This window comes from Phragmites australis, chromosome 2, assembly GCF_958298935.1.
Source record: "Phragmites australis chromosome 2, lpPhrAust1.1, whole genome shotgun sequence".
Taxonomy (NCBI): domain Eukaryota; kingdom Viridiplantae; phylum Streptophyta; class Magnoliopsida; order Poales; family Poaceae; genus Phragmites; species Phragmites australis.
This window is the reverse complement of record NC_084922.1, coordinates 26,788,155-26,857,678: the sequence shown is the minus strand read 5'-3', so window position 1 is coordinate 26,857,678 and position 69,524 is coordinate 26,788,155. Positions and strand designations below refer to the sequence as shown.

Genomic DNA, 69,524 nt, shown 5'->3' with positions numbered 1-69,524 from the left:
TGTGTGGATTCTACTGCATTCGGGTGGAAAGAAGAGAGAGTTTTCTCAATTTTTTCCTCTTTGTGATCTCTTTCCCATAGACACAGAATTATACAAATACTGTGTAGCGCGGAGTTGAACTCTCTGACATGCTTGTAGTCACAGAAATAGAGCCAGACCCATCCTTACTCTGTAAGAGGCTTGATAGTGTACTTAAAGAATTAAAAAAATGCTCCTACAACGCATCTCAAAGTGCCTTAGTGTTGATCATTGCCATACATTCATCCTTCGAAGTGGGAGAGAGATGGTGGCGGAGAAAATGAAGTATCTAATCATTCTCATTCTTTATGTGAACCAGTGTACTATTTGTTCCTAGACCAATAGCAGCGTGGAGCTTTTATCGCTTCAAATACAATCCGGACATCCGACGCCCTAGTGAGATAGTTGCAGCCATCTGCGCTCAACTCAGCGAACTCCTTGTCCATGATGCTAGCCATCTTCATATTCAAATGATGCAAGTATTACTACGATTAAAATTGTATCATGTTGCTAAATTAGATTGGTAATTTTTTTTATATTTTCTATACTATTATATGAATATTACTGAATTTAAACACATAATAGACAATTTAAACAGTAAAAACAATAACATAGAAATAAATACCGTATAATTGCTAAGATCGATGCAAAATTCAAATTCAAGAAGTACTTTTCTACAAGAAAAAGTACTTTCAGGATTTTCTACAAAGTCCGAGAGTTTTTACGTATAACTTCAAAATTTACATAATTTTTAAAAACTACAGGATCTAATTTACAAAATTTCTATACGCCCTTTTTCTTTTTAATTTTGGTTCCTTTATATTCTTTCTAACTTCTCCTTTTTCTTTTCTTTTCTTATACTATCGGACCGGCCCAGCCCAAAACGCATTTCGATGGGTAGGGTTTCCAACCCTAATCACTGCAGCCTCTATGGCACAGGTCGGCAAGGGGCGGCGCCGGCGACGGCTGCTGCTGGGCTCACCCGCGTCGAGCGGGATCCTCGCACAGGGGTGGTTCGACCGGCTACAGGCAGCAGCGACCGTCGGGCGGTACTGCCACAGGCTTCATCACGTGCATGTGCCGTTGGGTTGTCGTGCGGAGGGCAGGTATCGAGGGCGCCAATTCTTGGTGGCTTGCAGGGCTGTTGCAGGTAGGGATGTCAATGGGGACCCGATCCCCGATTCCCCGCGGGGAATTCTCCTATTAGGGGACGGGGATGGGGGAGATTTCGTCCCCGCGAACTCATATGGGGACGTGGACGGGAAGGCGCTCCCCGTTCCCGCTCCCCGCTATATCCCGATATCACATATATACATATTTTTCTTAGTATATAAATGTACAAATATTACATTACGTAGAGTAAATAATAAATTACTCTTATTCTTTTTTGTCTAACCTATGATATTTAATCAATCTTGTATTAATTACCCTCATATATATCAATAAATTACTTATTTATACAACGTACATATTATTAATATATAAAAATAATCAAATATCATTCAATTTACATCTCCATTGAGAACCCGATCCCCGCAAATTCCCCGTGGGAATAGGAATGGAAGAAATCTTTCCTAATAGCTAAATGGAGATGAGGATAGGGAAGTATTTCCCGCGGGGATTGGCCCCGTTGCCATCCCTAGTTGCAGGGGTGCACGCACGCAGCCGGGCGATTTCAGGTGTGGCAGTAAGCAGATGGTGTAGCGGATGCGTGGCATGCAGGCCAGCAGAGGGTGGGGGGCACGGCACGGATGTTGCGCTGGTTATTTGGCAGCACAGCACATCGGGAGCAGGGAAGCATGGCAACTTCGTGTGCTTCATTGCTTGCATGCAATCGTTGTCGTTGCTTTTCATGGCCGACAGGGCCAGCTTTCCTTTTTCTTTCACGTGGCAGCAGGCTGCAGGCTATCCGGCCAGGGGCGGCACATCAGCAGAGGCGCAAGGCATCCGGCCAGGGGCGGCAGCACCTCGTCTGATGGTTGCTCAGTACAGCAGGAGCTCGGGCATCGAGGCCCAGGTGTGGGCAGTCGGGAGATGGTGCGGATCTCATAGCCCCCCTGCGTCTGGTGTCATGGACTCCTGGTGCGGCAGGAGACGGGGCACGGTTCACAAATGCGTCGTTTAAAAATCGCGGTTATCGATATTTTCGGTCCGGTCCGATTTCAGAAATCGAACGATAATCAAAATTTGAATTTAAAAAATTCGAAAAAAAAATTCAAAAAAATCTTTAAAAACTAGACACAATTCTAAGACCTTCTGTGAAAAAAAAATTTCAAAAATAATATCGTTTGCATCATATTCTATAAAGAGGAAGTTTGAAAAAAATGAAAAAAATTGAAGCGTGCGGCTCAGTTATTAACTCATATTAAGGAAAAGTGTAACATGCAAACACATATTTTTCTTGTGTAAAACGTATTTTAAGAGAATCTTTAAAATTGATTTCACTTTATTTAGAGTTTTATTAAATTCTCTATGATTTTTACAAAGTTCACAAGCATAAAGTGAATATGTTAAGAAACAATACTGTAATTAACTTTTTCATGTCTAGTATTATTTTTCCTACGTAAATCATAGTATAAATAAGCTAATGAAAGTGGTTTCACTAATTTTTGAGGTGTGATGGGTCAGTTATGAATTAATCTAGTCGCAACATATTTACACAATCATGCATGTTACAATAACTAATTCATGAGTTCATGTATTTTTAAAAGACATAGGATCATGTAAGAAGACTAACAAAATTAGTTTCATGATTTTTGGATTAGCAAAGAGTAAACTATGCATTTAACTTGGTTTAACAAATACAATTTCTCACAGAAAATTTTGAACTTTTTTATAAGTATAAATACTTTTTATCATGTAGATCATGTCACAAGAAAACCAACAAAATTTGTTTCACTTGATTTGAAGTTAAGATGAATTAGTTATTGATTTTAGAAGATTGAGATAATTTTGGGTTTTTTTTTATTGAACTTCACTGAAAATCGAGAAAACCGCTCGATAAATCGAGAAAACCGAGCAGTTACCGAGAAAACCAAGCGGTTACCGACAATACGGAAAATTTAAGAAAACCGCTTGATAAATCGTAAAAACCGCTCGGTAACCGGTCCAAACCGACCGGTTACCGAACGGCTAAAATCACGATTTTTTTTTCCAAATTTCAAATTTTACCAAATAAATTTTCTCTAAATTTTTTTGAATTTTTGACGGTAACCGCGGTTATCATGAATTTTCGGTTACCGCCGGAGCTCGGTAACCAAGCTCCGATCGGTAACTTTAACCCTGGTTGGGGGCACGATCTACCTATCCATCCGAATCCATTTATCACTAGCGGGATCCGAAACGACATACCATAAACTATTCATATCATAGTAAATTCATATCGCCCAAGGCATATAAGTTAGATCATGACTTGTCTGCTTGACGATGATGTCGATGTAGTACAGATCAGTCGTAGTCAGATTTATTCTGCTAGCTTGATTTTCGGTAGAGCTTCATGCAAATAATGTGTTGAGAAACCGCTGTTATCGGGTGTAGTCCAGCGATGTATCGAGAGAATAATTGCAAAAGGAGACAGAAGAGTAGAGGAAAAGACTTCTCTTTCTTTATTCATCTGTGTTTACAATAAGAGCTTCTGCTTATATATATTGCAGGTATGTTCACTGTAGTTCATATCTGCACACACCCCACAAGTTGTAACTCACAGTGTTAGCTTCTCGTGTTGCAATTATGCATTTATGGACGTGAAGTTATAACTGGTCTACCTAACAAGTTGTAACTCATAGTGCTTCGAGTTGTAACTGGGGGATGTACGCAGTATGAATAACAAGTTGTAACTTATAGTGTTAACTATTCGTGTTGCAATTATGCATTTCTGGACGTGAAGTTGTAACTAGTCTACCTAGCAAGTTGTAACTGGTCTACCTAGCAAGTTGTAACTCATAGTGTTTCGGGTTGTAATTGAGGGATGTGCGCAGTGCGAATAACAAGTTGTAACTCACAATGTTAGCTTTTCGTGTTACAATTATGCATTTCTGGACATAAAGTCATAGTTGATCTACCTAACAAGTTGTAACTCACAGTGTTTCGGATTGTAACTGGGGATGTGCGCAGTACGAATAGCAACTACGCACTACGCATAGACGCAGAATAACCTCTTTTATATATATATATATATATATATATATATATATATATATATATATATATATATATATATATATATATATATATATATATATATATGAAACCAAAATTCACTAAGAGATATAATCGAATCTTTAAAAAATTAAGATTGACTCATATTTGGTTATGAAACTCTAGGTTTCCTAACCACAATAATCAAAGATTGTACTCATGTTACTAATTCAATATAAGCTCTTGCGACTTGCCCTAAAAAAGAAAAATACTAAATACTAAAACATAGCCGGTTCCAAGCAAGGGCTAACCACGTCAAAATGGCAAAACATGTTTGACATTCATGATCCAAGTTGGGTGTTACTGTAAAACATTCAAGCAGTAGAAATAGACATCCTGTTTTGTTCTTACTAGTTGCCACTGATACACGAACAATAACAGCTAGTTTGAGAAAATACCTGACTACTGAATAGATTAAACAAATATGCACCAGCCATATCATCACTTACAAAGAAAAGCAGTCTTTTACATAAGGAAAAAGTCTATTTTACACCCCTAAACTGTCACGAAAGTCCAATTTTCAACCTCAAACTCACAAACCAGGCACTGCACGACCTCCAACTGCTCAATCCGGGCAGAAAACACCCCTGCACCCAAACCTCACCCAGTTTTTGCTGACATGGAGGTGGTTTCGCACACGTGGGCTCCCAGTCAGAAAAAATAAAATAAAAATCAAGAAAAATCAGAAAAATTAAAAAAAAATAGAAAAAAAATCAGAAAAAATAGGAAAAATCAGAAAAAATCAGGAAAATTAGGAAAATCAGAAACAATTGATGCTGGAGTTCACCGAGGTTAGAGTTTTGAGATCAGGAGGTTAGGGATTGGAAGGTTTCCACTGATACCAGGCTTCGAGGGAATCCCCTCGATCCCTAACCATCCCCAGACCGATGGTCAAACATAATGCCTCAATCAATGTTTGGAAATGGTTGAAGCTTGTACCATGCCGGATTTGGAAAAATGGCTTAGAGGGTGGTTAGGGATTGGGGGGGTTTCCCTATAAACCTGGTATCCGTGGAAACTCCAAATCCCTAACCTCCTGATCTCGAAACCCTAACCCTGGTGAACTCCGGCATCAATTGTAACAATGGCTAAATTTAGTTGCTGGACAATTAGACTTTTGTGATAGTTGAAAGACCAAAAACAGGTTTTTTTTGTTGACTGGTCTGCCACGTGTGCGAAGCCGCCTCCACGTCAGCAAAAATCAGATGTGGTTTGGGTGCGGGGGTGTTTTATTTTTTTTTTTCTATTTTTCTATTTTTAATTTTCCTAATTTTCCTGATTTTCCTTATTTTTCTTTTTTTTTAATTTTTTTGATTTTTTTATTTTCCATGATTTTTTCTAATTTTTTTATTTTTGCTGACTGGGCACCCACGTGTGCAAAACCACCTCCACGTCAGCAAAAACTGGGTTAGGTTTGGGTGCGGGGGTGTTTTCTGCCCGGATTGAGCAGTTGGAGGTCGTTGAGTGTCTGGTTTGTGAGTTTGTTCTGCCCGGATCGAGCAGTTGGAGGTCGTTGAGTGTCTGGTTTGTGAGTTTGAGGTTGAAAATCAGACTTTTGTGATAGTTCAGGGGTATAAAATGGACTTTTCCCTTTACATAACCACTACCTGCAATGTACATCGACTGCGCAGAACAAATCTACACCGCATGGACAATGTGCTACTTCTTCGAACCAGATATGATTTCTAATGGAGAACCTAGGCCTCAACAAAAATTGGATTGATGCAATTCTGAGCTCTGGTTCCTTATCAATTCTCCTCAATGGGTTCCTGGTAAAAGTTTCATATGTAAGAGAGGTGTAAGCCACGATGATCATTTTCCCCCTTGCTCTTTCTCATAGCAGCAGATCTCCTTCAATGCATAGTTAATGAGGCTAGAGACAGGGGTATTCTATCTTTCCCTTTGATGTTACCTCATACATATGATTTCCCTATTATCCAGTATGTTGATGACGCAATTGTCATCATGAAAGCCCAATAGAGAGATCCCTTCTACCTGAAAGGAATCCTACACAGCTATATGCAATCTTCTAAGCTCAAGGTGAACTTTGCAAGTCTTGTCTGGTCCCTATCAATCTGTCAGCTAAGAAGACTAAGCTCATGGTAGGTGTTTTTGGTTGCTCTATTGGTTCTCTACCTTTTACTTACCTCAATGTGCCTTTAGGTATCACTAGGCTGAAATTTGAGGATCTAACCCCATCATGAGCAGGATTGAGAGGAGAATCACAACCACCTCCTCTCTGCTTGGCCTTGCAGGCAGGCTAACTCTGGTTAATTTAGCTCTATCTTCCCTGCCGACCTACGCCATGTGTACTCTCAAGCTTCCCAAGAAGACAATTGATGTCATTGACAGAGCTAGGAGGAACTGTCTATGGAGAGGCCCAAATAATCGTCCAAAGGAAAAGCTCTTATTACTTGGAAACAGATATGTGTCCCCAAAAACAAAGGGGGATTAGGGTCATCAACTTGGCCATCTAAAATGAAGCTCTCCTCATGAAGCATCTGCACAAATTCTACAATAAGTTAGACATTTCGTGGGTCCATCTAATCTGGAATACTCACTATAACGGTGGGTGTGTCCATCATGCTTCTTGAGAAAAATGATCATTCTGGTGGAGGGATATCATGAGTTATTATGATCATTTGAGGGGTGTTGCGTCGGGCTGCCCCGAAACTGGGTCCATCATTCTTCTCTGGCATGATGTGTGGAATGGCAACCACTTCAAAGATTAACTCCCTCATCTATACTTGTTTGCTAGAGATAAGAATGTCTCTATTGTGACATATAGAGAATGAGACATGCCTCATAGAAATTTCCACACCCCTGTGTCGACAATGGCGTTCCAAGAATTCCTAACTCTTCAACTACATTTGGACAATGTGCAAAGCCAAAGCACACAAAAGGATAGCTGGTTTTATTGCTAGAGTAATGACATGTTTTCTTCAAGCAGATTTTATGATTTTCCTTTCAAGGCCATTTCGCCTCCAGCCCCCATTATCAGGTTTTGGAAATCAAAGCGCTCCAAAAAAATTAGAGTGTTCACTTGGCTTCTCTCCAAAGATAGAATTAACACTCGCAATATTCTTAAAAGGAAAAGACAGAGAATTCAGGACAACAACTACAATTGTGTTCTCTATAATCTAAACATGGAAGAGACGGCTTTTCATCTCTTCTTTGCATGTCCTTTCAGCGACAGAAGTTGGTCCTTCCTTGGCATTGCTTGGAATCAGTCAGTTGAATTCTTTGTAATGATGGAAGAAGCATCTAGGGCTTTTCAACATAACTTCTTCTTGGAAGTCTTCGCTATTGCAGCCTGGGAAATTTGGAAGCAAAGGAACGCAAAGATCTTTTAGCAAATCAACCCGACTTTTCACAAATGGAGGACCAATTTCATTAACACTGTGCACTTGCAGTTGCACAGAATTAAGGGTGTGTTACATGTTTCGTTATCACATTGGATTAACAACTTTGTTTAGCCTCTCTTTTCCTCTTTTATCTCTCTGAGACTTGCATACTCTTAGGCGTTGTACAGTTTGTGACTTTTCATAATAAAGTGGCTGCTATACAGTAGGGGATTCCACTACTAGAGTTCTTTAAAAAATGGTTCCTGAGTGACACCAGCTATGGCGAAAGTTCATAGTAAAAAAATGCAGCATAGTGCTTGCAAGAGAATGAACTCTCTTTTCCACATTCTAGGGACGACATGCTGTAGGCCCGTAGCCACATGTTGTGCCCAGAGATTACAAGACCTAATCAGTTAGCAAGCAAGGCGACATGACAAGTAGTTTATAAGGCACTATTGAAAAAAACACAAATCATTCGAAGAGAAAACTTACTTGTTGCATTTTCTGAAATGTTGCGAAAGAATTATATTTCAAGGTGCATCGAAAGCTTTTTAGGTCATTTTTCTTCATCAAGGTGTTTTCCGAAAGGAACGCCTCAAATAGTCTCAGAAGAAATTAACAAGAAATATTTTTTTCAAGGAAGAAGACTCCAATTTAAAGAATTGTGCATGCAACAGTACTAGATCAAATAACAAGGTCATTGGCTCATTGCATTATTTACAATTCACACCAAACAATACCGAGTTGGAAATAATGAACACAAGATAGAACACTGTTTAATGTGAACATAACTGACTATAAAATCAATGTAGCAGTGCTATGGCGATGTGCTTTGACAATAGACCAACAACTATAAGAAAGCAGATGATGAGTAAGATTCAGATATCTCTAGTTTAAAAGTAAGTGTATTATCATTCCTAATAGCTAGCACAGTAATTTTCACACACTGTAGCCAAAAGACAACAGTTTACTAGTTGCTACAAATGAACCACAAAAGGGCAGTTTGCTTGTCTTTTACAAGCTTACTGTGCACATGGAAAAACAACAGGATATATGAAACAAAATTTTGTAATCAAGTTCAGATTTAAACAAGTTAAACTCGGAATGAATCTGGTGAAAATCTGATCTTCCTTATGAAATATAAGCATGAGCATAGGAATGCACATCGTTGTAGAAAAAATTATTTATTGATCTCAAATAGTAGTACAATTTCAGTTTGTTTATCATTAGTTCATGAAAAACATAACAAAGAAAGTTAGCTCTAACGGAAACAATTGATCCTATGAGTTCCAAAACTGGGTTACAAGATCTTAGGGTGGGGGGGGGGGTGGACAAAAAACCAATCTCAAGATATTGACGTTTAAGTTATTATCAATTAACGCAAGTCTTTATATGCATACAACTGCAATTGTCTCCCAATATCTTTTGATCTGCCTGTAAAATCTTATAAGAACCAGAAACAGGTTATAGGAAGATCGATTGATTTTGCTAATACATGTGAACACTAAGCAGCACCTGATGGCAGTTGCACATGAAGATTCACAGAAGACTGGAACTAAATACTAAAACAATAGCCAGTTCCAAGAAAGTATTAACCATGTCAAATGGTAAAGCATGTTTGACATTCATGGTTCGTTTTAGGAATTTAGGATGTTACTGTATAAAATGCAAGCAGTAGAGATAGACATCCTTATTCTGTTTGCTTGTTACTGATACACTAACAGTAACAGCTGGTTTGTGGGCGGATAATTTTTTTTCAGACAGACGGCAAGAGAGTTGCTGATTATATAGTAGATGGAGTAAAAGAGAGTACAAAGAAAACAAATAACATGCCTATAAGTCACCATGGCTCACCAGGCGCACCAACTATTGTCACAGAAATAGAAAACCGCACTCCTCCAATAAAACTAGGACAAGACTAACAAGAAAATGATCAGTTTAGACAAAAGCTAACGCGAGATTTTGTTGGTCAAAATCCTCCTTAGCCTTCATTGTGACTTGGATGGGTGTCAACTTCTTGGTTTGAAAGGTTGTTCCTTTCCTTCCAAATATTCCACCAAAAGTATAGAAGTAGCCTATCGAACTCTCTTCGAGCTTGATAAGCAAAGATGTTTCGTGCCACCTTCCACCACCTATTAATTGAGTTTCCCTTATCCAAACCCGGCATGGAAACAAGGTTGAACCTGCTAGATAGCTCACTCCATACGCCTTTTGTAAAATTGCAGTTTTTGCATAAGTGTGTGGGGTTTCAAATTCATACCGATAAAGCTTTCAGACCTGGTCATGAGGCCAGCCTCTCTTTGCCAAGTTATCCCGCCGTTAAAATTTTGCAATGCAAGAGCACCCATGCAAAGAACTTGCACTTGAGCTCAGTCTTAGCCTTCCAAATAGGCAACATGCCAGGTTTCTTCACCGTCCCGGCAAAATGTATGGTGTAGGCACTCTTTGTGGAGTATTCTCCATCGGGTGTCCATTGCCCGTGTATGACGTCCGTGGTTTCTTGGCTAAGAGTGATGTCCCTGAGATCCTCTCATAAAGTGACTAGCTCCTAGAGCTCCTGTTGAGTAGTGATTTGCCATAAGTTTCTGATCTAGCACTGCTTTGTAAGAGCAGTGTTCACACTTTCATTTTGCCCTAGCACCTCGGGCGGATAATAACTGAATGGATAAATACGCAACAGCCATATCATTGCTAGCAAAAAGGAACAATCTTTGGACACCACCTCCAATGTATATAGACTGCACAGCACAAATGTACACTGCATTTGAAACTTAATGGTTTCCAAATGATAAACACCAGCTATGGCTAAAGTTCATAGTTTCAAACCTAAAAATGCAGTTTAGTACTTCAAGAGAATGAACTCTCTTTTCTATATTTCTAGGGATGGCATGCCATAGCCACATATTGAACACAGAGATGTACAAGACCTAGTCAATTAGCAAACGGTGATATGAGAAAATTGTTGTGAACCTCCAAATGGTTAAACAAATTGCAAACTACAGAGTACTGTAGTCCAGACATGCAGCACAGCTACAGCTGGACACCAAGCCGAAATGTGAAGAACATCAGCCAGTTGATATCATAGGACACAGGCGTCATATAGCAGAACGACCGATTCCAACCTCTTATCTTGGTGGTTGACCCGGATTGGAGGTCGAGCACATATGCACGGTCAGGGTCCGAATAGTAGAGCGCAAGCACAATGCCACTCTTCTCTCCAATGTATACTGCGGACAGCGACACAATTCCAAATAACCCTAGCTCCACGCTAACCTGGATTGCTTGACTCACGCACCAGACGGTAGTGCCACCCTGATCTTCATCATGTTGGGACAAAATGACCAGATGGTTCTTATTATGTAACATGCCAGTTTTCAGCAAAGATTGAATCAAAAATCATCTTCAAAATCCAAACAAAAATTTCGAAGCTTTTCTCTTTTTCCCCTCTTCTTAGGCTCAATCTGACCCAACTTCTTCTCCCGTAGCCCATCTCCTTTTTTCTTTTCTTTCCCCTGGCCCTCTCTCTCTTCCTCTCTTTCTTTTCCCTCTAGCCCGCTTGCGCCAGCCGGCCCACTCTCTCTCTCTCTTTTTCCCGCGGCTCACTCACGCCAACCTAGCCAGCCTGTTGCCCTCTTCTTCCTCCTCATGCTCCCGCCGCTCGCGCACACACATGCCTAAGCACCGCGGCTGGACCCTACCTACCTAACCGTTGCCGCCGTGGCAAATTGTCGTGCCGCCTCTGCCACCCTATCTCCCCTCCCCTCTCCGTGAGGTCACCGTGCATAGGAGCCGGCGATGAGCTCACAGTGCCCACTCAGACCGAGCCATGCACAGACGACAGCGAGTCACCACTGACCACGGCCTTGCCTCCCCTTCCGCATCGGCTGCCATGCTGCTTTTCCCGCTCACGTCACGTGTGTCCAAAGCCTCTACTCCGCCATGCCCTGTTGCTGTTGATGACTTGTCATGCTGTACCGCACGTGGAGCACCTCTCTCTTTCTCCCTCTCTCACGCTAGAAGACCACTGTCACCATATTGGGCCCGCTTGGAGCTTCACCCGACCTCACCCCACCTCCCTCGTCCCTCTGCCTAGCCTCGCCCACCCTCTCTTGAACTATCACTGAGCCGCCATGGTCGCTGGCCTTCGCCTCCATCGCCAAGCCAAGCGCAGATATCACTTCCTCGCACCCCACATGCACTCCCAACACCTTAAAATTTGACACAAACCGCCTCTCCACATGTTTCCCCCGTCTGCCACGGCCGCTCCCAACTCCGACGAGATGCTGGCGCTGTTTCGATAGTCACCTGCTGTCGAGATGCCCACCATCAACTTCGATGTGCCATGTCGATCTCCCTGGACGCCCTCTCGGTCCGATCTGAGGCTGGGAGTTGCCGGCATCGAGCTCTTCGATGAGCCCCCGCCACAGACGCCCAACACTGCCATCCCAGCGCTGCCCCGGTGACCACTCGCCCGCGTGTCAACACGTGCCCCCCCCCACGTCAGCACCACCTCAGCATTGGCCCCACTCCTTTAGCCCAGCTAGCAATCACATCAACATGTACATGGCCCTGGTCCATCGTAGACCATAGACTAGAGTTCCTCTGGTCCACAAGTCCATGAACCCAGCCCACAACATAGTAACATTTTTCTTTTTCCCAAAAATCATTTTCTAGAGAATATTCCAGGGAATATTCCACCCTTTTTCTTTTCCTTGAGTTTATCCTATCGGCCAACTTCCGAAACTCATATCTCCTCCGTTTCAACTCTGATTTTGATGATTCTTTCAACGATATTCATCTAAATTCAAATCATATTATTTTCCATTAGTTTAATATTTATGACAAATTAATTTGTATTTGTTTGTATTTATTTGTGTGTTTGTATTGTTTGTGTGCCAGCGTTTTAGAGACCGGATAGTTCGAGGAGGAGGAGGAGGAACCAGGAATGCAAGACTTTGAGCAGGACCCCCTCGATGACTTCAGCGGAGGCAAGTCTCAATCTGTTTCCCTCATTGCTCATATTGAATCTAGCTTTTATCACCACAACCAGTAGCAGTCATTTTCTACCAAATAAATGCATGAAGTATTACTTACATGCATAATTTAAATTGTTGTCCTAGTTATGTCCTATTTTAGAGTAGCTAGCCAGATTACTTTTAAATTATAACCTTGGTAACTCTAGGACCGTCATCTCAGCAACTTTAACTATGCTAAGACGAATACCTTGATACTAGTATGCATAAGGTTGTGTACTTTACGGTTATTTCTTACTTAATGATGATTAGTATTGTGAAATGTGTGAAACTTGGTGCTTTGGTGTTGTATGAGTTATCGGGATGGGAAGGCATATCGGATATTGGTAACAACAGATAGCCTGTTAGAGCTGGGACAAATCAGGGTTCTCGTTGGGAATACTTTGGGAGTTTAAGTGCTGCCTGTGTGATAGGCTTATTATGGAGATATTTTCCTTGGCTCGATTAAGGACTGAGTTGGTGTGACATCCTATCTAGTATTCACAGTATAGCCACTCAACCTTGTATGCGGCAGGGCTTAGTCTAAACCTCACTAGCTAGTCTACTTGTCGTCAGGAGATAGGAGTGCAATGGGAGACTATGGAGCAGGTGTAGGCTTGTCGACCCAGTTGGAGGCCTAGTATAGGTTAGAGACCCCTGGTTAGCTTCCGTAGGTGGCTAGTGGGATGATGCTATGGTGGGTAATAGCTTTTTTGAGTCGCACTACCACGACGGTGGTTTATCACCAAGCTCAACTTATGAGTAAAGTGTACCACTCTATAGAGGTAAAACTATTTGGATAGGCGTGTCCACGATCACGGATGAACTATGGTGTGATCACAAAAACTAGCATGTGTTATGTGTGTTTCCTTAGAGTGTGAGTGGGCAGGGTATGCCTGTTTTCTGAAATAGGTCTGGTAGATGTCGTGGGTTGCTATGGATGGAGTGTTCGACAATGATAAAACTTGGGCCCCGGTGAACTTTCACCATGGCTGACCCCCCCCCACCCCCACCTTCATTTAATATTAATGTTATGGTGTTTTTACAAAACCCGTCTTATGAAAATGAATCCTTTCTTGTGTGAACTTGGCTTTTCTGCAAAAGATAAACTTATAGCCTTACCCTTGTCAATAATATACATGTAATTATACCCCATGATGTAAGGCAAGGGTTAGAACTTGCTTAGTATGTTTGTACCCACACTTGTTTATGATTTCAGAGGAAGATCTGGACTTCACAGGAGTCGACGGTGAGGCTGACGAATAAGTCTTGGTCACGTCCGCACCTGAGTTACTAGTGAAGTGGTGTGTAATAATGCTGCTTCTACTGTGCTCTATGATGGCATGGATTCTAATGATCGCAGGAGTCCTTTATGTATTATTAGGATGGTGGATTTACTTCACCTCTCTCTTTGTTGTATTACTGTGGTATCACCAGTTATAAGACTTGTATTTACTAGTGACTGATCCAGAGACTAGTATAATAAAGTTTTAAGCACCGGGGATAACCCGGGGCGCTTCATATTCAGACAAAGAAGCGAAAGTCCTGCATCCATGCTGAGCACAATCAAACATTGGACCGGTCGACTCGTATGACACAAGGTAGCATGTCAAAGGGGAGCTTGGTTGCAGAGCTGTGGCCCATGTCGATGCTTATGTCAAGGGTGTGATGAGTAATGTTGGCCTGATCTTCCGATAGGTAGCGATAAGTCGGTAGGTGGAGAACTCGACGTCGATGATCCAAAGGCTTCGACCCGAACAGATTGTCTCCCTTGCAATCACTACACCACAGCTCCGTTGGTTATGAATCGTGTCGCGCGGTTGACCTCGCCAAGAAGGCTCAATCCCTGCAAGCGTACCGAGAACACAAGCAAGAACGTAGAAGATGCAATCTAAAATATTGCGAATCGAATTCAAGCACTCAAAGTCGGGGTTCCACAAACACTTGCGGCGGCCTAGTCGGTCCGGAACAAGAGCAAAAATTCCACAATCTTTGTGTAGATCAATATCTAAGCAAAACCCAACCCTAATTAGGGCGGCGGCTACTGTATATAAAAGACTAGGGTCAGCCAAGGACCCCTGGACACGTCCCTAATGGACTCCAACACGTTACACGGCCCAACGGCCCAAAAGATGGTGGCGCAGCACCCTGATAGATTCTGGACGTCCATTTGTTTCGACAATTTCTGTTGACTCAGAAAGAATTTGGATATGGGACCAGTCCCGTTGGAAAGCTTATCTCCTTAGCTTTCCAACCATGTGTAGAACGTCAAAAACGGAGTCCGTATGCGTCCTGGGCGACGATTTTAGTGCAGGCTGGTCCTGGACTCCGAAACGGACTCGAACTTAATTGGACCTCCACCTTGGCTTGGGCGCCCTTGCTGTTCTTCTCCCGTGTTCCTAAGTAACAATACATCATAATTATTCAGTAGCATCCCATCCTTATCAAAATATAAAGGAACACTAAGGAACGAGCTCACCTCATGATTTAGTTGACGTGCACGAGCTCGTGTCAATGGACCTATTGTTGGAGGAATACTCGGTGTGTGTATATCCAAAAGAGTGATGTCCTCATCAGGGTGTACAAGCTTGGTGCGTGATCTGGACCTCTCCAGTGGAAGAGCCAGTGTGAGGTGCGGTGAATAACTGCTGCAATGTGTCAGCCGTAGGGCCCCCACACATGTCCTGGCATTTGGCTAGAGCAATTGTGGGCGCTCCAACCCCGTGATGCAGCAACTTCTGATGAGGAGAACTTGAGGAGGTGCACTTGCCACTCATCCTAGTGGGCATCGATGAGGAGCACCTGGAAGAAGGTTGAGTAGCCATCTGCAGGCCAGTGCGGGCCAACACCATGGTCAGCAGCTATGAGGACGGTGTACCCCGTGATGCCCTCACTGTCAAAGTAGGTGGCATAGAGCGAGGGGAGGAGGTCGTGCCTGCCGGCGAACAGGTCACACACACATAGGAAAATGACGCTTTTCTTCTCTCAAGAGTGAGGCAAGACGCACAAGAGGAGGAGGCCATCATTGTCGTGGATGAAGGAGGTCAAGAACCGGCGCTCAAGCCCGAGCACCGAGCCCATCACCGGGACGAAGGCCGGTGTGCGGGTCAAGAATAGCCTAGTGATCTTCCACCATTGAAAGTGCATCTAGGCCCCTAAGTGGGTTTTGGTGATAATGACAAAACAATTAAAGAAATAATGAGTTTTATGAAGTATGGATAGGTGTAATTCGACCAAGTGAGAATTTAACACATGGTGACCCCCCCAAAAAAGGAAAAAGGAAAGTGACACATGTATCTTATAGTTTTAAATTCATTTATCTTTTGAAATTGAGTTTAGGATGTCGCAACATTAAGGGGGATACAAAATTTACTTGTTTGCGTAGAAACAATGCTCAAAATATCTAACAACCCTATGAGAGACACATCGAACACAATACTTGCACCTAGGCTAGCCCTAATCTTTTAAAAATTTGCAAATGCAGAGTGCCCGCATTTTTGCAGAGATTCCGCATTTTCACAGGTGTAACGGCTAGTTTTTTAGTGTGAAGTATTCATGCCCCACACCTCTCTCTCCAAAAACCAAGCTCATTCATTTCGACCTAACTTGAGACAAGCATCTCAAGAGCATTCAAAGCTCCATTTCCACTCCACTTTGCAATTTTAGGTGAAATCTTGTGTAGGATTGAGTGAGAGCAAGGAGTAGTGCTAGTAAGGTTCAAATCCATCCTTTGAGCACTCGTTTTCTTCGTCAAGCCGGTGATTTCATGTTTGTTACTCTTGGTGGTTTGTTCACCTAGACGGCTAGGCGTCGCCCGTTGAGATCTCAATCTTGTGGTGAGCCCTGGGACGTATGTATCACCCCTGCAAATTTGAGTAAGCAATCCTAGTTCGATCTTTGTGGTCGCTTGGGTGAGGAAAAGGGTTGAAAGAAGCTCGGCTCTTTGTGAGCACCTCAACCGAGATGTAGGCACTTCTTTGTGGAGTAGCCAAACTTTAGTGAACAAATTCTTGTGTCTCATTTGTTAATCTCTTGTGATTTGTTGCATATTCTTGTTCCTGTTGATTTTTAGGGTTTTGACTCGATCTATCTCTTTGTGAGGTTTGAGTTGTAGGTACTTGGAGAAACAGTTTGGAACACATCCTCTGGTTCATGGTAATTCGTGGATTTGATCCACGTTGTCGTTGCATAGGTATCAATTTGAGTTCTCCTAGAAATATCCAGAGTATCCAAGAATTTCTACAGAACCTTCGTATATTTGCGGAGGTTCCAAAAAAATCTACTGAGAGACCGCATTTTGCTAATCTATTGCATTTAGTTTGTAAAATTTCCAGGTTTCGTCTATTCACCCCCCTCTAGGCGATAACAGATCCTTTTCAATTGGTATCAGAGCCTAATCTCCTACAAGACTTCACCGCTTGGAGAATTTGAAGATGTCGATATACAAAGAGAAAAGTCTGAAGAGCCCGAGGAGTCCGAAGGATGAGACATCGGACAATGGCAAGGGTAAGGGAGTTGCAATTAAATTCAATTATGATAAGTTGAATGCATCTAACTCTTACATCTCAGTGTCATTCAGGCGTGTGCTATACTTTGATGGCATGCACTATGCCACTTGAAGGCACAAAATGAAATTACATTTAATCTTTCTTCATCCAAGTATTTGAAAGATTGTGTGTATAGGTTTTGAGCTACCAGATGAAAACAAAGAGCTCACTTCTAAACAAGAGCAAAACCTTCACCAAAATGCACAAGTCATAAGTGTGTTTCTTGGTGCCTTGAGCCTCGAAGAGTTCAACAGGATGGACGGGCTTGAGGAGGCCAAAGTAATATAAGATACACTCCAAGTTGCTTATGAAGGCACCACAAGTGTGAGAGAATCAAATATAGAGTTGCTTGAAGGGAAATTAGGAAGATTTGTGACGGAGGACACTGAAACCCCTCAAGAAATGTATGACCACATGATGGTGCTAGTGAACAAGATTAGAGGGCTTGGAAGTGAAGAGATAGATGACCACAAGGTGGTGAGAAGATTGTTAAGAGCCTTTGCACCAAGGAACCCCACTTTGGTCACACTCATCCATAAGAGAAGGGATTACAAGAGACTCACACCTAGTGATGTTCTTGAAAGAATTCTTACTCATGAGCTCATGGAGGAGTAAGCAAATGAAGTCAAGAACCTTGTGAAGCAAAGTTAAACCTCCAAGAACAAAGAAATAGAATTAAAGGCAAGCAAGAGGAACAATTGAGCTCAAGTGAAGAAGAGAGCTCCGCTGATGAAGAAATTGCTTTCTTTGTAAGAAAGTTCAAGAAATTCATGAAGAAATACGGCTATAGCAAGTACAAGAGAGACAAATAAAAAAGAAGATCATCCAAGAGAGCTTGTTATGTGAGAAACCAAGTGGAGAAGTGCATTGGTTTTTATGTGATAAGGCATTGACAACGGTTGATTTGTCTTAAACTTGGTTAGCATGTGTTTGTGGATGCTTATTTTTGTTCATGACTAACTCGAGTTAGCGGTGTTGGGAATTGGCAAATTCTTCTTTGTTCATAGAAAAATTGCACACAACGGAAGTTCTGATGTGTTCCGATGTTCACCGGAAGTTTCGGTATGGGCAGTGCATACTCGCCGGACTATTTCTTGCAAAGAGCAATTTTTTGGGCAAAATTGGAGATCAATGCACCGGGAGGTCCGGTGAGTGTGATGGCTACACCAGAGGGTATTACCGGAGCTTTTCTTTCAAAGAAGAAATCTTTCGGAGAAAAATTAGAAATCTTCACACCGAAAGTTCCGGTGTGTTGTCTGTGAACTGGACCGGATGTTCAGGTATAAACACCGGAACATCCGGTGTTTAGAAAACTGTTGCGAAGTGCTCTGAATTGAATTGGATTTCAATTGAAGATTTTGATATTGAGCTAACATAATATGATTTGGAGATGGTTTAGAGAAACATGGTTGCTTGTCTTATGGTGTGTAGGTGATGGATGCAACTTGGCAGTCGACGGTGGGTGATCAGGGCTAAGCGGGGTGCTTGGTGCCAGACGATCAAGGAGGTCAGACGGAGTCAAAGGTGATCCTAGCTGTACACATGGAGGTCAAGCAAAGTATGAAATAGATGATGAAGATGTTGACAAAAGTCAAACAAGGGATGTCAATGCAAGTGACAAGACAACCCAAGGGATCAGGAGCGGGAGAGGCTTGTTGGCAGTCTGGATTGCAAGACGGAATACACACATCAATATCGGAGCGCTTGCTTAAGGTGTAAGCAAGTGACGAGTCACGCTTTGAGAAGCATGCAGAGGATTTCACAGTTTAGCCACAAAACCATATGAGGACTAAAGGAGTACGTGGCACCATCGTAAAACTTGTGTCGAGGCAAAGCTAAGTTATGAAGGTGTCGCGGCTGTCCGATGACTGGAGAAGAAAATGGACCAAAATGCTCTTTGTGGTAGGTAGGAATGTACTACAAGAGAGGGTATTTTGGGAAAAAGCTAGAAAACTTAAGGGTCAAGTTTCCTAATTTTATAAATAGAAGGGTAGGGTTATGAGAGAGGGGGAACCAGCCACTTGAGCCCCTAGTGCCACCCATTTGAGAGCCTAGTGCTAGGATTTTAGAGGAGATGAGTGCTTAGCATATGTAATATGTGAGAGTTTTTGAGAGAAAAATCCTTATAATTCGCCTAAAATAGGGCTGATCTCTTTGAGTAATGAAGTTTATATTTTTGTATATGCTTGAATTCTCCTCCTTCTAGTCTCTCTCTATTGGTTCCCTTGCAGGTTTGCAAGTTTTCCTTTTTCGGTTGTGTTTTTCTTATTGATTTTCGTTTTTGCCTTTGAGCTGCGATTTTTCAACCTTAGGAAGTTATTCATATACTTATGTATCTGGGGGGATCTTGAATCCCCTTGCCTCTAGACCATCAACTTGGACAGTTGCTTCTTTCGGTGACTGTCTTTTTGCTTTGTTATTCATTGTAGTTTCAAATATTTGTGCACAAAGACACATGCAATGATCTTGAATAGAGAATATGGTTCATTTTCCATCCGTAGAGTCATGTTGCTTTAAAAATTTCTTTCTCTCTTTGTCTCTCTAAAGTTTATGCTTCTGTTTGTGCATTTTTGAGAGGCGTTGAGTGAACGAGTAGGCCATCTATTTTGCAAGAAATTTGTAAGGCACCTATCACCCCCTATAGTTGCTATTCTTGATCCTACTCTATGAGTGTGGCGAAATTGGTCACTTCCCGAATATCCGAACAAGAAGAAGAATAAAGATAAGGAAGAAAAAGAAGAACAAGCCTTACAAGAAGGATAAGTGTAAGACCCACAAGAAGATCTATTCGAGTCAAGCTCACATCGGCGAGAAGTGGGACTCCAACTCCAACTCTGACTCCGATAATGAAGGGGTCACAACAATCGCCATCCGCTCCTCTACACCAACAAATTCGCTCTTTAGTGACATGAGTGACGACAATGACACTCCCAAGTGTCTCATGGCAAAAAAAGAGCAAGGTAAAAATATAACCCAAGCTCCTAGATAGTGATAGCAATAGTGATAGTGATTAAGAATCTTTGCTTAAGGGTCTAAGTAAAAATGTCATGTCTAAAATGAAAGAGCTAATGAAAATAATAAAGAGTCAAGAGGAGATTCTTGAGAAGTAAGAGGACTTGCTTATCCTTGAAAAGGAGAGAAACCTTGAACTCGAGGAATTCCTTACTAAAGAGAAGGAGAAAGTTGAGAAATTGACCAAAGATCTTGATTTGGCTAATATCTCAATTGCTAGTCTAGAGGGTAGCAATGCCACACTTTAAAAGAATCTTAATTGTTTGTATGAAACTCATAAAGCTCTTAAAGTGCAATTTGATGCCTTTAGGAATAGCACATCTTCCTCTAATGATGCAACATTGCTTTCTAATGCATCCACTAGTTAAAGTTGCTCTCATTGCCATAATATTGATATAAATGCTTGTGCTACTATTGCTAAATCCTTGCAAGCATTACAAAAGTAAAATAAGAGGCTAAGTGCCTTGGTTAAGTATGGGTGCTTGAAGACATACAAATCCAAGGATGCCCTATACAAGACCATTGAAGCCAAGGAAAACAAGCAAAAGAAAGTGCTTGGCTATGACATGTACTTGAGCAAGCTAAGTGAGCGTGTGGTGATAAATGGTAAGGAATGTCTCAAGTTCATCAAGAGAGTCAAGCAAGCTGATCTCACCACAAAGTCAAGAAATCTCAATGCTATGCACCTCAAGCTCCTTTTTATGCTTCTTATGTGCTTAAGAGAAATCACCATGGTAAAGTGGTTGCTCTATATGTTGGTGCTCACATGAAGGATCGAATTGTGAAAAGGAATGTGTAGGTGTCAAAAGTTCTTGTGACTAACGTAAAAGGACCCAAACAAATTTGGGTACCTAAAGCAAAAACATAATTTGTTTTGTAACCATACTCTTCCAGTGGATCAAGTTGGGTGCTTGATAACAGATGCACCAATCATATGCCTAGAGAGAAGAGCATGTTCTCATCGTTTGAAGAAAATGAAGGATCAAATGAGAACATTGTATTTAGAGATCATGGAAAAGAAGAAGTAATTGGTTTAGTTAAAATTGCTATCTCCAATGATCATTCTATCTCAAACGTCTTGTTGGTTAAATCTCTTAGCTATAATTTATTGTCTGTATCACAACTTTATGAAATTAGTTACAATTGTCTTTTTACTAATGAGGATGTGACCATCTCTAGAAGGGAAAACTCCTCAATAGCTTTCATCGGTCGTTTGAAGGGCAAGCTTTATCTTGTTGATTTTTCAACAGATGAAGTGAGATCTAAGACTTGTTTGATTGCTAAGTCTAGCATGGGTTGGTTATAGTATCGCCGACTAGCCCATGTTGGCATGAGGAATTTGTCTCAACTTCTAAAGAGGGAGCACATCCTAGGACTAACAAATATTTCTATTGAGAAAGATAGAATTTATAGTGCATGTCAAGCGGGAAAATTAATTGGAGCTCTTCACCCATCCAAGAATGTGATGACGACCACAAGATCATTGCAACTTCTTCACATGGATTTATTTTGACCAATCGCCTACATAAGCATTGGCGGTAACAAGAATGACTTAGTTATTATTGATGATTTTTTCATTTCACTTAGGTGTTCTTTTTGCATGATAAGAGTGAAACACAAGCCATATTCAAGAAATTTGTGAGAAGAACCCAAAATAAAATTGATGTAAAGATCAAAAGGGTGAGAAGCGACAATAAAAGTGAATTCAAGAATACACAAGTTGAAGATTTTCTTGATGAAGAAGGAATCAAGCATGAATTCTCAGCACCCTACTCCCTTCAACAAAATAGGGTTGTTGAGAGAAAGAATAATACTCTCATAGAGTCGGCAAGAACCATGCATGATGAGTACAAGATATCAGATCAATTTTGGACGGAGGACATCAACACCGCATGCTATGCCATCAACAGGATATATCTCCACAAGATCTTGAAGAAGACCACCTACTAGCTTCTAGCTGGTAACAAGCTAAATGTATCTTACTTTAGAGTTTTTGGTAGTAAGTGCTTTATTCTAAACAAGAAACCCAAAAAAATTAAATTTGCATCAAAGGTTGATGAAGGCTTCTTGCTTCGATATGGATCAAATGACTATGCATACCGTGTTTTAAAAAAACCACCAGTTGTATTGAAATCGTGTGTGATGTGACATTTGATGAAATTAATGGCTCTCAAGTGGAGCAAGTTGATCTAAATATTGTAGGTAACGAAGAACCTTCTTGTGATGCAATCAATAAGCTAACCATTGGTGAAGTAAGGCCCAAAGAAGCTTAAGATCAAAAGGAGGCTGAAGAAAATTGAGAAATATCCTCAGCTGCGGCAAAGTGTGGAGGTTCCACAAGAATGTGCGGAGACTCCGGACAAATCTGCGGAGAATCTGCAGAAATATGCGGAGAGTCCGCACATTGCCAAAAGGGTGGGAAGACAAATGTAAATGTACAAGATCAAGGTCAAGATCAAGTTCATGATGACTCTAACAAGTTCTTTGATGATGAAAAGGGAGACATTCAAGCTCAATCTCAAGTGTCACATCCAAGAGTTCATCAAAATATCCAAAGAGATCAAGAATGTGCTACTGTGTGAAAAAGAAGGCATCCTCTAGGCTATCTCGTGGTGCAAGCTCCTCCCATACAACCCCACCTCTATCTCATGCACCTTCCTCTTTGCATTCTCATGGTGGTGGCTCTCGTGGTCGTGGAAAGTACATCAAGAATGTGCTTTGATCGATCTTCACTATGTGAAAGTACAATGCTATGGAAGTAAATGAGCTAAGAAGAAAAGTAAAAGAAATCAAAGGGCATTTAGACTTCCCACTTCCCCTCATCAAGAAGTGCCTGATTTTGGAGATCCGTTTGCTGAGTGGGAGGTAGCAGATCGAGAAGAAGAAGAAAAAGAGGTTCCTCCTCTAGCTCCCTGCTCTCGCCGTACTCGCTCTACTTATTGTGAGATAGAAGAAGAAGAAAGCGAACAAGAGGCCGAGTATCAAGAAGATGACGATGAGGAGGAGGAGGACGTGGACGAGGACGAGGACGTGGACGAGTAGATGCTGATCTTTGTAGTCTTTTCTTTTCTCCCTTTTTGGCGCTTGATGCCAAAGGGGGAGTGAAAGCTTATCTTTCATATACTCGTTTTGTAATAACTCTTCTATCTTTTGTGTGTGGTGGTGGACATGAACTTGTATGATTGTGATGTGCTTAAATGGCTAATTCTTGTTGGTACTAAGTTTTATTATACTAGTGTGAGATTATGTGTTCTTGTGCTGCAATGCGTTTTTTAGTTTAGAATCTATAAAGTGTGGAGAGTTCACAAAAATATTTGAAGAATCTGCATTTTTGCAGAGTGTTCGCACATTTCAGTGGAGGGTCCACACTTGGACAGAAATCTAGGTTATTCCTGTACTTATCATGTCATGCTCATCATGTTTATTTATGATCTTACACACATGTTGTTGTTGCACCCTACGGATGCTATGATATAGGGGGAGTCTCCACACTATCCTAAAATTATGCAATTAGCATTTAAGGCCCAAATTTTTGAAGTTCATTCAAATGCACATTTTTAGGGGGGGCTCTATATATCATAAGGATTCAAAAGCTTTAATAATATACATCTTTTATAAGCTTTAATTGGGTTGTCGTCAATCGCCAAAAAGAAGGAGATTAGAAGTGCATCTAGGCCACTAAGTGGGTTTTGATGATAATGACAAAACAATTAAAAAAAACTAATGAGTTTTATGAAGTATGGACAGATGTAATTCGATCAAGTGAGAATTTGACGCACGGTGATCCCCCAAAAAGGAAAAAGGAAAGTGGCACGTGGATCTTATAGTTTTAAATTCATTTATCTTTTGAAATTAAGTTTAGGATGCCGCACTATTAAGGGGATATGAAATTTACTTATTTGCATAGAAATAGTACTCAAAATATCTAACAAACCTATGAGAGACACATTGAACACAACATTTGCACCTAGGTTAGCCCTAATCTTTTAAAAATATGCAAATGCGGAGTGTCCGCATTTTTGCAGATAATTCACACTTTAGTGGAGTTTGGTTTAACTAAGGGTGTGCGGAAGGTTCGCACTTTTGCTGGGTGTCCACATTTTTGCAGAGAGCCCACATTTTCACAGGTGTAATAGCTAGTTTTTGAGTGTGGAGTATTTATACCCCACACTCTCTCTCTCCAAAACCCAAGCTCATTCATTTCGACCTAACTTGAGACAAGTAGCTCAAGAGCATTCAAAGCTCCCCTCTCCACTCCCTTTTATGATTCTAGGTGAAATCTTATGAAGGATTGAGTGAGACCAAGGAGTAGTGCTAGTAATATTCAAATCTATCCTTTGAGCACTCATTTTCTTCGTTAAGCCGGTGATTTTGTGTTTGTTACTCTTGGTGCTTTGTCCACCTAGATAGCTAGGCGTCGCCCGTTGAGGCTCCCAATCTTATGGTGAGACCCGGGACATTTGTATCACCCTGTAAATTTGAGTAAGTAACCCTAGCTCGATCTTTGTGGTCGCTTGGGTGAGAAAAGGGTTGAAAGAAACCTGTCTCTTTGTGAACACCTCAACGGAGACGTAGGTATTTTTTTGTGGAGTGGCTGAACTTCGATAAACAAACTATTGTGTCTCATTGTAGATCAGTACAAACCCGTTTATTTTTAGGGTTTTGACCCTATCTATCTCTTTGTAAGGTTTGAGCTAAAGCTACTTAAATAAATAGGTTGTAACACATTGTCTGGTGCTTGGTAATTTGTGGATTTGATCCACGTTGTTGTTGCATAAGCATCAATTTGTTCTCCCAAAAATATCCGGAGTATCCGCAAATTTCTATGGAACCTCCGTATATTTGCGGAGGTTCTGGAAAAATCTACGAAGAGTCCGTATTTTGCTGATCCACTTCATTTAGTTTGTAAAAATTTTAGGTTCCTCCTATTCACCCCCTTTAGGAGACATCTAATCCTTTTCAGTCGTGTCGCAACGCTCAGCTGGTGGCGCTGGACGAAGAACCCAACGAACGAGAATTGGCTGCCCTCAGGCAAGATGCGATGGTGGAGGAAGCTAGGCTGGCCACGAGGTGGTGCCACCACCTACATGCCAAGGTGCAGAGAAAGAGCGAACCACGTCCAGCACCCACGCGAGGATACCAACAACGACGTCCTCCAGGAGGGTAGGGGCGCAAGCCACTGCCGCCATGGCATCCATTTCAGACATCTCACCACCAGATTCCTAGGTTCTCCCACAATGCTAGGCAAAGCTCCAAAGATCGACAAGGATGTGGCGGTGCCACCATTCACCAACAGTAGTGAGTGGGGAGCGAGAAGGCTAGCGATGAGCACAACTCACTGGCAAAGACAAGGCGGAGGCTGGGAGGGTAATGGGGTTTGTTCCGAGGAGAGAGGAATGGCCGAATGGGGTTTGCGAGGGACAGGGTTTGGGGTCGCGACCAAAGAAAGGAAGCGGAAGGGGTGGCCCAATTGAAATTTTATGGGCTAGCAGAACTTCAACAGAACGGGTCATTCTTTTTAAGGTTAAATCATACTAATTTCTAGCCATAGGTTTTTGTAAGAAGATTGGTGCTCACGATCGGAACGCGTCTTCTCTAGCAAGACCTTCTTCTCCAGCGAAGTTAGAGTTGCAAGTTTGAGGTTAGGATTTGGGATCTAGTGCCCGGAGGGTTTTAGAGGGATGGATGGGCCGGGTGACACATCGAGGCAGCAGAAACGATGGCGGCCACGATGACGAAGGACCTATAACACTCTATGTTTTGTACATATCTAAAAATCATTAAAAAATTAATTTTTTAAATTTTCAACAAACCAAAATAAATTTAGAAAAAACTGATAAAGTATGCCAATAGTCCACATTTAAATTTTCATAATTTGAAAACTTGCACAAAACTTCATCATACTGCATTTTGGTTTTTTAGTGTTTTTCTAGATTTTTAATTGGAGCTATCTTATCTCTAAAATTCTCAAACCAATTTCTAAATCCTAAACCCAGTTGGGCCAAAACTCCCTTCTCTCCCCCTTTCAGTATGGCCTAGCTATCTCCCTTTCTCTCTTTTCTAATAGGGTCAGACCCCTTCCTTTCCTCCCCACCGGACTAATTGGCCCATTTCCCCTTTGCCACTCCTTTTCCTCCTGCATTTGTAAGGATCAATGATGCCCTAGGGGTGAATTAGAATCACTTAAAACTAAGGCTCAATTCCAACAAGATAAACATAATCAAATTCTATCTAAATGTATATAGATTTATCTACTACTTCTACTCTATTACAACAAAATTTTGCACCCAAGGAACCAATCCTACAAACTACGCATGACAATTCTAGGAAAGGTAATGCAGAATAGTAAATGCAAGAAGTAAGTGCAGAATGTAAAAGGTAGAGATATTACAAACACTCGGCACATTGACTTTTTTTTCATGGTATCGATGGATTGTCATCCTCCCAGAGTCCACTCTGGAGACCCTCGTAAGGGTCAAGCTCCTTGGTCAGATAACTCTGTGGATAGCTGTTAGAGCTCTCCACTCACAAATGGGTCTCCTACTAGGCATCTCCCAGATTCTCACCATTGTCTCCCTATGATAGTGCTTTGCCACTCCATCACAGTGCACTCTAAGCGCTCACAAAGCTTACGACCGCTCTACAACCTCCTCAGCGGGTCTCGTAAGACACAAACTCCACCAAGTCATCTAGGTGTCGGTAAACACCAATAGTAGCAAGTGTGGATTACTTACTTGGTCCAACTATAGTCTAGTCACCTACCTGATGCACACTAGGCCTAAACTAGCACTAACCAAGTCCTTAACCTTGTGCTAATTGCCTTGATCTTCAATGTGTTCAACTTTGGTCCTCCCAAGTATATGTGTATGCTCCTGGACTCTAGCACCCTCTAACGGCCGAGTTGGGAGTCTATTTATAGCCATAACACCTAAAACTAGTCATTGACTATTGGACCAATAAAACTGTGAACACTGGATGATCCAATGAGCACAACTCTCTCAAGCACCAGAACATCTAGTGAGTGCAACAGAAACTAGCCATTATTCCTTCGACCATGTTATCAGATCATCCGATGGTCTTCAACTTTCATCATCGGAACATCTGGTGAGTGTAGCTCATCACCTTCAAGCCGAACACCCTCACTACACAATTACTCTAGTGAATCTTCTGCTGCACTCATTGGATCATCCATTGAGAATCGGATCATCTCGTGTATCTTTCGATGCAATCTTTTGGTGAGTAAAAGAATACTCCGGTGTGCAACTTGATCTTTGAAAGATGTTTTGATGCAACCTTCCGATGCATGCATCAGATTATCCAGTGAACATAGAGAACAAAGACTTTGTCCAATTTAATCTAATTTTTGTCCCGGCTTCAATTGCTTCTTCTTCGTTGATGTCTTGGGTCTTCCTCTATTCTATTAGGACTAGCTAATCCTATTGTGCATCACTACTAGGTAACAAACCTAAAGACACTAGATCAAGCTACTAAAGTCAAACCCCTCTTTGTAATATGACCAAAGAGAAACAAACCCTATATGCACAGGTGATGCTCTCGACACCATGATCACTTGTCTAAACAATAGGTCTTTAGATCTTAATGAAGCTCTTCTTTGACCTTGAATTGTAACTCTCTGAGGTGTTTGATACCTCAAGTACATCACATAGCATCCATGAGACTAAACCTTGCATATTCACGAACTAAATTAGTCTCATTGACTATGTTGACATTAATGACCAAAATATACTAACCCTATGCTAGGGCCAATGATCTTTCAATCTTCTGCTTTTTGGTGATTGATGATGGCAACACAACCAAAGCAAGAGATACAGATAGAATTAAATACAACTACTTTACTTGAATGCATGATAAGAGCAAGAACTAAATATACCAATTTTGAGAATGCATGAAAATATGCATACCTTGCTCTTACCTTAATTTCTTTTCCATTTCATGGTCATGATGAATGTAAGGCTCCCCTAAACCAAAACTTCTCTCCCTTTGGAATCAAACACCGAAAAGGAATAACAATAAAAGCACAAGGGAAGCTTCCCAAATCATGACCCTTTGAATGTGGAAGGCATATGGATCAAAATTTATGAAGCCTTATAATATAAACTAAACTCCCCCAAAATTTGTGCATACATAGAGTGGAATGCAAAGTATATGCACAATTAAACATTTAAGTCAAGTGAGGGAATTTAAGCTATATTATAGAAGGTAGCTAGTTAAATGATACAAATATGGGAGAATACCAATTTTAAAGATGTAAGCATTGCATATCTTCGGGGAATTTATCATTTCAATATGAGACTAAACAAAGATATGCTTGTAAACATAGGATAGGCTATTCCTAAATGTGTGCACATAAGTATTTCAATTACTTGTGAGAGACATGCACGTTTGTTATCAATGACAAATTGAGGAGAGCACCCTATATCTTGGATATATGGCACATAAAAGATATGAAATAAGCATATGCACCATAAACTAACCTACAACTAAAAAAAGCATGTAGATTAAGAATGAGAATTAACACATAACAACCTACCATATGAGTAAAACAACTAGGTATTGCATTAAATTAAAATATGTCGAAATGTAATACATAGCACCAATTGTAAAGACATAACCAAGAAGAATAAACATGCTCATGCAATCCTACTGCGATAGTAGTCTCGTAGTCCTAAGTTTAAGTTGTCTCATGGTAATTCTGCAAACTCTTAATTTGTGTATGAAACAAATAAATGTTGTGAGTTGCATGACAATGATTATTTGTACAATAGTGCGGGAGTAATCTCATAGTCCTAAAGTTTAGCTTACAAGGCCATTGCTTTGCAAACAACGACCTCTTTCTCCCACCTCCATCCCTCCTTTATATCACCTAAAATCCTACTTAACACTGCATGAGATAATCTATAAGACAGCTGATATATTAATGTCTCAACATGGTGTCAACGCCATTGTCCTACATTGTCATGGTCGATTTTCTTTTGCAGAAGTGCAAAAGCCCCCGACTTACATGCACCAATCTTTCCCAGTGCACCGAATGTTAGAGACGGTGGACCAACGCTCTAGCCCGGGAGGATATGAAAGAGAAAAGGATGCATAATAGGCTTAGCAACTAAAGATATCAACTATAATTAAGAGGCCCATAAGCAAAGAGTGGTATCGTACCGTAACACTCGTATAACAATGCGTTACTATTTGACACCAACCCATTAATTACAACATATTATATCATTTAGGAAAACTATACTAAATGTTAGTATGTTACCATATCCATTCTCATGAGAAAGTGGTCGTCACATGTTACCACCAACATGTTAAACGCAAAATGAGTGATGTGTTACCATATGTATATGTTCTTTTATGTATTTCCTATCGTTCAAGTGATTGAAATCACGCTTTCTCTCAGTTGACATCGGAGTTCACCGAAGTGGGTTATGGTTTCGGGATTTTGGGGGTTCTCCACTAATGTTGGGCTTAGAGGAGGTCCTTACGAGGTAGGATGGACCAGCAATGATGGTGAGTGCGGGGGCGGGGGCGGCAAGGCAACGAAGACATCACCGATCACTAGCGACAGAGGCCCGCTATATGGGCCAGCACTAGAGCAGGGGCTATAGAGAAGAATATCTAAGTGCTCACGTTGTATTCATTGGAGTAGCCTATAAATAGGTTGTACAGGAGCACCATTGGTGCTGAGTCTAACGGCCATGCACATGCAAGTGAGGCAGATCCTATAGAGAAGGAGATCATGAGGCCATGCACACGCAGGTGAGGCTGATCCTATAGAGAAGGAAATCATGAGCTGAACACAACCGGGTATGTCGGGGTCACAGTCGAAGAGTTGTTGGTGATGCGCAGGAATCGGTCACAGGAGCAGACAATGGACATAGGAGAATGTATGCTTAACATCCCCCCTCAGCCAGAGCGTGGATACATGTTCAGGCTACTTTGGAAGTACTGGAAGATCATCAACGGCAAACCTTTTGTAAATTTATCAGCATATTGGGACAAGGACAACACATGACGGACTTGAGCAAAACCAAGTGAGACCTTGTCATGAATAAAATGAAGATCAATCTTGATGTGTTTAGTCCTCTAATGTTGCACCAGATTTGTAGCTGGATATGTGGCGCGAACATTGTCCTAGTACACAATGCTATCACATTGAGGCGGTCGATGTAGTTCTTGAAGAAGCTGGCATAGCCAACAACATTTAGTTACCGCATTGGCCACACCCCGATATTCAGCTTCTGCACTTGAACATAAAATCGTCATTTGCCTCTTCGATGACCAGGACACCAAGTTCGCCCCAAGGAATAACGCATATCTAGAGGTTGATCGTCTAGTATTGGGACAACCAGCCCAGTCAAAGTTCGAATACGCCATCAGCTTGTGAATTGATGAGTGATGAAGCTGGAGGCCAAAATGTGTATTTCCAAGCACGTAGTGCATGACTCGTAAGAAGAGTTAGGTGAGAGCGGTAAATTGCATGCATAAAGAGGCAAATTTTCTGAACGGCATGACAAATATCGGGTTGAGTGAGCATAAGGTATTGCAAGGCATTGGCAATGCTTCTGTATTCTGAGGGATTGGGTAGGAGATCACCCTCTTGGCTGGAGAGTTTAGATTTTGTGTCAACGGGTGTTGCAGACATATTACAATTGGACGTGTTGGCCTGGTCAAGAATGTTAAGCGCATACTGATGCTGTGAAAGAAAGAGACTGGTAGGGTTATGCTCAACATGGGCACCGAGAAAATGTTGCAAGGTACCAAGGTCTTTTATAGCAAATTCACCATGAAGTTTGTTAATCAAGAAAGTGAGAAAGGAGGAAGTGGTGGTAGTAAGGATGATATCATCAACATACAAAAGAAGATACGCAGACCGACCACCCGAATGATAAATGAAGAGGGAGGAGTCACATTTGGACGCCTTGAATCTGAGAGAGTGAATGAAGGTGGTAAATCGAAGGAACCAAGTTCAAGGTGCTTGTTTGAGGCCGTATAAAGATTTGTTTAGCTGACAGATATGAGAAGGCCGACCAGGTCTTGTAACGAGAAAATGAGCCATCTGGATTTAGTTTATGATGGAATATCCATTTGCTGGTAACAATATTTGCACTAGGTGGTGGAGAAACAAGAGTCCAAGTGTTGTTCTTGAGTAAGGCCTAGAATTCCTCTTGCACCGCATGATGCCAGTGAGGATCCTTTAAGGCAAACTGGTAGGATGAAGGAATGGGTGAGATGGATTCGGTAGCTTGTAGGTTGAGCATATGCCGAGGGGTGAAAATGCCAGAGCGAGCACATGTTTGCATTGAATGCGATATTGTATATGGTTGAGTGGGTGTTATACTAGTTGGTGATTAATGGGAGGTCGAGATGTGCAGGGTGGGATCAAGCGGTTGAACCGGGTGACAGAAGGCGAGCAGCGGGAGAAATGGATTGCGAGGCTTGAGGAGCAGCAATTGCACTAGTAGGCGAGGTAGGCACAAGATCAGCAATACGTGCCGAGCAGCCATGGGAGAGAGCTGAGTCAACGACATGACTTGCAAAATGAGTGTTCGAACAACTGAACTAGCACTAGATCGAAGGCTGATCCGCCTAGATCAATTGTGGCACTTACGAAGTAGGGAACCTGAGCAGGAAGTTTTTATGCAAAAGGAAAAACATGTTCGTTAAATATCATCACATGACGATAGATGATGATTTTGCGTGTGTCCAGGTTGTAACAATGGTACCCTTTGTATTCGTGAGGGTAAGAGGAAGACGCATGGTGTGGAGCGTGGAGCAAGTTTATGAGATGCGGTGGGAGATAAATTAGGAAAATATAGACACCCAAACACACTCAGATGAGAATAAGAAGGAGCTTCATTGAACAGTGTTTGGTAAGGTGTTAAGAATTGGAGAGGAGAACAAGGAAGATGATTAAGTAAGTAATAAGTGGTTGTATGCATGGCTCCAACCCACTATGTAGGTGGCATATGTGCATGAAAGAGAATGGTGCAAGTGATACCATTAGTTGTGTGGAGTCCCCGTTCAGCCTTACCATTTTGTGGCGAGATATGAGGACAAGCAATACAAAATGTGATTCCTTTGGAGGAAAGAAAGGCACGGAGAGAAGAGTTGTCGAATTCCTTCCCATTGTAAAATTGCAAGCACTGAATGGACAAGTTAAATTGATTAAGAACATAGAAATAGAAATGTGTTGGATTTTTAACGTAAAGGAAAGGTCCAGGAGTAGTGCGTATAGTCATCAACAACAAGAAGATAATATTTGTAGCCAGTTAAACTCACAATAGGAGAGGTCCATAAACCACAATGGGTTAGTTGAAATGGGAAATAAGTAATAGTAGCTGAATCAGAGAACAAAAGATTACCCAAGCTGGCAAGACGTACAAACATCATATGGTCTACCTTTATTGTTACATGGAAAGAAAAAATTGGAAACCAAACAAGATAGGGAGCGGTGTCTAGGGTGTCCAAGTCATTGATACCAGAGAGTGTCGGAGGAGGTTGCGACAAGGGCATGCAGAGTCGATCCACCATATGGTGAAGTGAAAGGATATAGCGGGCCATAGCTATTGGGCCTCATTATTTCTCTCTTGATGCTAAGATCCTTTACAGAAAAACCACGGGGATCAAACTCAATGGAACAAGAATTTTTCGTGGTAAACTTACTAACAGAGATCAAATTGGTAACAAGATTGGGAATGTGGAAAACATTATGCAAAGAGAATGATTATATGGAGTATGAAGAGTGGAAGAACGATTTCCAAGAACAAGCAAGGAGGCGTCATTCCAAACATTAACATGACAAGAGGCATAAGCAAGGAAGGGAGAGTATGGTGAGAGGTTACCAGACTCGTTGTTCATATGGGAGCTGGCCCTAGAATCCAAGAATCAGTCGCCCTGGGAGGGAGGCTGCACGAATGAGGCCGCTTGGAGGGCCTGGATCAGACCGTTGATGTCCCACTGTGGAGGGGCCGACGGGATCGTCGGTTGTGGAGGCAGGGCATAAATAGAGTAGGCATTCCCAGTGTTGGCATTGGGCTGGTGCGCATCGAGCATGCCGGAGTCGGACGCACCGGTCCAAGGAGCATGCAGTGAGGCGCTCCCAGATGACTCCAGGCCGGGTAGGGATATTGAGGCGGGAAGGTTTTTTTTTACGGAATAGGAGAGGCATGCCTCTACTAATTATATTTATAATTTAAAAAGAGTGGCGAGTGTCTTACAACACAGATGTACGTACAAGGCGGGAAGTTGTACGTGTTCAGAGGACCATGCTCAGCGTTGGCATTGTAATTGAGATCGCGGCGCTCGCTAACATGACCACGGGTGCCTCTGCCCTGACCGCGCTCATAGTTGGTGGCAAGGCATTCAGGTTGATCACAGCACGGCGTGATGTGGCGGAGTCGCCATTGCCAAAGGGAGCACCACTAGCAAGAAGAGATGGTTCGGCGGCTAGTTTTGCCGAGCTGGCCTGCGATGATTCCTCTCGTGTAAGAGAGTCTCGCGCCTGCATGAAGGCGAGGAATGAGTGAAGTGTCGAGAGCCCAGGAGCAGGGTCTAGAGAACGTGGAACCTGGGATTGAGTCCGTGTATCAATTGATGCACAAGTGCACGCTCAGATACTGGTTGATCGCAGTCAGCGAGTGCATTCACCAGGGACTGGAGCTTGTGATAGTATGCAGACACGGAGAGATCACCTTGCCAGAACCTGTGGAACTCAGCCTCAAGGTGGGGACAGTGCTAATCTACGCGTGCGCGACTTACCAACACGCGGGCGATTTTGAATAGCAAAACGACAAGCCCCTCCACCACCTCTCCCGCCTGCACCTCCTACCACCCGCGACCGGTGGTGTCCCACCGCCTCGCCGCACCCCCGTCCTCCCACCGCCGCGGCGCAGCCTTGCCCTCCACTAACCCAGCCCGATCCTCGCCCCTGCTGCTGACACCACCAACCGGAGGTCCTCCATCGCTTGACCAGTGGCACCCTCGCCGCTCGGCCTCAACCACCACCCCCCTGCGTGCGGCCTCTGCCTCACCGACCGTCACCCCCGGACCTCCCTCTAGGCCCGTTGGGACCCCGAACGCCTAACCCTAACCCAGATCTCCCTTGCCGGCCGCCATCCGCGACCGACTAGGACACGTACGAGCGTGCTGCAACTTCCCAAGTCGCGCGTGTGCTCATATCAGGATTTTCGTCGAGGTGGACAGCTCTGCTCTGCTTGTTCCCGGTGAAAGATTTCGATGAGACGATGCCAGATGCCGTAGGCAGTAGCCGTTGGCTTCATGACCATATTGAGAAGTTCTTCGGATATGGTGGCATAGATCCACATAAGAATAGTGAGGTTCTCCTTGACCCAGTTTGGATCGTCATGGCGCGGCTCATTATCGTCAATGTGTTCGCGAAGACTGAATCAGCCAAGAACGACGAGAAAAAGAGTTTGCCATTTGGTGAAGTTGTTGGCTTGAATGTCTAGAGTAAATGGGATGAGGGATTTGATGTTCAAGATGGTGTGGCAGATGGGGACGGCAGTAGAAGAGCTAGGGGCAGCTGATTGGGGTGGTACCTCAACTGTGGCTTGAGGAGGGTTGTCGTCGGCCTTGGTAACGAAGGAGAAAAGGCTCGGGATGAGATGGTCACTGATACCATGTAGAGAAGAATATCTGAGTGCTCATAAATAGGTTGTACAGGAGCACCATTGGCGCTGAGTCTAACGACCATGCACGCGCAGGTGAGGTTGATCCTGCTGATAAGGAGATCATGCGACCATGACACGCAGTTGAGGCCGATCCTATAGAGAAGGAAATTGTGAGCTGAAGACGACTAGTTATGTCGGGGTCGCAGTTGAGGAGTCGTTGGCGATGTGCAAGAATCGGTCACAGGAGCAGACAACACTAGAGAATGTATGCTTAACAGGGGTGTCACGTCGCACCAAGTTTGCGTAGCGAGAGCCGATCTGGGGACACTGTCAGAGATGAGCGCATGAGGGCAGGCGGCGGTGAAACATTCACCAGCGTCGTTGAGAAGAGAGAGAGAGCGCGTATGTTGGCTGAAGGAAGAAGAAAGCCTAAGACCCATTAGATCGAGATCAAACGGACCACATCCATCCACTGAGAGTTGAAAAACCAGTAGCCATTAATTCTTACACCGAACTAGTAGTAGTACAAGTTTTGACGCGCATGTAAAACACCAACCTTTGTGCCTGCCGCTCCACCCGGAAATCAAAGGCTGACCAACCATATAAACAAACGAAGCCAATGATCGCGCCGCATTTGCATAAAGTCAGAGCGAACCGCAGTTTACAAACCAGGCGAACGGAACCCTGCACATGCACGCCGGCTCGGCTCTTACTGCTCACTGCTCCTACCCGCCTGTCCTGCTCCATCACCAAATCGCAATTAGGCATTTGCGCCCAATCAGTTGGCTGTGAGAGCGAGCAGCCATCCATCTTCTTCTTCTTTTTGTTTTGTGCAAAAGGACACCATGTTCAGACTCTATATAGTATTTCACGTCTGGTAGTTTTCAAATACTATGGTTTGTAAATAGTTCGACATCGAACACAAGCACTCAGTGACAAAATTGTGCAGGTCGCGGAAAAGATTTGGGATATGAATGACTTGGTCCTTTTGAATTGGCAAGGGATATATCTATTTTCTGCGCCAGACTAGGATTGAGCCTAGAACAAGTGAAGAACTGGACTCCAACTCATCCCTGCGCAAAGTGAGGTACTGAGGTGGGTGGCGACTACCTGCTGCAGGGCGAAGGTTCTATGCACGTCGGTGTTCGTGCTATCATGTAGGCAATTTTTTTGTTCGTTTAATTCGTCCGGCGCAAGACGTGGATAAAGTCAAGAGCTACTGCTAAATTATCATATAAAAGCTTTTGAGAAGTTTGAATCTTGCATTTGAATATGCTGAAAAATCTCTCTCTCTCTCTCTCTCTCTCTCTCTCTCTCTCTCTCTCTCTCTCTCTCTCTCTCTCTCTCTCTCTCTCTCTCTCTCTCTTCCTACGGTAGTCATCTAGGAGTGCTGTCAATTCCGTAGAGGAAAAAGGAAAAAAAATTCTATTTGATCTTGAGGTAGGCGTGGAAAGAATTCCATCCAGCTAGCGAGATGCCCGGCAGGCGGTGCGCATTTCAAGGCAATCCTGCGATGATATGTCAACCTTCCCACAGCCCAATGCAGCAGTTTTGCGGTTCTGCTCTATCGCAGAAGTGCAGATGAATGTTGCATATGCATGGCCTCCGGCCGGGCTGCTGTCTCCAGCTGACTTCTTTTCTTGTAGAACTATTTCAGATTGCCTGGCTGAAGGTTCAGCCGTGTTCAAACTAACTTTCTAGTCTTTGGAACCAATTAGCTGCTCCAGTTATGTGAAGCATCCTTTAGTCTACCTTGCGAAATGCCAACTCGTCTGCAGGATCACATTTTATACGTACAATTCGATAAACCCACTGATAATGAGAATTGGGCAGAACAACCGAAAGATCCAATCTGTGAAGCCTGTATAGTTTGATCTAACTGTGCACAAATTACAGCCTCTTCTCGCTCTTTGTGTTTTCTTCTCTATAGCGAATCGTTCACAATGGAGAATGTGTAACGTAACCAAATCAATTACAGAAGAAAAAAGATAAGAAAATAGAAGTACAAAAAAGAAAGGGATAACACCAAGGATTAATTTAGCAACACCTTTTTACCACAACGAATTAACAACGCATGATCACAATGTATGCAAAAATTCTCGAAAAGAATCAATTTTTATGGTTTCCACGCCGGCGGTGGCGGCGACGAGTAATCGTACACCGGCAGCTTGTACAATGGTGGGGAAGCAGGCGGCGGAGGCGACGAGTAGTCGTACACCGGCAGCTTGTATAATGGCGGGGAAGCAGGCGGCGGGGGCGACGAGTAGTCGTACTTGGGGACGCTAGCCGGGGGTGGCGGCGAGAGGTAACGGTTCTCCGGCGACACCTCGTAGTAGGGTGGCGGTGGTGCCTCATGGTACGCCGGAGGCGGCGGCGAGAGGTATCGGTCCTCCGGTGAGACCTCGTAGTAGGGCGGCGGTGGGACCTCGTGGTAGGTCGGAGGCGGCGGTGAGGAGTGGTACATTGGAGACGGCGGTGGAGGGGAAGGAGGTGGAGGTGATGGAGATGGCGGAGGTGGAGACGGCGGCGGGGGAGGGGGAGGAGGGAGTGATGGAGATGGAGGTGGAGGAGACGGCGGAGGAGGTGAAGGTGGTGGGGGAGACGGCGAAGGTGGCGGAGGCGATGGTGAGGGCGGAGGAGGAGATGGCGGCGGAGGTGAAGGTGGCGGGGGCGACGGTGATGGAGGAGGAGGAGACGGCGGCGGCGGCGGTGGCGACGGCAGCACAAACTTCTTGCACCTAAAGGCGTCACAATTGACGTGGTGGTTCTTGAAGAATTGGCACTGCTCCGGTGACCTCTGATCGGGGCGGTCGGGGATGCAGTTCCGGCGGTCGTTCAGGCTCTTGACGTGGAGGCACTCGGGTGGCTCGCCGGTGATGAAGTTGTAGGAGTAGGTGAAGTTCTGGAGGTGCGGCAGGTGGCAGATCCCCTCCGGCACGTCACCGACGAGCCGGTTGTGACCGAGGTCGAGCTGCTCGATGCTCTCGAGCCGCGCGAGCTCGTCGGGGATGGCACCCATGAGCTCGTTGTGGCTGAGGTCGAGCACGGTGAGTCCGGTGAGAGCGCCGAGCTCCGGCGGGACGCAGGATTTGAGCCCCGTGTTCATGAGTATGATCTCGTTGAGCGTGCCGGACATGTTGGCGAGGGACGCCGGGAGGCAGCCGCCGAAGTCGTTGTTGGCGAGCACGAGGACGGACGCCGGCGAGTTGCCAACGTTGTCAGGGATCTGGAAGCGTAAGCGGTTGGAGTTGACGAAGATGGCGTCGAGCGGGCGGTCGAAGAGCTCGCGCGGCACGGGGCCCTCGAAGTCGTTGAACCGGAGGTCGAGGTACTTGAGGCTCGGCAGCCGGAGCACGACGTTCGGGAAGGCCCCGACGAGGCGGTTGTTGCTGAGGTCGAGCTCGTGGAGCATGCTCATCTTCTCGAGCGACCGCGGGACCAGACCGCAGAAACGGTTGGAATTGAGGTGCAGCACGGCGAGGTCGGCGAGCAGGCCCAGCGCCTCGGGGAGGTGTCCCGCGATGTCGGCGTGGTTGAGGTCGACCGCGGCGACGACGGTGAGGTAGGGGTCCAGCGGCGAGGGCGCGCAGAAGACGCCGTGGTAGGCGCACACGTCGGCGCCGTCCCAGGTGCCCGTCACGTTGAAGGGATCGGAGAGGATGGCGCGCTTCCACGCCTGCAGCGCCACGTACGCGTCGCCGAGGCGCGGGTTCGGGAACGCGTACGACGGGTCCACGTACGCGTCGCCGCCATCGTCGCCGCCGCCGCTGTTGTAGTGGAGCAGCTGGCGGCGCCTGATCCGCGCCTCGTCGGCGGCGCTCAGGCCGCGGCTGACGAACGCCCCAGCGAGGAGCTGCGGCGCTAGGATGAGGAAGAGGAAGATGAGCGTCTTGGGCGCCGTCATTGCGGCGCGTGCATTGGCCGCCGTGTCGTGGAGCTCGTCTATTGGAAGAGTGTGGTGTGGAATGGAGGAGACGCCTCGGGAGAGGGGCGAGGCTATATCGCTGCGCGGGAGTAGAATATTGCGGGGATTGGGGATGGACGGACGGTTGTGATGGAGGGTTGGTTGGTTCCGTGTCCGCGTGATCGGCCAGCGTTCAAACTGATGAACTGGCAGCGACGATGAGAGAGCGAAAAGGAGACAGGTTTCCAGGGGCTGCATCTGGTAAAGGCAACTCCCCATGTAGATATATGGGTTATATTATCTATCTATTTATCTCATCTCATATATATTCATTCGATAATTCTCTTATATATTTTATAATTTTTTCATATAATTTTTTATTTTAAATTTTAATGTAAATGAATGGTTTGTATAGTCTACAGTATAGATCTGCAAGTACAGTGAAATTTTCTCTTCCAACCGCATCCAATTGATTGATTTGAAGGAAATTATTGGTGGCTTTGATTAGAGGAACGCTGCTAGTTGTGGTGCTCCTCCTCGAGGTCCGTTGGGATAGTGGAGATTGGTAGTGATTAGGTGAGAGATATGATTAGCTCATACATAATCTCTAGTTTATGGATATGTGTATCTTAGTTATATAAAGATCAGAGATAAACTTTTGTGTGATTATATCAGTTTGATATAACGATAAAAGTTAATAAAACTTTATTTTCAAAAAAATCTCAAATAAGCCGCGATGAGCATTGTTGTGATTACTATACAACCAAGATAACCCTATCCAAGACTCTGGACTGCCAATCTGGGCATGTTGTTCGTTCAATCGGTTCGATGGACGCTTTGCAAGCCGAACCTGGGGAAGAAAACAAGTCACACAAATAAGCTGGAAAGATTTCGTGCTTGTCTACCTGTCAAGCAAGCCATCGTAAACAAACTAAAACCGCGGTTTGGCTGATTAATTTATTTTCCTTGTGATTTCCATTTGAGTTCCCAGGTTAACTAATAATACCGTCAATATTCTGCTCATTTTCGCCGACCGGCTAATCATCAACAATAGTTATAGAGACTCCATTCAGCCTTGAAACAAGGGAGACCCTTGCAGATATAACCAGCCTGTCATGTACTCATGTGGCTGCTACCGGCTGAAATCAGCGCTAGTCGACGAATGCTTAACGGCTCATATGTTAGTCCAAGTTTTTGTTGAGTGATCGCCGGTTCCCAGCAAAAAAAAGGGAGGAAAAAAGAGCTGTTTTTTAGGGCAGATGGCAGATGCCTTCATCCTCGAGAGAAGAAAACGAGAACCCATGGCATCACTGCAAATGGTTCGTGCTTGATGCTGCTGATGATGATGATTAGGGAATAATAATTCATACTCACAAGTAAGTATCTCCTGCATCGAACTTATGAATTCAACAGGACTTTCACGAGAAAAATAGCTCAAATTTACAGCAATTAGTCCGAAAGAGTCCAAACAGAGCTATAGCTATATCGTGCTATGTTCTGCCTACATATTCTCCATGTGATCATGCTACGTGCATGGACCAAGATTAAGATCGTTTCAAACTCTGGACTGACAACGCGGTTACGGCAGGCGAATATTTATGCATTGATAGTGTTTGGAGCCACGCGGGGAGAAGGAGAAAAAGGAACTCAAAATCGAAGCAGCTACGTGCTGACTCCTGAGCCACGACAAATGTACAGTAGTGAGTAGCAAAATCACCTGCTCCTCAAACAGACAGCAGAGGCTGGTGTACTCTTCTACTCTTCCCGTTGCCTGTCCTTTTAAATTTCGCTTTCTCTGGATTTTCCCATTTGTTCTTGGTGTAGCCTTTGCTTGAGCCAGCTCAGAACTGATCTACAGTGTGTATGGTTTTGTCTTTTTGGTAGCACAACGAGGAGCCCGGTGCGAGGAAAGGAAAGAAGACAGCAAGAATGATCTGCTCCCAAGTTTGACCAACCTGCTGCTGCTGGTCATGGCTGGAGTAGTAACGTTGCTCTCGCAGGTTCAGATGCCCTAGTGCTGTGCAGATGTGACAGCGACACATGTCTATCAGTCTTTGCTTACACATTGCAGTATACAGAGCAAGAGCAGCTATGGCCTGCTTTAGCACAACGGGAACTCCTGTGGCCTGCGGGGAATGGATGGCTGATGTGAATCCAGCTGTGCTCGACACAAAGGCACTGTTCGGTCGCCGGGAGACTACCGATCGAGTCAACTGAAACGACCGCTGTCTGAACGGGATGCGAACAAGAAGGAGGCTTGCACCTCGGGCTCGTTTGGATCGAGTCCTGACCGGAGCTGCCTGGCAGGCAGCGCTCTCAGACGTTCGATTTCACCGTTTGGGGCTGACGCTGTTGCCTGGTCGGAGCTGCCTGCGTTAGGGTTCGAATCAAATAGGCCCCCCTCATGCAGTCATGCTAGCTAACTGGATTGTGATTGCTTGCTGATATAAAGATGATTTTATAATACTGACAAGTAGATAAGTCTGTATCAACAAATACAAAAATCTGCATTTACTAAACTAAGCTATAAATATATATTTATTTCTACCAAAACAGACTAAAATAATATATATACAGACAATCAAATATCGAGCCAAGTTACTCTTGCAGAAAACCAATCACCCACTTAAATCTCCGGCTCCGGCCGGCCGGCGACCAAACAGATGGTACTAGACTACCAGTAGTTGGCTCCAACAATCCCAAATCTTACGTACGGTACGTCGTCTAACCGTCTCGTACGTAACGTTTCTGCCTTTTGCAGCTACTCGTTCAGTTGCCACTCGTTTCTTGGTCAGTTATTTGGGCCTAGTATTTAGGCCCATTTTAACGAACAGGCCAGTTTTCAGCGTTTTGTGCTGGCTACTGTTGGACGCCCTCGTAGGCTTTTGCACATAAGACGCAAATAGGCCTCCGTCATGACCTCGTGGGCCACAGCAGCAGGAAAATTGCTTTCCTTTTCAACAATTTTGTTTTCGTTTCACAAGAGCACAAATGTGCATGCATCTTCCCCTAACCAAAAAAAGGGAACACAAACATAAATCTGATGGCATGAATGAACAGAAAACACTAGATATATTATTTGCATCATATCTAAACAAGAAACCATTGGTGTCTGCATGTGTTATCATCGATCTCACGAAAGAATACAGTTCCAAGCTGTTGATATCTAGTCATACAAATTGATACCTATTGTCACTTAAAGAACACTGTCCATTGAAAAGGGAGGACTTTAATGTATGCTTTAGAAACTGAGCTGCCATTTACATTGCTGGAAACTCAGAAGCCTATCAGTTTCTCTATGATGGCCTACTGGGAGAACAAACTCTTTGCAAGTTTGAGTATCGGTTGCAAATCACAGAACAAAGCATTCATTGCGAGTCTTTGTATTCCTAAAGAAACATATTAACAAGCACCTCTTGGGGTAACCATCCGAAACCATCTATACTCTTTTAGTGTGTGAGATTAAACACCTGAAGGGAAGAATCAAATGATCAGTATACAGATAAGTCAAAAGTTGCACGAGAAACTCAATTCAAATGAAAAGAGCGAAAACGACAACACTCATGTGCTAGAGCCAATTCTAAAGTCCGAGAAAATTGTTCAATCCATAACTAATACTCCCTGCATTTTAAAATACTTGTCCAAGTCACAGTTAATGGAGATGGACCATACTTACCCTATCAAATGACGTATTTCAACTAGTCAACATGTTTCCATCAATAATAGCAAGGGTATGTGATGGAAAGACTGCAACAACAGCACTCTTTGGTTTCCTCAATGGACAACTATTTCCAAATGAAACAGCTATTTTGAAACATAGATAGTAGTACGTAATTTCTTCATAGCAGTTTGCTCATTAACCCCTAATTCAATGTTCTCTTCTTCCAGCATCTAAACAGTGCAAAATCCTACATATAGCATTTGTAGAATAGAGTAATAAACAAGACATTACACGTTTTTACTAGAACAATTTTGCAGACATGTTGAAAATGGCAGGAAAACACATGGGCACTTTGCCAGGTCATTATTAAAAATAATTTTGTGTGGACACATGTTCCCCATACTATTTCAAACCCAAAAATGCCAAAACAGAGATGCATGAATGTAGTTGTTCCCAATATTTTAGCCTTTTAGGCCCTTTTCTTCTTTTCTTTTTTGGAGACCAAGGCCTGTTAGCTTTGTAACCATAAACCCCGAAAGTTGATCTCAGTAACCTGTGTCACAGTGATACTGGGGGGGGGGGGGGGGGGGGACCCACTTGTCACTTGGAACAATTAGTCGTATTCTCTAGTTGGGGTAGTCTGGCCTAGAGCTCAAAAAGAAAAAGAAAAATTGAGCCCTTAAGTTTATCCAACCCGACCTGTCACTTGATAAACTGAACATTATTGAGTTGCCAATGTGTAGAAACTAAACAGGACTAGGCAAAAGGCTAGAAGCTAATTTTTCCACTAAGTCATCTGTTTCGATCACAACACCAGATGAACTACCAGTGCAGCCTAGTCAGAACTTTCAGGAGGACTTCTCAGGGGAAGACCAATAAGTACTGTAATTAAGAAAGTTTATATGAAAAGGCAAGTTGAACTTGAACTTCACCACAACTATGCTTAAGTAGGAAAACTACTGTGGATGACAGATTTCATAAAAAAATGACAGAAAAAGAAGCAAAATGAACATTGTAGCACTGGAAAACTTGATTGTACAAAGGAAGTATCAAAAGGAAAAATAAAAAAAAGGCATTTGGACATTTGGTAGGATTTAATTGCTTACTTGCACGAAGCCGTGATATTGGAATTTCTTTCAACTCCCGCCGGATGCATAGGTATTCACCAAGGAGAGCCATAATCGCCAAACCAGTGATATTAACAACCCACCACGTAATTGAAGCTGGCCATCCACCATAAACAATGCAAATGAAGAGATGGATTATGTAGAGGGTTGCTGCAAAGTCCAGGCACTTCTTGGCTCTCTCAATTACATAAATCATGAACCCAGCACTGCTCAAGCAAGCATGGAAGCAAGATTACAATCAACCATTTTTGGCCCAAAACATAGAATGAACAGTTAATCCTTCATATCATTGCTTTGGTTTATAAAAGGAAAAATAATATCAATCTGTCAAAGCTGAAAAAGGGATCAGAATCATTAGTTTATCCTTCATATCATTGCTTTGGTTTATAAAATTATCCACCAGAATGTAGAGTGAAAAAATCAGTCTAATCCTTAATTTAGACTCTAAAAGGGCCTTCTGCACCGGTGATCAGTTTCTGCTGATTGGAACTTTGGATGCTTGCTTGAGATGGTTTTATCCTAAATGGATAGATTAAACATAAGATATTAAGGAAAAGACATGTGCATAAATGTGAATTGCGAAGGTTGTATTTTATAACTGGAAAAGGCCTTAGGCAGGAAAAAAATCTTAATTTTTTTTACTGCTGCTATCCCGCTAAAACGCATGAAAGAAATAGGGGCCATGCTTTGCATAGGGCCTATTTGCTCACATTAACAAAAAAAAGGTGAAATAATATGCAATATGTTGGTGACGTTTTTGCTTTCTCTAATAAATGATGAGCAAAGGGGAGAGCGTAATTCTGTCACAAGCAAGTCCGGCTCAAGAATAAGCAGTTGGTGAGAAGACATACTTGGTCACCTATTTCATAGTCACCCTATACAATCAATTGCCACATGAGCAAGGTTTCAGTACCTAACCACAATCATCATGGCACCCTACCAAAAACCTTTGTGGTGTAGTATCACATTGATTAGTTAAAGGAAACATTTGGCTCTGTAATTCAAGTACTCAGTGCTCTTGCACTTAAGTAGGGAAAAAGTGTGTAGCAAATCGCTCGCATTAACACTTCCAAACTGCTATGCCTGCTCTAAACGTGCAGATCTGGGAGCATACACGCAGCTTAGCTTTCAATTCACAGCCGCAGCTCAGGTAACCAGAAGCAATCAATCAGCCCCAAGCACAGTTATCCGACCAGCATATTCTTGCAAGAGGAATAAGGGGAATGGGGTAGGGAGCGTCGTACCCTGCGACGGCTGCGAGGAGGAAGGAGGCGATGGCGCACCACCCGGTCGGGGTGCGCGGGGTGAGTGTGCCGAAGTCGAAGAGGTAGAGGAGGGTGAGGCGCGGGACCCGGGTGCCGACGAGGAGCGCCATGGCGAGGCCGAGGCCGAGGTAGTAGAGGCACTGCAGGCATACGATCTGCGACACGATCAGCCACGGGTCCCACACCATCGCCCCATAGAACATCTTCGCTCCCCCTCTCCGCTCCCCTCCGACGACGCCGAGATCTGAGGGGTCACCGGGGGGAGAGACAGAGAGAGAAGAGCCAGCAGGCGAGAGGCAACGAAGCGGTGGTTGGGCGCGGGATCTCCTTGACGCTTCGCGGCTTCTTCAGGAGAGGAGAGGGGAAGAGATTGTTAGGTTTACCTGTGCATTGCTGGCTGTTGTCCGCTGGAAGAAGAATATGCTCTGTTTTTTTTTTCTTTTCGTTGGGGTTTATTTGGATTGAAACAGGTGGGCTTCAGGGAGCCTGTAATTGTGTTGTCCTCCCTCAGTCTAAATGTGTTCTATGTTTCAGCTACATATTATAAAAATAGCTTGTAAAATTAAATTAGAGTGATCTGTTCTTTAAATTTTAGTGATCTAATAATCTATCTCCTATTTGATTGACGTATATTATGAAGTACGAAAAGATCAAAGTATCTATCAGACTTTCGTGGAAATTACCTGCTTCGCCACTGGCCTTGCACCCCACCCTTGACCCCGCCCCGCCCGATCGTACCTATGCTTTGTTTGTTATGAGAGAGTAGATTATTTGTGAGAGGATATTTGTATAGAAAAATAATTCAGTTTGTATGGATAATGTATCTTTTGCTATTTATTTATGTAATTTTGTTTTTCATAAATATTTTATGAGTGCAACATAAGTTGAAACATGTCATAAAAGATAAATAAGACAAAAAATTAAGGGTATTATAGTCTTTTAACATCCAAAAGTAGCAATCTAATCCTTAGAAATAGCTATCAGCTTTTTGGCCTTTAGCTTTTTACAACTCATAATCTGTAATCTGTTTTTCATAATTTTCAGTTGAAAGAAACAGTATTTCAATCGGATTGAGCTACCAAACGAGTGCAGCCTGATTGGTTTTAGTTATTCACATAGATAGTGTCCATCTTGTTTAGTACTAGTTCATGGTCGCTAATAGACCTATTTTTAAAAAAGTTGGAGGAGATCTCGGCATTTTTTACACCAAATTGTGAGAGCTAGAAATTAAACCTAACTAGCTTGCAACCACCCATGTTACCTTACCACTACACTCATGTGCAAATAGACCTACTTTTGCGACGAGAGCTCATAAACACATCGAATGAAGCAATTAGCACACAGACGTCCGACTAGTACACATATGTGGCGCTCTGCCTCCATTGTGCCGGACATTAGATATGAATGGTTCCACATGTGCCATCACTTGTGGTAGAAGTCAGTGTTATGATCGAAAAAAACAATCAAACAAACAACAAGCACTTACAATACGTTGTCAACGTGCTTGATTTTGCTAAAAAATAAAACAAGAAGAGGTTGCGCACCTTCAACTTTTTTTGTTAGATCTGAAAAAGCTCAAAATATTATTAACAAAAAAGCAATGCATACCTAAAAGTTCTAAAACATTCTCAATTGTTGCAATAAGAAAAGGTATTTGCTAAGAAGCTCCGAGAAAAAAGCATTTAGATAATTTTCATGGTAAGGTCAGAAGTATTTCGAGTTTGATATTCTTTAGGAATGCTTTTGGAGAAAATATGTTTGTCTTAAAGGGAGATTCACATATGTGCATGATCCAATGACTAACCTAAGCTAGAAATAGGGGCACCTTGCACTAATGTCAAGTTGAGCACAATACAGAAGTTTTAGGCATAGCTATATGAGGGTCCTTGTGTCTTAAGCAAAAAAGATTTGTATTGACCCAGAGTTGCACAGAGAATAAACAATTTATCCTTGATCGAGTAGTGTGCATGCCTCTTCACCTTACTTGCTAAAGTATCGTGAAAACCTAGTATCACAAATGTTCACTACCAATTCTCAATAGTGTGTAAAGTCAGCAAAACAAAATAAGACATGTCATCGATTCTGAGCATAGGTTGTGCGTGCAAGCTAAAGAAACAAAAACAAGGTATTGCAATTCATGAATGTACAGAAAGGTTAATATTGCTGGAAAGTGGTGGAAATATATGAATTAGAAAATATGAAGAAGGAATGACAATGCATGCCAAAATGAGAACTAGGCCGTTGAAGGGGATAAACGACTTAGAGGGTGGAAACGTCCTTGATATTCAAGCGGTAAGAGCCAAGTTTAAGTTGGGAGAGCGCTAGAGAGAACATAAACCCGACCATGAGCATCTACCCGCTGAGAGGGGCCAGGAGCGAAACTCGCAACCTCAAGCATTGTACCAGGGGTTCTCCAAAGCACACAACCAACTGAGCTAGATTACATAGGATAACATCTTTGGTTTGTTCACCGGTCCGTTATTTTCCTATGTTGCTAGGTGACTTTAGTAGTCTCCACCATCAGTAATAATATGGTTTGAACAATCCGTATCAAATATAATTGATGTACTTTATAGAGACTATTGGTTTACAGTTTACTTTGAGTCCATGTGTGTCAAATAGCATGTATTTTGCCCTTTAAGTAGGTAAATTGGTCATGGCTAGTAAACATGTTAGATATATGGTTTTTTTTCATACTCGTAACATGCCAAACCACTAATTTATAGTGTTTTGACCAAGTATCTGGCCGATTAGACTTTCTAAATACATTGTTTTCTCTCTCTTCCTTCTTTTTCTTTCAAACTTTAGTGCATTTGCAACTTCTACGTGTGGCATCACTACATTGAATTAAAGGGCACATGCAAAGCAGTGGTAGCTAGATGTAACAGTCACCCACTTCGGCACCATCGGAGTAGGAAATGAGGGTTTCCCTATTGTGTTGGCCTATAAGGAGATCACGAATGACTCTACCCCCATTGGTGGACATATGTGCACACTTGGCACATGTGGCTTGATGAGTGATTTGCGGTTTCTTTGGAGTTTAGTTCTACCTATGTTGTCAATCAGGATGCTTCTTCTAGGTCTTGGACAATTATCAGATCCAAGACAAAAAGGTGATTTGGGGATATAGGTGGAGTGTATAGTTAAATAAAGTAGAGACGACTATTGGCAGTGGTGAAGGTGGTGATGCCTCACTTACGAACCCAGCCACCAATGTTATTGGATCTCGTAAGGACGAGAGAGAAGAGAAAGGATGATTAGGGAGAGGTTTTGTTTTAAAAAAATCTAAGCACAAGCCAACGAGTATGATGCCACATATGTTTTCTTTGTTATGATGTGCAGTTTTTACAAATGTCCTCTTGCCATAATGTACGATTGTGACACAACATACACCATACAAAATAAGTTTAATGCTATCATTTAATAATTTTAACTTGAAATATATAGTTCTTCTCACACCACTATAAACTTGAAAACTTCAACTCATGTCACTGTTTCACTGATAATGTATGTCTCGACCCACATGTTATGAAGACAACGAACCAACTCAAAGTCATTACACATAGAGAAATTTGGATTTTTACCACTCTAAAGAGTGGGCTTTGCAGAGTTGCTGCTCTAAAGATTGGTTTCGCAGAATTGTCACTCAAAAAACATTATATCTTTTATTTTCTTGACATTACATCAATTCATGTTATGTATAATGGCACTCAAAACATTGTTTAAAAACTACATAATTGCAAGGAAATCAAAGAGACAATATTTTAAGTGGTAATTCTGCGAAGCCAATCTTTAGAGTGACAAAACTACTAATCTCGTTCTTTGAAGTGGCAAAAATCCAATTTCTCTTCCACATTTAGTGCATTTTAGGGTGCGTTTGGTTGGAGGACAAGGTTAGATGGGATATTTCAATCCATATTTTATTAGATGAGATGATCTAATTTCTTGTTTAATAGCATGGATAGTGTGATTTAATTTCTTGTTAAGTTGGACGGATAGAACTTAGATGGGGTTAGCCATAATTTTATGGGACCCGCTTGTCATATTTAGTTTTTCATTAAAATGTAATCATGCGAGACTTGTTTTGTTAATTTAATTGCAATAAATACAATGATATAATTGAATCGTAAATCAGATAAACGGTTTAATAGATACTCTCATTTAAAGCATGCTAACAAAAATACATTTACTCTCGAGTTAATGTGTTCTATGCCATTATGAAATCCCCTATTTAGAAAAATACCACCACAAAGGCCAATACCCGACCGGTGCCATTATGATTTACGTGGCTTCAAAAAATGCCATCATGTACACCTCTGACGCCGTTGGGCCCACCTGCAGGCTATCGTACTTTCGTATATACCAAACTACCCCCGTTCGGGCTTAACTATACACTCTATTTCGATGAGGGTTCAGATTGCTCGTCTCCGGCAATGGCTTCGTGTGCGCGGTGGAGACCAACTCCTCCACTAGCATCCGGTGTTGGGAACCACACGATAGCACCTTGCAAACAGGCTTCTCCAATGGCTCCATGGTGTCCTACCTCACCGCATGGGGGACCGCGCTTGCGGTGTCTAAGCCTCTGATGTCACCGAGGCTGAAGATCCTCCCTAGTGTTTGCATCGGCAACTAGAGCTCATGCGAATGTGGCTTCTTGGATGAGTCACAGGTCGAACTCGAAGCCCTTGCACTTGAGCTCGGTGACACACTTGCCGAGGAGCAGCACATCCTCATGCTCCCACGCGGGTAGTTGCTCCAGGACGACCTCCGTGCCAGACATGTGCCGCAGAGCCTAGAGCATGGCCAGTGACAAGGGTAGGGAGATGTGAGGAACCGTCCAAATAATATTCTAATTAATCATCAGAAGGATCATTATTCATAATCACAACCTTGATGATTAACCAGAATATCATCCCGGTAGTCTCGGCACATGTTTTGTGCTCAAGATCGGAACACATGCCTTCCAACATTTAGCATCATAACATAGCTTAAGAAAGAGTAAGTAATTAACATTTATATTACAAGTATTTAACATGCAACTATTTCCAACAATTTACATCAAAAGGTAATAACATCTACATAGCGGAAACATAAACCTATACAACAAAAGAGAGTGGAGCCACATACCCTTAGACTCCACCCCAAAAGCACGACCTCCGAGAGTATGATGCACTACTCTTTCCCGCCACCCTGATCGGCAGGCACGAAGTAACCAAACACCGGCTCTTCCTCACCAGCAGTACCTGAAAACGTAGGCATGAGTACGAAGGTACTCGCAAGATTTAAACTATATAGAGCACATATACATAGCTCGACTCCAAGGATTATGCATTGAGCCATTAGCAAGAAAAAATCATATGGTTAAGTTAAATATAAGCGGTAAGCAACCTGGACACATATGTGTGTGCAACTAACTTAACCAATAAAACATAAATCTACCCTGCCATAACCAACTGAACATAAATAACTGGAACCATAAGAACATATGAGTAACAAAGACCAACTCAACCATCTCCCTCATATCCAACCATCAACCACAAGCGAAAATTCTACGACTGATGCAGATGGACAGAAGCATGCTCATGACCGAGAGCGCGGTATTTCAAAATATTTTTACACCCTGCAGAGAATACTCCTGGACCCACACGACTTGAGGACCATACGATTTGCATGACCACACAGATCCATACAAGGGGGTACTCATGTCAACCTTCCCCAATAAGCTCCAACCATTTGAATCATGCATCGCTCGGCGCAAAGGTACTAGAACTACTACCGGAGCAAACTAGCACCTCTTATAAGCTCGTCCGCTCACACCGTTGATGTTCATGCCCAAATGATCATAGCTATAGAGGTATTCGGCTCGTCTTACCATTAGATCGGCATGTGGTGAGTAAGGTAAGTGCTAAAGCCGACTACACCGACAATCGATGCTTAAACGACGCAAGCAGTCTACGGTGTCCAGTTTTCTCTTCCGACCTACCCAGGGGAACTCCACATCCGGACAGGATAAACACCTCCTAGCGCCGCCCACGTTTTGTCTCATACTCACCACTCATACAACCATCATCAACTCATATCCATTATTGTGATCATTACAAAAGTAAATAATGCCTATGCTCACGAACGATAAAATAATTCACCACTCGACTTCTACCGAATGACCTATGCATTGCGAAGCATTTCGATTTAACTTGTAATCTAGACACCAACAACATACTCAAGGCGACAAGGAAAGGATGAACAACAATTCAAGGTAGAAGTAATGCATTCAACATAGGATCTACCCACTTGTACCCGATCTCAACTTGACACATGCAAACATACATAAGCATAGTTTATCAATTTTAGACTTCATTCAATTGAACAAAGGTGCAATATGCTTAGTTGCTTGCCTTGCTGCTCTAGTGGCTGCCTATAATTACCCACGCAACACTCGCAGAAATCTGGGAGGTGGGCGTCATCTTCAACTGCAACCGTGTCACGCTCCGGCTCCTTGTTCACTAAACAAGAACGCGTGCAATGATGAGCATTAATGAATGCAACAAGGTATGCCACAATGCTTAATAACATGCTAGAAGTACAAGACATGCAAATCAATGCAATACTAAACGATCTAAATAAAATCTAAAAAATAACAGCCACCCGGAGTATCCGGGTCCGAACCCTCCGAGTGAACCTCCAGAAGAGGCGCTCGGTTACTGCCTTTTTATTTTACTGGCCCGGAGTATCCGGGTTCTAGAGCCTTCGGGCCATCCTCCAGTGAATGTGCTCGGTTAGCCATTTTTCTAACTTAACCCGGAACCTTCGGGCTAGTCTGGACTATCCGGGCTGTGCCGGACACTCTGGGTGAGGCTCCAGGAGAGGCTCTTGGTTAATCATTAACGCAATTACCCGGAGTCTCCATGTTTACCCAGATTATCCGGGTGAGGCAGACTTAGGTTTTTCCACAAATTTTCCCTCGGTCGATTCGACTCACTTTACAAATATGTGCTACACAAACGTGTATATGTCCCTATCCAAAGGATTCTAAACCCATCTTGCACCCTAAACCCTAACAAATTTTGAACACAATTCGACGAACGATTTCTGCTGAACCCGTTGTATTCGGGTGAGGCCGGAGTATCCGGGTCAGCCCAGAAAAGCTGTTCTCGAGTGGGTTTTTGATCGATTCGAGTTGCGATCTTCTCCAAGCCTAAAGGGAACATGTTAGGGATAGTCCAAGGGTTCTAGAACTCACTCATCAACTAGTAACACGACTCTATAGCTCAAATATGTCCAAAACTCCATTTTTGCTTAAAAAGCTCAAGAACTTTAAGAACTACTCGATTCTTTTATGAAAATAAAAATGAATTAGATAGATGAGTAGCTCATGAGCTAAGGATTGCAATGGTACCATATGCATACCTTGATCTTGCTCCTAGAGAGAGAAATCCGAGGAGAAAGAGAGAGCTTAAGTATGAGAGTGAGGGGGGCAGCAGTTGCTGCTGTGCTGCTAGGTGGGAGGTGTGGGGGAGTGAGGGAGGAGAGAGAGGGTAGGTGGTGGTGCCCATTTGAGTGGTTGGGATGGTGGGGCCACTTGTGGGGCCCACGTGTAAGAGAAAAGGGGTATTTCCAATGCGATTTCTATTCTTTTCTCTCTCAAATTTCTTTCTCTTATCCAAATGATTTTAAACAAATTTCTTTATAGTTGCAAAATAAAATCACACAAAATTAAACATGATACTTAAGAAACATATTTATGCTTAATTATGTAATTACCGATTTTGAGACGTGACAGGAGACGAGGCAGGGGATCCAGGACCACATGCACACGGCCAGGGATCTAGAGAAGGCAGAGGAGGAGAGAAAGAGGAGGAGGACGGAGGCGGCGTGGAAGGCGAAGAATGCATAATAGAGGAAGACGATCTCCTTGCGCGACACGGCGTGCGAGCAGGTCCTCCTCCTTGAGCCATTGCTTCAGCAGCAGCTGGTGCATCCCGCTCACAGCGATCTGGCTCAGTGGGTGCTGGTGCTGCATCTCCCTAGTGGCGAGTGACACGACTAGGGCATTGGTGTCAGCCATGGGTTCTTGGTGGCATCGAGTGGCTCGCGTGCGTGATGACGATTTTGTTTCCTTCATTGGTGGTGCAGGGGTGATAGGATTTGAAGGGGTTAGTTTGGCCTATACAAAAATATGATGACCTGCATGTGGGCCCAAGAGCGTCGAGGGTGTACAAAATGGTATGTTTTGAAGCTGGACAAAATCATAATGCACCAACCAGATATAGCACTATATAGTGATATTTTTCAAAACAAGCAATTTATAATGGGCACATTTTGCTCTAACCAATCAAGATAGGACATATCAGCAGGAATAAAACTCATCGAGAATATAGATGACTTCGTTCAGTATTTTTTTTTTCATATAGACTCATCTAGCATCTAAGAATATTTCTCAAAAATAATCATCATGTCCATACCTATTTCGGAACTAAATACCTTCGAAAACTGAATAGGCATATCCGAGATTTCACCAAACACACCTTTACCAATTTCCCCTTTTCACTCGTTATTTTTTTTTTTTTTTGCGAGATCATGCTCACTTCCATTTTCCAGCCCATGATGCTCTCTCGTACCACCATGGGCCTCTCACGGAGCCCAAAGCCCAAAGCCCCCAGCTCTCTCCACTCCCCAAGCGGCCAAGCCAACCAGCCACACACACTTGCATCCCTCCTTCTCAGTTCCCACCTCCCCAAAACCCTACACCACCCAACCATGCTCCTCCGGCGACCCCTCCAAACCCTCACCCTCCCTCTCCTCCGCCGCCACCTCTCCTCCGCCGCAGCCGAGGCGGTCGTCTCCCCGGCGGACACTCACCACGCGGACCCCCTCTCCCCGCCGTACGACTACCTCCCTGGCCACCCGCGGCCGGACGCCAAGCACGACGAGGTGATCCTCGCCGTGCCGCGCGCCTCCTCGGGGCGGCACGTGGCCGCCAAGGAGCGCAAGGCCGGGCGGGTCCCCGCCATCGTCTTCGAGCAGGAGAACGGACAGGAGGGAGGCAACAAGCGCCTCGTCTCCGTGCCGTCCAAGCAGATCCGCAAGCTCGTCGACCACCTCGGCCGGTCCTTCTTCCTCTCCAGGCTGTTCCGGCTCCAGGTCTGGTCGGAGCACGCCGGGCAGGGGGACCTCGTCGAGAGCGTCCGCGTCCTGCCGCGCAAGGTGCGTGCTCTGTTGGATTGGAGGTAATGGCTAATACCGATGTGCGTGCGACGATGGCCGGGGGTTGTTTTGTTAGAGCCCACACAGCTCAGGTGTCCCGCTTGTATCGTGCCTTGTGTGATCCGCTGGCGTATTATGGAGAATTACATAGTTAGGAAATAGGGATAGGTGTTTGGGATTGAAATAGTTTGGTACCTGCGTTAGATTCTAGGTGAAGGTTTATGTTTGTATACGAAGGTGTTTGAGTTTGAAAGTTGAACAAAAATTGGGTTGGTGGTTGCTGATGGGTTTATATGAGAAAAATCTAGTCAGCGTATTGGAGATACTAAAGTGAAATGGGAGTCTAGGTTTAGTTTCTGTAGTGCAATGCACTAGGATCCTTACCTTGCTGGAGTGGGTGCGTTGTTTGCGCTCCATCGCTTGGGAACTGTCACTTGGGATGCAGCAAATTGATGCTTCATCTTCTCACAAGACTTACGGATTTCTCATCTGAGGGTAATCCGGGGCATCCATCCTCATTTGGACAACTCCTGCAGGAAGTAACACATGCATTTTCTTATGTAATGCGGAGGTTCCATTTCGTGGTATGATTCTATTTGTTTGGTTGTCTATTTGTCTTTCTTTGCCTGTTACTAGATGATAGCTGATTCCAAGTATTTCACGGTTTAGAACCTTTTTGGATGGATGCTTTAGAGTGGATGGCATAGAACAATGGATATGTTGAAAATAACATCAATATGCTTGTTAGTACCTTCTATGCTACACAAACACAATTAACTCGTTGACCTTTGTGGAATCTCTGGAACATGGATTGGAGATAAAGTTCCCTCTTGGATTTCAGGGAATAAATTCTCCTCTACCAGCTTGCAGAAGTCAAATAGATTATGGATTAGGCATACTGGAAATAGATTAAAGTGAAGTGGAAATCTAGGTTTAGTTGCTTTAGTGCTGGATCATAACATTACTTAAGTGAATGCACTCTGTGCATTTCAGCCCCTTGGGAACCCTGGCTATCCCAGCTGGTTCCTTGAACGGCAAAAACTACATCTCTTGTTCTAGATCAAGTCACGTAAGAAAAATGTCATTCTATCTGTCTTAGATTATCTTTCGTAAAGTACCCACTGTATATCTCTTATTGTATATGCATTATTGGGTGACTTATTTGAACATCTGTATCTTCAGGTACACTTACATGCTGGCACTGATGAACCTCTGAATGTCACGTTCATGAGAGCCCCTTCTTCTGCGCTTCTCAAAATAGATGTTCCTTTGGTGTTCATTGGAGAGGATGCCTCACCTGGTCTCAGGAAAGGTATGTAGCATGTTCCGATGATCCATCTCTTACTTTACACTAAAATGAAAAGCCTAAGCAAAAAGGATGTTCTGTTTTTCCAAGTCAAATTTAGCTAGACCTTAGATGTTGGACATGTGCATTTTCTAAGTATGTTGTCTTAAGGTCATCTCCATAATCTAAAAATTTATCCCTTATAACGCTATTATAACATCTCCTAACACTGTTACAACATCATCTCTTTTTTCCATCTTCCAGCAGCTACTTTATTTCCTACCTTCTATTACTCTCTTCCTTCTTTCAGACCCACAGTCATCCTTTGTGAACAGTGTTGTGGGGAGGAGACTTTGTGAACAGTGTCGTGGGAAGAGAGAGGGGTCCGCAAATATGCGGACCGGAGAGGCAGTCACACTACTGTAGTTCACTGTAGCTCACTGTAGCAGTGGATGCAGCCTTTGCTAGAGTGTGATGCGGGCGAGCAGAGGCGGAATCCTGTGCTGCTACAGTGATGCGGCTGGCTTTGCCGCCTCTGCTGGAGATGCCCTAAATGGAGGATTATTAAGTATCAAAAGAACATTTAGGTTACTTGGAATCATTTCTCTTGAACAATGTTATAAATAAGGGCTCATTTCTGTATTAGTAGTAAGTTTGTTGTTACATGCTATGTTTATTCATTTTTGTATGTATCACTATTTCAGTATACACTGAACTTCCATTTCAAAAACTCTGGCCCACAAAGCTCAAACATTACCTACATTATGTTATACGACTTTAGCAAAATTCCTGCATTATGTTCCAATTCCTTTATCCCCTATGCATTTGTGCCAGCTTATGTTAATGTCTGTTCAGCAATAATCCGGGCTAATGTGTTTACCTTTGAAATTCCAGGAGCTTACTTCAACACCATAAAACGAACAGTCAAGTACCTCTGCCCTGCTGACATAGTACCACCGTACATTGAAGTGGACCTGAGCGAGTTGGATGTAGGACAAAAATTGTTGATGCGCGATCTGAAAGTCCACCCTGCATTGAAGTTGCTTCAGTCACCAGATCAACCTATTTGTAGCATTATAGGATCGAGAGCACCTGAACAGAAGAAGGGAAAATAACTTGTTCCCACTATATGAACTATTTTGGACGCAGTAAGGTTCTTTTTTTTTTTTTTTGTTATTCAGATCTTAATTCTCCTACTCGTAGGATGAATTTTACCCACAGACAGGTCACTGTTACCTCGGGAGGGAATGTTTGGGGAAGCAAGATGCTACAACCAGAAGCACTGCGGAAGTTGCCCAAACATGGTTTTCTGGTGTTCACATAAACTTCAGTGCGATGAGCTTTGTTGAAACGGAACTTTTCATTGTGAGCAAGGGGAAAGTCTTGATTGTTTTCGTTTTAATGTAGCATTACACGATTTCGATAACAGAAGTTTGTAAGAATGGTAAGAAAAGATGCTCCTATATCTAGCCATTATGACATTGTGTCCTGTTTTTGTCTGTGACATTGTGTGTTTTTTTTGTTTTTTTAAAAGAAGTTTCAAGTTCTCAAGTGTTAAAAAATTCCAAACAAATCTCTGAGTCAATGTAACCATGGATTATGAAAAAACAGCTGACGCGACACACGTGAAGCTAAGGTACACAGACAAGCCAATCCCAACTCTCAAGTCTTCACACACAACAATGACTTGAAAACCTGAAAGCAAACACAGCCCTCTTGCCGCCTGCAATGACTAATCGTCCTGAACTAATGAAAAGAAAAGGAGTAATATGCGACTGACAGTAACATGAAGAGCCACTTCTCTTTAAGTTAAATAAAATGAAATTACATTAAGTTACAGCAAGACACATTAAGTTTAACTGTGCAGTCAGTTGGTCGACTGAAAACAGTTTCAAACAGTTTGAAATTGACACCGATGTGCCTGTTGATGTGAACAATTCCTTACTTGGATACAAGAGAGTAATTCCTGGCAACAATCGGATAGTGTCTGATAAGTCGAAAACATGAAACCAAATGAGAAAAAAAAAATGTAAACAAGAGCAGCTAGTATACTTCGGGATTATCATTTACCATTTTCTTTACGATAATACATGCCGAAGCATATAGGTTCAAATACATGACAGTAATGAAAGGCGTCCACATATGACAGCCAGTGAAAACGAGGTCCAAGCAAACAAACACAAGTCCAAATACATGCACACGCCCTTCTCCGATCAAGATAATAATATGATCAGAGGTACAGTCATTTTTTGGACTCCTCCAAAAAATTCGAGGATCCCAGTAAGCAAAATAAAGAAATCAATAGGTGAGGTAAATTCATCAGTGCCGCAACAAACAAAATCTTCAGGCAACAACTCAGCAAACATGATCACATCCATGGCTGCAACTTATTAACCTCAAACAGCACTTCAGATACGACCATATCAAGTTGTTACCGATGCTCATTCAACGGATCAGTTGGAAAATACGACCATCCTCAAAGGGTGAGCTGCTAGGAGAAACATGATGATCTGTCATGGGTTCGCCTTGTTCCATCTCATCTTCCATGAAATTTTCCCTGCACTCCATGCTGCAAAAGGCTTTGTCACCCCTACAATTGAAACACAGGACACCAAACATCAAACAACAATCAACAGAATCACAGGTCTATTAAACAGGAACACCCATAACAGTGGTTCCTTTACTACACTTGATCACTTACTGATAGATGTAGATGTCTTTTCCTTCTTTGAGCTTCTCACTGCAAAAACAACAGAAGCTCATTGTACCCTCTTTCACATGAGGAGACATACTCTCCGCACCCTTACTCTCATTAGGCATCAGCTGCTCAACTTGAAACTCAAAAACACGATCTCCAAATATGTGGGTAGTTCTAGGGTTAGGGCCACGGGAAACAACACAGGTGTAATCTTCGGAATTGACAATGTCATCAAGGGACATGATACTACCCTTCATTCCATCAGACATATTATCATCCTTCTGTACAACCTCCTCAGCTTGAACAGGAGCAGTGGAGCTGTTCTTGCGGGGCAAATTATCAGTAATCCTCATCTCAGAACCAAGAAGAACCTTCCTACTGCCCATGGGTGTGGGGTTCTCATCACTGAGGGAATCCACTAGTCCAAGCCCAACCCTGTCACCAAGCAGGATCTTTTGGTTCTGGCTGGCATCAAGGGAAAATGATCTGGGTGATTTCGCACCAAGGCCTGTGAAGAACTTGAGGTCTAGGGGCGATGTTGGACTGCGGACCGCATCCAATTCAATCAAGCATTTGGTGCTCAGTTTGACAAGAACGTCAGGGACTCTGAAGAATCCCATCTTTTGCGCAATGGATTCAGAGGAAGTTTGGGAAACCGAGGAGGATTCAGCTGTCATTTGGTCGCCTCTAGCTTTCTTCCCACTGCATCATTTTTTGTGTTAATAAATTGATTATATAGCATCACCTTTTCAACACTAACAACTAGACAAAGTTTGATTTGTACTATTAATCTATTATCAGTTTCAACTAAAACAATTTTACAGAGAAGTTAACTTATACTATCAGTTTCAAAACAAGATCTTCATGGAGTCGAGAAAAGAAGAATCAGCTGAATCAATTTTCTTATGGAAAATTGTTCCACAAGCAATAGCAATTGGTACCACACAATCAACAAACAAACTAAAAAGGTATCATGAATTGGAATGTAGTAATAGCATCTGTTTTTCTTTTAGGATTCCTTCGCTTGTAAGCAATACATATTGGTCAGAGAATAAAGCATCAGGAGAGGAGTAGTAGACAATCTAGATGAGCATATGAGAATCCAAACAAAACAAAAGGACAAGCCAGCCTTTAGTGATTAATCAATCATCGTCTCATTCTCACCTTTGCTTCACCAACTGTTCTTGCCTCGCAAGGTTGTTTCCTCACAGCAGCCTCCTCATCAAGTCCTGAAAAAAAGAAGAAGAACAAAATAATTAACACGATCAGTAATCCCTTCAAATCGCGGGCGCCGATTAAACTCCCCCAATTTTTTTTTAAAAAAACCCAAAAAATATAAGGGGAAAAAGACGCATGGGCAAGAATCGATCGGAACACCCACGAGAGGATAAACAAATCCAAGAACAAGGCAGATTAAAACCCCTCACCCACGAGAACGCGTCTGAATCAATTCTCCCCGGAGGCAAATGCAGGTCCGAGAATCCCCAACGAGGACAGGCAAAACCGCGAGGAATCAAAACAAGAGGCGACGCACTCACCCTCCGTCCGTCCGTCCGTCCTTGGTCTCCTCTGCCTGCAGAGCGCAGCACCGGGTCTCAGTGGGTGGGGGAGGACGGAGGCTTGAGGTCCGAGTAAGATGAGGAAGAAATAGAGAGAGAGAGAGAGAGAGGTTTATGTGATGTGAGAACTTTAGGCTCTACTAGAAGTTGTTGGACCCAGCTTTGTCTCCTTTTGATTTTCTCTCTCTACTTTCTCTTTCTAAGCCTGTTCCTGTACTCAACCCCGAAGAACCCAATTTTTAAAAGAGAGAAAGTATTTTTCTTGAGAGAGAGAGAGAAAATAAAAAATTTCTGGTAGGGAATGATGGAAATATCTTATGCAGGCCAAGTGGCTGTTGATTGAGATGATGACTTGTTGGGGATTTCTCTTCTTCTAGAATGTAATATTCTTTTTTCTTGAGGGAAAAAGGTGTAAAGTGGAAAAAGGTGTTGAGAGCTCGAGATTATGATGTCATGCGTGCGTCTTGATGTGGAGGCTGTGATTTGTCATGTTGTTAGACCCTGTTTGTTTCAGTTTCGGATTCTGGCTTTCAGCTTTTATAATCCGAAGCTGAAACAAACAGACAGCTTTTGGTTATAGCTTTTTAAAATCTGCTGGTTGGATTGTGAAAATCTGAGAAGCTGGTTTTCCTCAGCTTTTGATAGATTGTGAAAGTTTATTTTACTAAACTGTCCATTAAATTTTTTTAAATCTACAGTCTAAAAGCTTTTCACAATCCAGCTTTTAACAATCCAGCTTTTATAAGCTGCTTTTCAGAATCTCTAGCTGAAACAAACAGACCCTTAGTCAGCCAGAGGAGAGAGAGAGAGTCATTATTAGGAAAAAGTAAAGAGGGGAGAGAAAAAGAGATGCTGTTTGTGACTTTTTTGGTGTGTGTGACCGGAATTTTTAATCCGTGAGCTGAATTTTTTATCTTTTATTTACTATCTATTCTTGTTTTTCAAGGTGGCGGTGGGGCTGCCAATGGAGTATGCTGTCAAAATCACCTTTTTTTAATGGGTTTGTGTTGGGGTTTCTGTCAGGAATTGTGCTTCCAAGTCCACCTGCAAGACAAATTTCGTCCACTCCGGTCTGAGCACTGGGTATCCAGGATAATTTTGTTAAAAGCAGGCAGATTTTTCTTCTTAAAAGAAAGTTTAGGAAATTATGTTAGTGTAATCGTCCTAGTATCTCGTCAAGAGCTATATTATCTGAACAAATCTCAGATAAATTGTATTAGATACTCGCGTACTATCATTTAATCGAGGAGGGAGTATGCGGCTTATATGTGAGCACAACTGTCACATTAGCAATCAAACTTTTCAATTCAAGCATGCAGTCGAAAAGACGAAAAGAATACACTTGCACACAATCCAATCAAATTTCTGTTGTTTCCTTGAATTCCTATTTAGTGAACAACTGATTTTCTAAAGCTCGTTTAGTTACACTTTTAAATGGCGTAATTGCTATCACCCTTAAAAAGGTTTTCCGTGTTGACTGTTGAGCCGTAACAATCTTTCCAAATGGTCTTCCGAATTACTCTACTTGTTGCTCCTGGTTAGGGGTGGGCAAAAATATCCTAGACCGAGTCCGAACTACTTGAGACTGAATCTGAATTATTCGAAGACCAAAATTTCGGTAGTATTTCGGTATGGGTCTCAAATGATTTTTTTTGGGGCATGTTCCTCGGGTACCCGAAATACCCGAAACATCATTATATTCTTTTCATTTAGTGTTTTTAGAGAGAAAAAAATGTTCTTTTTTATTTGATGTTATACTATTTCGAGAAGAGACATATATATATATATGTTTCTATAGCGTATGTTCTCTTATTTAGTGTGTGAATTGTGATACAAGATTATGAGACTCAATTTTATTGCCCATCGGTTAATATGGGTAGTTTAGGACAAACAAATTTGATAAGGTAGCAAGCGACAACTTTACTAAGGACATGTGGTAATTTTTTTCTTTTTTTTTCTTTTTATTAATAACTATGCATAAATCTAAAACATCAAACCAAAAATAACAAAAGGAGTGCCATATAAGAAATTTGAGTATTTTAGATATTTCAGTACCCGAACCAAAATTTTGGTACCTAAATTTTTAACCATATTTTAGGTACTAGTTACAGAAGACTAAAATTTAAAATACCCAAAATACCCGGACCAAAAATTCAGATATAGCCGAACCCCCACCCCTACTCTGGTCTTGGCCTTCAAGCACCCGGTCAAATGTTGATAAAAGTACCCATCTCCTCTGCAATCCAATGGTACAGTGATTCATGCACCACAAAAATCTATAATGATTTTAGTCAACATGTCAAAGTGAGTACTATCTTCGCCCTTAAATAGATGTTGTTTTAGGTTTTTAAGTGATATTTTACTAGAGTGTCTATATTAAAGACTATTAGAAAATAGAGTTTTAATTTAATGAGTGTGGTGGAGTAGTGACTTATATGCTATTAATTGAATGTTAGAGAAATAGGGTTCAAAAATTTATCAGTAACCGACCAAAATACGCGATAACCGGCTATCTTGGTCCGGCTCGATTTCAGAAACCGAACAGTAATCGAATTTGACTTAAAAAAATAAAAAAATTCCACAAAAAATCCTAAAAAAACTAGATACAATTCTAAGACCTTTTGTGAAAACAATTTCAAAAATAATATCGTTTACATCATATTCTACAGGGAGGAAGTTGAAAAAAATGAAAAAAGTTGAAGGTACGACTCAGTTATTAACTCATGTTAAGAAAAAGCTTAACATGCAAACACATATTTTTTTATGTAGAACGTATATTAAGAGAATCTTTAAAATTAATTTCACTTTATTTAGAGTTTTATTAATTTCTCTATAATTTTTACAAAGTTCACAAGCATAAAGTGAAGATGTTAAAAAATAATACTGTAATTAACTTTTTCATGTCTACTATTATTTTTTCTATGTAAATAATAGTATAAATAAACTAATAAAAGTGGTTTCACTAATTTTTGAGGTGTGATGGGTTAGTTATGAATTAATCTAGTCGCAACACATTTATATAATCCTGTATGTTATAATAGCTAATTCATGAGTTCATGTACTGTTAAAAGAGATAGGATCACGTAATAAGACTAACAAAATTAGTTTCATGATTTTTGGATTAGCAAAGAATAAACTATGCATTTAACTTGGTTTAACAAATACATTTTCTCACAGAAAATTTTGAACTTTTTTATGAGTATAAATACTTTTATCATGTAGATCATGTTACAAGGAAACCAACAAAATTTGTTTCACTTGATTTGAAGCTCAGATGAATTAGTTATTGATTTTACAAGATTGAGATAATTTTGGGTTTTTTTGTTGAACTTCACTGAAAATCAAGAAAACCGAGCGGTTACCGGCAATACGGAAAAATTGAGAAAACAGCTCGATAAATCGAGAAAATCGCTCGATAATCGGTCCAATTCGACCGGTTATCGAGAGGTCAATTTCATGACTTTTTCCCCAAATTTTAAATTTTTTCAAACGAATTTTGTCCGAATTTTTTTGAAAATTCGAACGGTTGTCACGGTTACCACAGTTTTTCGGTTACTGCCACAGCTCGGTTACCAAGCTTCGATCGGTAACGTGAACCTTGTAGAGAAATCTAGAGGGGTAAACATATCATGCATAAAAGAATTTATTGCAACCTTATTCTGTACGCTGAAGACTAAAACGACATATAAAAGAGAACTAACGTAGTAGTACCGTACTCTACTACATTCAAGGCTGGCTGGTTGGTTGTGCTTCCTCTTCCGTACTCCCGCTGGTTCCAAATTTGTTGATGTTTTGGACAGGATCTTACATACCAAGCAGTGGTTAATTAGGGTGACTATTCCTTATTTTACCTATATTAAATACAGTCGCGTGGCACCCCTAATCAGTACTCCCTCTCAGCCCACGTGGTTACGACCCCAGTCCCGAAGCTTTAGGTGCTAGGTTCAACTCCTGTCACCCCACTTTTCGCACACGCGTTGGTTTGGTTGCATTTTTTGCTTCGCGTGAGCGTTTGCATGCATAGCGTTGGTTTTTGACTTTTTGTATTTGTGCGCGTGCTGTGGCCGGGCTGCATGCTCGTATTTTTGGCTAGCGCGTTGGTAACAAATATTTTGGTCGGTGCTGCACGTTTTGCCACTGGTAACAAAAATTTTGGCACATGTTGCTGCCCTGGTTAGTCGCTTTGTTGCCGCTGAAACTCCCTGCCTACTCCCTCTATTTAAACCCTAGTTAGCCAGCACTTGATGCAAACAAACCCAACATGGCAGAGCTGGCCGTAAGTGAGTTTCGTTGAATTTAGAACCATTACGTAATGTTTCTCTTAAGCATAGAACAACACTAGAAGATATATGTTTTGTGTTCTATATTAGTAAATCCAAGCTACTGAGATATATACGAGAAGGTCAACTTAAGCGTCACTCAAATAGTATAAAGTCACACTTAACAGATGCAAAACAAGAAGGCTAGGCTACAATGGTGTGTGGATATGCTTGAACCTGAAAGCATGCATGATAATCCAAGGTTTAAGGGGTTGTTTGATGTTATTTTCATTGATGAGAAATAGTTCTACCTTACTAGAAAATCATAGATGTGTTACATGCTTCCAGTTGAGGATGAGCCCTTACGTACATGCAAAAGTAAGAACAACATCCCTAAGCTCATGTTCTTGACTGTTACCGCTCGACTAAGGTTTAATAGAGAGGGAGTTTGCATTTTTGATGGAAAGATTGCGTGCTTTCCTTTGGTTACATATGAACGTGCTAAGAGAAGTAGTGTTAACCGGCAAGCTGGGACAATGGAAGTGAAGCCCATCACTTCAATTACTAGGGATGTCATTAGAACGTTCATGATCGACAATGTGTTGCCGGCTATTCGAGCTAAGTGGCCACGTGAGGATGTCAACAAACCCATCTACATCAAGCAAGACAACGCACCGTCTCATCTAGATCATGATGATCCACTATTTTGTGAAGATGCTAAGCAAGAAGGTTTTGACATTCGGTTTATTTGTCAACCGCCCAATTCACCAGATTTCAATATATTAGATTTGAGTTTCTTTCATGCCATCCAATCTATTCAATACAAGAAGACCGCAAAAATAGTTCAAGATCTTGTTCCAATTGTCCAAGAGGTACACTTCTACTAGTAGAATTTTTTATATTTTGCTTTCTGTAGCTCAATGCTTGGAGCTAACATTGTTTTCATAAACCAGGCCTTCCATGAGTATTCTCCACTCAAGGCAAATAGAATCTATCTTACACTTCAACTAGTATGGGAGGAGGCAATGAAAGTTCATGGTTCAAACAAGTTCAAGATTCCACACATGAAGAAACAAAGTCTAGAAAGACAAGGGCGGCTCCCTTTGCAAATCACTTGCGAGGCACCATTGGTAGCCGATGCTATGGTCAAGCTCGCTGCATGGAACAATTAGACATGGATTAGTAGCGGAACAATTAGAATTGGATAGTAATATGCATGGAAACTATGTAATCTGCATTAAGCTTTTGCTAGTTAATCTTACCAAGGTTTTAGAAGAACTTATACATGAAACTCTTGTACATTTTCATCATAATCTCTTGCTTTGAGAATCCGGCACCTCAGTCTCGCCGGCCAAGGAGTCCACCACGAAACGAACCTCGTCGGAATCTTCGACATCGGCCAAGGAGTCCACCACGGTGGCCTTTTGCGTTGGCCTCTCGGCAACGTCGTCAAGCATCTTGGTGATGTGCGCAGGTAGTAAGATAACGTCGCCATCCATCTTGACATCCTCGAGATTGGGAAGGAGTACCCCGCAGTCAACTCATCGAGGCCGTAGATCCAAGCCGAGACCATGTAGTCTCTGTGCACAAGACCACATCGAGAGCATGGCCTCCTGCTTGCGTGCCGGTACTCCTCAGGGTCCTGAACATCGTGGACTCGGCCGCAGTGATCACACTCCTGCGTGAGCTGCTCCATGGCGTCAGCGGTGTCGATCTCCTGCGCTAGGTGCTCCACGACGCCGCCGGTCATCTCATCCTGCTGTGCGAGCTGCTTGGTGACACCGATCGCCATGTCGCTCTTGCGTAACCTGATCCACGATGTCGGCGGTCACCTCGCCCTCCTGTGCGACGCTGTCACATGGCTTGTTGGCCTCCACCGCAAGTAGTTTATGCTCCATGGCGCCAGGGAGCAAGCAGCGCCAAAGAATAAGGGCAAGGGTGAGCAGCGACGAGAGGCAGCTTGGCGGCGCTGACGCCGGTCAAAATGGGTGCGGGAACTTGCAGTTTAAAGACGCGCCTAGGGAGCTCACGTTGCGGCACCGTTGGAGGCGATGCGCCAACTTAATGCAATTTGCATGCATGCAAGGGTAAAACAATCCAAAGTGACCACGCGGAGGCCAAAACGTAAAGAATTCCCATCCGAAGGGTCCAATCCTCAAACGTCAACAAATTCGAAACTGGAGGGAGTAGCTGGGGTACCTGGTACGTGGTATGTGCTCACACCTGCCTTTATTTTGGGGCATCTCGCATTAACTTTCAAGTCACGATACTTGGTTAATTGCAACTTAGAGCAAGTTCAATAAACTTGGTTTATAGCCAAGTCATGTCATTTGTGCGTGTAGTTGCGGACAAGCAAACTCCTAGGTACTTGTAGCTTAATAAAACACACACACACACACACACACACACACACACACACACACACACACACACACACACACACACACACACACACACACACACACACACACACACACACACACACACACACACACACACACACACACACACACACACACACACACACACACACACACACACACACACACACAACATGATAATAAATTAATCAACGAGGAAAGCAGGAAAAGGAGAAGGAAGCGGCAGCCGTTGGAGGCTCGCCTGACTTGCTACTGTACTACTCTTTTGACCTAGTCTTTATAGATATATAGTCTATTAAAATTGTTAATTTATATTGAGATTTATATTTAAAAAGTAGATATTTTTTTTATAGAATACTAGTTCAATACCCGTACGTTGTAAAGAGAGTCAAAAATTTGCACACGATAATATTGTTCGTTCCTCTAAAACTAGCCAATGAAACATCACTAAAGAATCTTAGTTGTTGGATTTGTTAGATATTGACAAATCTGAGGGTGTTAGTTGTTATGCGGATATTTTTTGAGGTCGGTATAGGATTGTTCCTACTCATGCTCTTATAGTTTAGATTTTCCCCATTTTTTGATTTTTCTGGTCTCATTATGGGCTAGCCCAATCAAACCTTAGTTGGACCAGAAGCCCGAGCGAGCATGCGTTGGCGGTGGTCGGTGAGGCAGCCGAATTAGGGGTGAGGTGGTGCACGCTCCCAGGTCACTAATACACCCGTAGACCATGCACACAACTCTTCCCTCTCGATCTCCTGCAGTCCTGCTAGGTTGCCCCACCGCTGCAGCCATCTACTATCCATTCTCTGTGCATAGTGTCCACCAAGGTATCCACCCAACACCTCACCTGACTGAAACGCACACACGCCCTTTCCACCACCTCAAAACTTTTGTCTCACTGCAAACCAGTCTGACAAATCGAACCCCACCCATCATTGGAGCAAATGCTCAAAACCTCGCATCGCATAGCAGAGGACATGTCTTTCTCTAGAGACAACCCTCATCTCTCTCACCGCATGCCCAAGGCAAAGGGGCAAGGGCGCTCTCTCTCTATCTCCCTCTACCATCTCTGTGCGATCCCATCGCCTTGCCACCGCCATGGTGTTCCTCGCACGGGTGCTCCACCACTCCAACTCATGCCTGTCGTCTCACTGCCCCGCAGTGGCCACATCCTACCACTGGATCTCCCCGACCGCCACCGCGAGCACCCGGAGGCCGGTGCGACGGTGGCGCCCATGGATCCGAAGTTTCTGCGATCGTGGGAGCCTATGGGCGGCCCACACATGGAGCTTCCGAGCAACCACGAGGACACGCTCGAGGTCTTCGTGGATGGGCACACGGTGCGGATCCCCAAGGGCTTCACCATGCTCCAGGCCTGCAAGGTCGCTGTCGTTGACATCCCGCGCTTCTACTACCACAACCGCCTCTCCATCACCGAGAACTGCCGCATGTGCCTTGTTGTGCCAGAGCTAAGGAAGAGGGAGGCATCAGCGCGCGTTTCGGTGATGTTGACAGCAGGAGGCGGTACGGATCAGGTGCGGTCGAGTCACGCGCGATGTGTAGGAGGGTGAGGGGATGGCGACGGTGGGAGTAGGCAAGGGAGATGGCAGTTGCCAATGCTAGGAGCAGGGGCATGGTTTTAGGAGGGGTGCAAGATCGGGATTAGGGAGGGCCCACCTGATTCTATTAGGACATGAGCAGGACGTAGAGCGAAAGATCGTGCCAAGGAAGCGCTAAGTGTTTTTAAGTAGGAGAGATATAAAAGACCAAGCAGATAAATATATAGTGTTTATTTCCCCGGCAAGAGGACACGTCTGTCTCTCTCTCTAGAGACAACCCCCATCTCTCTCACCACACGCCCAAGGCCAAGGGGCAAGGGCACTCTCTCTCTCCCTCTACCGTCTATGGTGATCCCATCGCCTCGCCACCACCATGGCGTTCCTCGCACGGGTGCTCGGCCACTCCAACTCATCCATGTCGTCTCGCTGCCCTGAGGTGGCCGCATCCTACCACTGGATTTCCTCGACCGCCACCGCAGGCACTCGGAGGCTGATGCAGCGGTGGCGCCCGCGGACCCGGAGCTTCCGTGGTCGTGGGAGCCTATGGGCGGCGCACGCGTGAAGCTTCTTAGCAACCTGGAGGACACGTTCAAGGTCTTCATGGATGGGCACGCGGTGCAGATCCCTAGGGATTTCACCGTGCTCCAGGCCTATGAGGTTGTTGTCAACGACATCCCGCGCTTATGCTACCACAACCACCTCTCCATTGCCAAGAACTGCCGCATGTGCCAAAGCAAGGGAAGAGGGAAGTAGTGGCACGTGTTCCGGTGATGTTGACGACGAGAGGCGGTGCGGATTCGATGCGGCCGAGTCACGCGCGATGCTAAAGAGGGTGAGGGGATGGCGACAACAGAGTAGGCAAGGGAGATGGCGGATGCCAGGGCTGGAAGCAGGGGCACGGTTAGGGGAGGGGTGCAAGATCGGGATTGGGAAGGGCCCACCTAATTCTATTAGGATATGAGCAGGACGTAAAGAGAAAGATCGTGCCAAGGAAGTGCTAAGTGTTTTTATGTCGGAGAGATATAAGAGAACAAACAGATAAAAATATAGTGTTCATTTCGAGGACGCTTAAGGTAGTATTTGGTTCTTGGGCAGGATGGGATGGAGTGAATTCATCCTGTTTTTGAGTTGTTTGGATAGAGAGCGGTGAAATGAAATGGTTCGGAATCAAGAATATTTTTCAAATATTTGGAACAGAGTCGTTCTTAAAAAAATAGTAAAACACATCCATCTCACTTCAAACGTGACACTGACGATAGACTAAGATACTAAAATAGACTCATCTAACCCACCACAAAATAAACATCTATATATAAATATAATAATTCCACCCTCAAATATATAAATAAAACCATTATATCACACTTCGCTCTCTAATCCAACTCTACTAAAATTACTCGCGACTATGTAAAATTGCTCGCGACGGAGAAAGAAAGGAGAGAGATTTGGTGGGCCCATTCGGAATTGCGGGGAGAGAGAGAGGTGATGTGACGGGGCGCGATGGCGACCGGCGGCCGGTTTGCGCGTCCGCTGGTGTTCCACCACACCAGCCCCCCCCCCCCCCCGGTGCCCTTTTCTTCCATGTCCTGACCTGTGGTAGGTTCTGGTTCTAAATCGCGTAGCGGCAGGTCGCGTGTGTCATGTTAATACTCGTATTAGATTACTCCTACATTTCTGATGGGATACTTCACCGCCGGTAGGTATACACAGACAGATGCGCACGGATTTCATTATTATCAGTATCGTAAAAGTTATGAATAGATACATGGCTGAGAAATGTATGTACTACATTATAGCAACGAGTACTAGCGAGTATGGGATATTTTCGATATTTTCGG

At 43.2% G+C, this 69,524-nt stretch overlaps 5 protein-coding genes across 6 annotated transcripts; 1 reads left to right on the top strand and 4 right to left on the bottom strand.

The window, feature by feature from the left end:
* Positions 1-36,736: 36,736 nt before the first annotated feature.
* Positions 36,737-38,916, bottom strand: LOC133906106 (leucine-rich repeat extensin-like protein 3). Its single transcript, XM_062347892.1, has one exon. The coding sequence runs from the start codon at positions 38,683-38,685 to the stop codon at positions 36,898-36,900; it is 1,788 nt and encodes a 595-aa protein (XP_062203876.1). The 5' UTR covers positions 38,686-38,916; the 3' UTR covers positions 36,737-36,897.
* A 2,822-nt stretch (positions 38,917-41,738) lies between these two features.
* LOC133906114 (uncharacterized) lies at positions 41,739-45,174 on the bottom strand. The gene is made up of 3 exons (XM_062347904.1): positions 44,718-45,174; positions 43,453-43,679; positions 41,739-42,155 (listed from the first exon to the last, which is right to left on the bottom strand). Exons 1-3 carry the CDS (start codon positions 44,939-44,941, stop codon positions 42,148-42,150), a joined length of 459 nt encoding a protein of 152 aa, XP_062203888.1. The 5' UTR covers positions 44,942-45,174; the 3' UTR covers positions 41,739-42,147.
* Positions 45,175-49,401: 4,227 nt separating this feature from the next.
* LOC133904548 (uncharacterized) lies at positions 49,402-52,803 on the bottom strand. Its single transcript, XM_062346043.1, has 3 exons — positions 52,644-52,803; positions 51,168-51,241; positions 49,402-49,530 (listed from the first exon to the last, which is right to left on the bottom strand). The coding sequence occupies exons 1-3, from the start codon at positions 52,801-52,803 to the stop codon at positions 49,402-49,404; spliced, it is 363 nt and encodes a 120-aa protein (XP_062202027.1).
* A 631-nt stretch (positions 52,804-53,434) lies between these two features.
* Positions 53,435-56,706, top strand: LOC133906090 (uncharacterized). Its single transcript, XM_062347872.1, has 3 exons — positions 53,435-53,942; positions 55,125-55,254; positions 56,122-56,706. Exons 1-3 carry the CDS (start codon positions 53,496-53,498, stop codon positions 56,340-56,342), a joined length of 798 nt encoding a protein of 265 aa, XP_062203856.1. The 5' UTR covers positions 53,435-53,495; the 3' UTR covers positions 56,343-56,706.
* Positions 56,707-57,126: 420 nt separating this feature from the next.
* Positions 57,127-59,672, bottom strand: LOC133906075 (FCS-Like Zinc finger 11). 2 transcript variants are annotated; one of them, XM_062347862.1, is made up of 4 exons: positions 59,353-59,672; positions 59,090-59,154; positions 57,929-58,627; positions 57,127-57,817 (listed from the first exon to the last, which is right to left on the bottom strand). In XM_062347862.1, exons 3-4 carry the CDS (start codon positions 58,600-58,602, stop codon positions 57,673-57,675), a joined length of 819 nt encoding a protein of 272 aa, XP_062203846.1. In that variant the 5' UTR covers positions 58,603-58,627; positions 59,090-59,154; positions 59,353-59,672; the 3' UTR covers positions 57,127-57,672. The 2 variants fall into 2 exon arrangements, with proteins under 2 accessions (XP_062203846.1, XP_062203842.1); XM_062347858.1 differs by having other exon boundaries at positions 59,464-59,671.
* Between the last annotated feature and the right edge of the window lie 9,852 nt (positions 59,673-69,524).

Coding starts and splice junctions, on each gene's coding strand:
- LOC133906106 (XM_062347892.1), bottom strand. CDS start 38,685: ATGACGGCGCCCAAGACGCTCATCTTCCTCTTCCTCATCCTAGCGCCG.
- LOC133906114 (XM_062347904.1), bottom strand. CDS start 44,941: ATGTTCTATGGGGCGATGGTGTGGGACCCGTGGCTGATCGTGTCGCAG. Junction 43,680..44,717: donor CTCCTCGCAGCCGTCGCAGG/GTACGACGCTCC, acceptor TTGCTTGAGCAG/TGCTGGGTTCATGATTTATG.
- LOC133904548 (XM_062346043.1), bottom strand. CDS start 52,803: ATGGCTGACACCAATGCCCTAGTCGTGTCACTCGCCACTAGGGAGATG. Junction 51,242..52,643: donor CCGTGTCGCGCAAGGAGATC/GTCTTCCTCTAT, acceptor GTTCTTGTTTAG/TGAACAAGGAGCCGGAGCGT. Junction 49,531..51,167: donor CAGATTTCTGCGAGTGTTGC/GTGGGTAATTAT, acceptor GCCATGCTCTAG/GCTCTGCGGCACATGTCTGG.
- LOC133906090 (XM_062347872.1), top strand. CDS start 53,496: ATGCTCCTCCGGCGACCCCTCCAAACCCTCACCCTCCCTCTCCTCCGC. Junction 53,943..55,124: donor TCCGCGTCCTGCCGCGCAAG/GTGCGTGCTCTG, acceptor CTGTATCTTCAG/GTACACTTACATGCTGGCAC. Junction 55,255..56,121: donor CTCACCTGGTCTCAGGAAAG/GTATGTAGCATG, acceptor TTGAAATTCCAG/GAGCTTACTTCAACACCATA.
- LOC133906075 (XM_062347862.1), bottom strand. CDS start 58,602: ATGACAGCTGAATCCTCCTCGGTTTCCCAAACTTCCTCTGAATCCATT. Junction 57,818..57,928: donor AAAGACATCTACATCTATCA/GTAAGTGATCAA, acceptor TTTCAATTGTAG/GGGTGACAAAGCCTTTTGCA.